The 72,089-nt window shown below is 33.6% G+C and overlaps 1 protein-coding gene across 1 annotated transcript; it reads right to left on the minus strand.

The window, feature by feature from the left end:
• Positions 1-42,505: 42,505 nt before the first annotated feature.
• LOC128215133 (gastrin/cholecystokinin type B receptor-like) lies at positions 42,506-52,131 on the minus strand. Its single transcript, XM_052921853.1, has 6 exons — positions 51,871-52,131; positions 46,619-46,740; positions 45,019-45,142; positions 44,550-44,752; positions 43,117-43,210; positions 42,506-42,958 (listed from the first exon to the last, which is right to left on the minus strand). Exons 1-6 carry the CDS (start codon positions 52,129-52,131, stop codon positions 42,506-42,508), a joined length of 1,257 nt encoding a protein of 418 aa, XP_052777813.1.
• Between the last annotated feature and the right edge of the window lie 19,958 nt (positions 52,132-72,089).

Consider the following 72,089-nt stretch of genomic DNA (forward strand, 5'->3'; position numbering starts at 1 on the left):
ATGACGTCAGCGGACCATATTATGTTTATGGCCGGTCCGGACCTCCCCCAAAATATAATATGGACCGCTGACGTCATATAATATTGACCACTGACGTCATTAAACAGGTGAGTGCTGCTTGCAATTTTCACAACGGCATTTTTTTTCGCAAGTAAACATTATTAGATTTGTTCAATAAAACACATCAAAGGCGCTTTAAAATTATAAAATGGTAAAAACGTGTTCGTTATAATATAAGAAATATAACACACCACTTTGGGCCATATGACATTATAAGGACCGGCCAGTCAGTCTTGGTCCATATAAATCTTCGGGGGCTGACTTGCCGGTCCTTATAATATCATATGACCCTCAGTGGTGTGTAATATTTCTTAATTATACATCAGTTGTGAGAAAATATGGTACGCATTGATTACTTAACTGGCAGCAAAAAAACGCCATAAGAGAAACGCCGCCATATAGTTTACGTCAACGTCTGTGAAATAATGGCGCCTTCGTTAACATGTATTTCTAATGTAGCCTTCGTACAAAAATGTGAAAAAATTGTTAGGAACAATAAAAGTGATATTCAAACGATCATAACAATATAAATTTAAATTTGGGTTTGAATTCAGATGAATTTAAGCTAAATTCTGAAAGGACCGCTTTTTCATTTCACGCGTTATGATTATTTTTGTCCAAGGAAAAGAAATTATGAGCACTCATTTACATTTGGAACATATCAAGAAATCGTAAAATAATTCTCTTGTCAGCTCATTTATTTCAATTTTTTTCCACATCCAATATTCGAATCATTAATGAAACTGATTATACAATAATACACGTCAGAGTTTTAAGGGGAAATGTTAAACATCCAGTTTGTGAGATTCATCTAGCAAATGTCTTTACATCTTACCCGAGGATACTTTTCGCTACAACTTTATTATTAAAGACGTATCCAATGCTTTTTCAAGGCAATAAGGTTAAAATAAAAAAAACTGGTATAAAACGTATTCAAATGTGTTTTTTTCTTCAAATTTCAAAGAAAATATTGAGATGAAAGGAAAAAATGTCCTTCGTGTTATCAATAAAATGATAAAAAGCGTATAATAAATAAAAACAATTATTCTGCCTGTAGCAAGATTCGAACCAGGTCCTCTGGGCTTGACGGACACGATATCAAGGTACACATTTACTGTGAGGGAGATATGATTATGTAAAATAGAAACAAACTTAAAAAAGTTTTATCGAAGGTTGGCATCATTTAAATGTTTATTTTAATTGTTTTGAAAACCAAGATCAATTCTGTCGAGAAGAAGTGCTTTTAGGGGTTAGCTTTCAATATGCCTTATTCGACCTGTTTTTGTCGGGGGTTTTCATAAATATAAACAAATAAAGTCGCCAATGGCCTTTAATCAAGTTTTTATACGAGGTCACGACATGAAATTTTGCTTTTAGGTAGTCATAAACAATTAAGATCACCAAGCCCGAAATATAACTCGCCAATGATCAATTAAAAAGTGTTTATATGTGGTAACGATATAAAGAAAGACCAGTGGCTCGATATATAATTTATGCCACAATCAGTTTAATGAGACAAGATACAATGGTTCAGCTGGGGGGGGGGGGGGTGACGTATTTTAACGATCAAATAGAAGCATTGACCAGACTGTCATGATAACTATTTTTGACCATTGCACTGAAGCAATTTTTTTCACAATATTGATAAACACGACTTCAATCGAATGTATTTGTCGTTTAATTTTGGCGGCATTCCATGAAATGACTATTATAAGCTGACTAGTTTAAATGATTGAAGATACGATGCAATAAAAGGGGAGGAAGTATATGTATCCACATTCTCTTTTACTTTAGTCATATTGGGTCAATTGAAGGCATAATATTTCTTTAACATCAATATCTAAACACTGTTACTATGCAAAAAAAGCCGAATTTGCTTTTGCTGATATTAAATTGAGGATGTCTCGAATAAATGACATTGCATATATTGTTATTGTCTTCCTCATGCATTTTGACTGCCTGTAATATAAAGAAATTATATTACTCCATTCAAAATGAAGCCCCCTTTTACACTGCTAAAACAAAATGTCAGATAATCTCTTATGCTATTTGTGGAGTTGTTTTTTTCAGTGGCATTCTACAAATGTTGTTCAAGAAAATTTTAAGATAAAGGCATTTTCCCAGTAATTGAATCAAAAAGTATCAAAAACATGATTTTTATAAACCAAAAAACAGTACACTGTGTTGTTGTTATTTAATTTTCAAACTTGAATGACCGACTACATTTATCAACTAAATTCTTCAAAAGGCCTAGATTTGAATAGGTCTTTTCTTCAATACAAATACAATGAACTGTCTAGGACGAAAAAAGCAAAATTAGCACATGATTCACCTGTTTCGTAGATGTTTAGGCAGCAATCATTTAGTTAGGAAACAATTATTTCCGTCGCATAGTAATTATTTTAACAGCGAAAATATTAAAAAGATGATGTTATTTCCTTACATCATCAAGCATCTGTGAACCTTTTCATTCAATAATTTATCTATTTCCATCCGTTTTGATAATTTCCTGTCATGTTAGAGTAAAATAAATTATATACATATTTTGTCCTACTTTCAAGCTTTTTTAGGGGACCAACATAATTAATGAATTATTGGCTTTTTATAGGGAAAGTAAGTCTACCGAACCGAATAATCACATATATCACAACTCACAGTCATATGTAAGAACATGACTCTATGTATACCTCATTTATAAAATAAAACGGTCAATACGCAATGAAGATATATTAAAGTTGAATGTGCCGTCGATATTTACAACTGTATGAGGTAACAATCATTAAAGTAGTGTCAATGATTTATGGCCAGAGGTTATGGATAAATAGTGCGGCGGACAAATATTTTTAAGAAATGTGCTTTAGATATTGATATATGTTCAAATAAATGTGGTGTCTAAATAAATGAGTAAGAGCGACGGCCACTGACAACGGTTTATCTTTTTTAAAATGCGTTTTTATAATGATATTGACACTGCTTTTGCGATTCAGTAGATGAACGCATATCATTTCAATGGCATTTGCTAATTGCATTTTTGTGTGGGCCAATGGAAATCGAGGACTTTTCAAATGTTGTGTTAATTTATTTTACGTAGATCGATTCTGACGAATTGGCCTCAAAACAGCCAAAAAGTGATACCCCGATTTTGCCCGCTGAAAGAGGTATTCAGCTCTATTTTCTGTAGATCGCCTTAATTGAAATCTTATTTATATATACATATACTTAAAATTTGGAATACGTGTGATCTTACAAATATAACCCTTGTGATTGGTTGGATAACGTTTTCTTGTAGTTTTATTTTATACATTAAAAATTCTCCCTTTGCACTACTTGCTGCTGAATGACAGAAATGTTAAAGTCTGAAAGGAATGTTTTTGTAATTTTGACATCTGGTTGTTAATTCAAACATTGATGTTATTTTGAATTACATAAATACAAGACAAGTGGCTCTCCCGATACATAGGAAAAACGTTCATGATCCTGAACGACTAGGAAATAAAACATTACTGAGAAAAAACTCAGTGCGTGCTTTTGTTCTTATTAGGTTATCCTCAAAATATCTTTTTTTCCCTTTAACACAACCATGCTTTAATTGTGTTTTAACTGTAACAGCGCTCTCGGCGTCTGTTCAAGCACACTTGTATTTATATATATGGTATAAGTATGTAAAGAAGTGTCCAAAAGAAGCGCAAAGGTTTATAAAGTTATTGGTGATGTAAAAGTCTATAATACGCCTAAATAGTATTCAATTTGATAGATCACGTAGACATTAAACGACATTCATTATATGTCTATGCAGCAGATTTATTTTATAGTCTAGAGCAACTTTGCCCTATCTAAAAACGTATATGTTAGACCTTTTGCTTAAAGGGTAATGGCAATGCTTCAGACATCTCTGCCTGGCTTAATTGGCACAAACTACTATGGATCTATGTTACGCGTAATAAAGAAGACACTGCCTTTTCTTTTCCGAAATAAGTTTGAAGATCATTGTTGAATCAAGAAGACCCCATTTATCCGTCATATCTAGTCAAATAAAATGAGTTACTGACGGCAGTCGGAAAATAATCTTATAATGGGTCCTTTTTCGCATTGACATTTATGGTGGTCAACAAACAGAATTATAGTTGTCGTGTTTTCCACGAAATATTATTCCGTTAAAGATTTCAAATTGGTTTTCCATTTCCTTTCCATCTCTTCTGACGACGTGTTTTTCGTCAGCGCGCTCTAATTTGTTTTGAATTGATATTTATCAAAGCTATTCTAATAATATTATTCCCTAGCAAACGTTGCAGGAACATATAATTGCTCATGGCAGCTAGTCTGTTTTTCACACACTCTAAAACCTGGTTCCAGTATCATTAAGTCATTTGTAAAACTCAATATATCCAGGTTTTCCGCATAGGCATGGCATTATTCACGACCAGACAACGATTTATTGTTTTATAGGTCTCCGGCATGGATGCACATTTGTGTTTGCACAAATCAGGAAACAGTTTTATTTTATAAACCGTTTCAACAGTTTCCACAACGACTTTTGCGTACTTACAATAGGAATAATGTCCTTCTTCTTTCTATTACATAATAATTCATGAGAAACTTTAGATAAAAGACTTGTTTTCATTGCACGTCAAAATATAAAATGCGAGTATTGCTGGTTCGTTAAGAAGTTTTATGGGATAACTCTAATTGACAGGAAAGGATGCGGTCAGCCCAGTGCACTTGATGCTTTGTTATGTACCTGAACTTATAAGAGGAGTGTAAAGCAACCGCGGGTATAATTACGCAAATATCAGCGCAAAATGTGTGTCTAAATGTGTGCTTTTTTGATAATATAACTGAATATAACTCGTATTATTATTTATGAACAAAATAACCCAAACCGTTTACTCTTGTCTTCGAACAGAGGTATCTTTTCCATACTTATCAAACTTTCACACAATTCCGCGACTATTTTCATTATTTACACTGATCTAATGAAGCTAACGACTGGGTGGTTAAACTTTCGCGCCAAAATAACATGTAACTACACAGCGACAGAGTAGAAAGGATCGGCGGAGTCAGTGGGTTACATTAGTGCTATCCTGTCACCTTAATAATAATAATAAATGTTTGCTATAATGTTAATGTCCTCATGCACATTCTTTTATTGACATAAATCATATGTGTAAACCTGTCATCTGGAGCATAATAAAAACTATTGAATTTCGTCATTGTCCATTGTCAAAAGTTATTTTGAAGTTAAAGGGAAAACAACATAATCTAAATAACGCATTATTGCATTGAAACTAAATCAAAACACATTCTGGAGGCATATGACTCAGTCATATGATAGCCAAAACTGCTGTGTTCATACTGTGTTGATACTTAATACGACTTTACATTCATAGCTTTTAGTACATGTGTTGGCGGCAGACTTTAGTTTTAAGCCATATTTTCAGACCTTAAAGATTATTTGTGTTACAATTACTCAAAGGATAGTGTAAACTTCTTGAAACGTCCGTGTCTGGCGTAAGAGATATTGACGTTTTTATCCTTTAAGTGCCACCATGCCAGACTACAGACAAAATGAAAGGTCACATCAAACACAAGTTAATGAAAGGCCTTATTTTCTTCTAATTTTATACATTTTAACTCTCAAATCATTTATTCTATCCCTTCAAAGGAGCCTTTATTCAGTCTTTGTGCTCTTAATTCTTGGACGAATGTGAGGTACCGGTCCCACACTCTACATGTTATGCATTCCGTTTATATTGTGTATTTTCGCCTTTGGCCTCTGGTCTCTGTACCTTTGCTGTTTTTAACTCGACGTAGTAGTTTCTATTAATGTTTAATTTGGCGGAATTGTTATTTGTTTTCATTTAATTTTCAACATATATCAAACGCCAGACTATAAGTTTTACACAGAGTAAGGACTTAACATATATTCAATATTCAAGCATAACCATTAAAATATAAATTATTCAGTGTTTAATCTCATTTTGAAACAAAACCTAAGTAACTCGTCCCGTTTGGTGTGTTTTTCATTTTGTAATAGATTATGTTTACTAAATTTCTTGATCAATCGTGTTGAATGTCAATTTATAGATTTGGGTGTGATGTCGATAATCCAGTCGAAAATATCATCTTCATTTGTCATGAAATTCTATGTTGTGGAGCTTTATAATTTTCACGCAATTGTTATTCCATTTTGATTACAAACATTTAAGCTCCTCTTCGAAGTCGGTTGTTTTATCTTGTCTAGCCATTTCACAAGTTTGGCATTCCTTGTTAATTAGATTACAATAATACAAGATGTCGCTTGGAAACAAACAATGCAATCATTGACGGAACAAACTGCATTTGATCGGTTAAAACATTTTTCCTGAAGTTTAATGTTCCGTTATCGCGAAAAGCACACAAATAAATACAACAATTGACTTACTCAATATGGCAAAACTCAAACTGAACGCCTGAAATTGATACAATTACTCATGATTAAATCATAAATATTTACATCCCAACTTCCGTTTCTGAAAAAAACTACGTTTCGGCAATTGCGAACCTTTTCCGATGAACGCAATATCTTTTGATAAGCTCGGATTGCAAACCGACGCATTACAAGATTCATGTAAATTATAAATTGCTTAATATCTTGTTACTGTTTGTGTTGTGTCAACAGGCCCCGAAAACTTCAATCAACAAATTAGAAAGTGTTTATGTATGATATGTTAACTGTATTTATATAATTAGTGTTTCAATTTTACGTTTTATGTGATCTGAGGTGACTGAATTTTCCCGCGTTATTGTGACGTCATTTGATAAACTGTTGCCGGTTACGGTCTATATACATAATTATTAAATGAAATAATATACATTAGATGTACATATAAGTAATGAATTTCGTGATTAAAGTCATTATGTGGGATATGAACGCATTTGGGCTGGTTTAAGTACGCGTGGAGTCCGAAGAACGCGTGGTTTCCTTCGGATTTAATGAACGAATGCGATGTCCTCTACATCGGTTGATATTTATCTAATGTACCTGTGCAGACAGAGCTGTGTGAAGTGAGCTAAACATACGACATTAGGTATTTGACATTAAAATTGAATGGCGTGCTTGCACGATATAAGACATTGGATATTCAAAACAAATCGTGCTTGCACAATATTGGACATTTAAAATCGAATGTCGTGCCGACACGACATAAAACGTAAGACAATTAAAAATGAAAGTTGTGCTGGCCCAAACTTGGACATTTCCACATTGAATAGCGAATGTCGTGCTGATACGACATTGGACATTCAAACATCATGCAAGTATAAAACATTGGACATATAAAAAGGAAAGTCGCGCTAGCACGACATTGAACATTTCAAAATGAATATTGTGTATAAGCGACATTGGACGTTGAAACATGAATGTCATGCAGGCACGAAAATGACAAGAAACTCTATTTTAAACAATATTTTTATCTATAAACCATCGTACGAGAAATGAATAATGTATTCCTTAGCGAACTCTGAGTCTCTAATTTTCTAAGTGCCTAAAAACAGAAAGATAAAATTTTGCTTAAATTTTTATTATAATGCAAATCAAACTTAGAAACATTTCTACCTATCCATATAGCTGTATTTTCTCATTGCAAATATTTAAAAATTGAGCAACATGCTCAAGTGAGAATAATATGTTACATAAAACAATTTAAAGGCCACCCAATTATGTCGAACAGATGGAAAATTTTGCAGATATTTTGTACGATAAGCCTGTAACAAAAATTAGGTACGGTATCGATGTATACAACAATTCATCTTTGAATCATAAATTGAAGAAACTCATCCGATTTCCTGATATATAGTAATATGACTAGGACATCAACTATATTTTTAAACATATTTTAACAGTATTAAAGCAAAATATTTTAGTATCATGTATTAGACTTACACTTGTTCAGTGGTTAGATATTTCCGGAATGCTTCAACCAAATTAATCGAATTCTCAATGTACCCTAAAGTAAATAGTGGAACCACTGGCGTTTTCAATTCAATGAAACGAAAGCTATTTTAGCAGATATGTGAGCGTCTGCTTCAAGACTTTTCTCAAATTGATGTTCAATCTAGGCCATTAACATATAGATATGCTCGGCTGGTAAGTTATTGCAAAACAGCTATCAGCTTATCATATATCATGCGTAGAATAGACGTTTCAATTTGCAGCGCAAAAGTTGTCACTGTAATGCCAATGAGATAGACACACAAGAAGCTCTGTACTGAAAAGGCAATATAGCGATATTATCTTTCGAACGCTTTGGTTTAAATGTAAAGAAAGAAAGTGGTCTAAAGTGGTTATGGCAATCTGTTTAGGAAGAAATATATCTTACTAAGTTATGCTGGTAAAGAATACATAACTTAAACATAACTTATTTCGTTGGAATTCTTCAAGTTCACGCTTGCCAAGATTATGCTTGTGCCAATGGGTATAAGTCATACGTTTCATAAGACATACGTTTCTTTTTCCTTTAATCAGTTTATACAATAGTTCATAAAGGTTGCTTTCCATGAAACATATTTCATAGTTTTTTTACAATGATAAAAACAGACTGGTCTATTTGGATCACGTGACACTCCATGGAACAGCATTGAAACCTATTCAATTCTGACTCCGTTCAACGCAGCGACAATGATAGATATATTAATTCTGTATAAAATACGAATACTGCGTATATAAGCAAAACCTTTATTTGTAGCATAATTTACTGTTTTTACAGCAGTTTACTTCGATATTTTTTTTTTAAATCGCTGCATTATTTATTAACTTTAGTTTTTGTGGGCGTTTATGTAATTAGATCTATTTGCGTTGACTTGAGACTTGTATTCGTATTACTCATACATTTATTTCATTTTTATTTTCAAAACTGCACCAAATGGTTTATTTTATGCCTTAAATGTTGAGGATATATGCTTAGCACAATATTAAAAGGTAAATTTAATTATAAGTCAATAATGTATTAATATGTTTTTTTTTATTACAAATGCAGGACAAAATATTAAAATATTATACTGCGTTATACTCTTTTTATAAATAAATAAAATCTAATTTGAAACTGAAATGGGTTGACGTTGAACATGTTTAATACTGTCATAGATCACTAAAAAAGGTTTCTATTTTGTTTTTATTTGTGATATCTTCAACACCTATAAAGTTGTGTCGTCAACAGTTTAAAATCAAACAATTAGAATAGCCTACACCAAAATGACCGAGGGTTCCGAATGCGCAACTTTTCGTGTTTATTGCACTGAACAAGTGGATGAGCGAAGGTAAATGAATACGATCTACAATATAAACGTTTTCAAGTGTCACCCACCAAAACAGCATCATTAGAAACTCTCGTATTATAGATCAGTCTCAAAAGCCAGAATGACAAACAGGTTCCCCGACAGCTGCAATACAGATTTCTTCACAAGTAGAAGACACTTATATCTCAAACACTTACCCTAGAGTGAAGTTAATCTGCACGTCTGCATTTGTGTGCGATTAAGTAATTCTATAGTAGATTGGAGTTTTCCTGTTTTAAAACCGCTTGGGCGATGATTTACGATCTGTATGTGTGACCTTTGAACATCAGACTATTTCTCAACTCTATAATCTCGGGGGAAACTGAAGTCGTGTATCGTCTTCTCAACAATTTACATTTATGGGTATTTGTGGATCCGAACAAACACTGACTACATTTCTTTAGTTTGTCAAGGTGAAGTTGATAATACATATACACATATATCATCTGATGGAAGAAAAAACAAACAAGAACAGGACTGTTAAAGGATTGACAACTGCAATAAAATATATTTTGCGTGAAAATATTGTTTCGACCTAGCCCATCTGGTTAGACGACGCTATGTAATTTGGCCTGTCCGTTCTTCCCCTCGCTCTGGTCAGGGCGTACCGTGACTCGGGTGACAGAGTACAGGTCGAAAAATAACGCCAATGAACGTTTAAGTTTTATTTTTTGGAATAAATGCAAATAAATTTAATTATGCAGCAAGACATCAAACATCAGATATAATATACAGTAGTTGTCGGCGGCACCGTGCACAGCAAAACGCGTTGGCTTATATAAACGTTGGCACAGCACGTCGGTGTAAAACAGTAAAATATTATTATCTGTATAAAATTGTTTACAAATCCAATATAAAATCGCTCTCTGTTAATTTATTTCTTGAAAATGGTTTGTTTACATATTTAGTGCTCTATTTAAATATTCAGGTTTGTTTTAACTTTATAGAAAATACTCTATAGAGTTTTTCAAGGATAAAAATTCTACTGTCCTGAGACTTAAAATTCACGGCCTTTTATACTCCTATGGTTAAATGACCCAAAAATCACGGTCAAATGACCTGACCCAAAATGACCTGACCGAAAACGACCCAGAATCGGGTCAAATGACGGGTCAAATGACGCGATTGGCTGACAGCCATTGTTAGATATTCAAGATGGCGGACGAACTGCACACTGGATTACAACAATGAATTATAAGTGCATTCAATGTGAATTATGGATAATTAACTAAGATACATCATCACCTTGTGGAACGATATGCTGATTCCAACGCTAAAGTAAGAATAACTTGTCAAATTTCGAGATCACGAAAGGTCAAACACTATCTCAGGATTACCCAATATTAAAAGGTAAAATGGCGGTGTACACGCTGAATTGCAAAGAAAAAATGTGAACTTCCCAACAAGAATTATTTCGTTTTGCTGTGTTAGTGCCATAAAACAACAGGTTTGAGATTAGTACATGTTATGCAAATAATGTTAAACTCGTACATCCATAATTTACTGAATAACTTACATACTTATCAAATATTTTGCATGAACAATGCTTTGAAAAAATGGACTTATCCAGGATTATATTATTAACAACATTAGTGACTATTAATGATCTTGGCATGATGGACACAAGTAAAGCCCGTCTGTAATGTCAGGACGGCGCTAAGCCCTGGCCTAAAATGCCAAGATTTGAAAACTTCCAAATATATTTCCATGAATAGACAAAGGTAAATATAAATTACATATATTTTATATGAATAAAGATAAATGCAGCATGGAATGACGCATACCAGGGTTTATCAATATACAGCCCATTCATGTTGCTATTGACTAAGTTTATTGTTGGCTTTTCTTCGCTGGAGCGCCCTTTTGAAAGGAGAATTAGTTTTTGTTACATTGAGTTATATCATGTGAAATAAAAGGATATTTCTTATAAGTATAGTATAGGCCTTTCAATTGTTAATACATAATTTGATCAGTCGAGATAAAGGCACAAAGATATATAGGCTATTACAATGCTACTCTATGCCTAACTGACTTAATCAGTATTTATCCTAATAAAATTCCATATTTTCCTTTCGTGATGATATCGATCTATCTTAGATTGGGGTTCAAAGTAAGTGTATATATAAATTACAAACAGACAAATGGAAAAGCGTCGGATCCATACTTCGTGATAACGAAATCGTTATAACCAAAATACAAAAAATGTATAACTAAGTAAAAAAAATCGAACTAGTAAAATCTGTAACCAGTGATGCATCTCCATGCCTTTCAAGACTAATAATGTCCTAATCCAAAAATGGAATAATGAAAACGTCTAACAGATAATACTACCTTTGTTCTGCTTTGGCAAATTGGATAAGAGTGTAGTATTTTTGATTTCCTGTTGCCTTTCAACATTTGTAAATGGAGCACATTATAAATAATGGACGGATTCGAAATGAAGTACACAAACTTGCACAGGAACTTCTGAAAGCACCACATATTAGGAATGTAACAAGGCATTAGATAAACCCACGGGGAAAGTCTCAACCACTAGGTACACATATCTCACGCAGTTGAAAATGCATTATAACATTTAAGCATTTGGTTACCCTTAAATTGTTATTCTGTCCCTGTAAAATACGTTTGTTCAAAGTATGTAAGATTCTCCGACTTCAGAATTGTATGAACGCAGTTGGGCTGTTTAGAGCGCGTGGTGTCCGAAGGACTCTGCGCGTACTTTAATCAGCCCAACTACATTCATATCCCCGATAATGACCTCAATGACCCAATACATTACTTATTTTTACACCAATAGCTCAATATTTCTTCCATTCTTCCAAAATTGTTAAGAAAAATACTTAAATTATATTAAGAAAACCTTACAGTTGTTCTTGCATACCCTTCCTGTAAAAACGACCCCACCTACCCGGTAACAGTTTTGCCGTCACAATAACGAGGGAACAATCACCTTTAATGACCCCTGATCGAACTATAACAAAATAAACAATTTACCGAACATCTCCGAAGATGAAGCGTTCATCGGAAAATATTCGCAATTACCAAATGGCCGTTCATTTATGGAATGGGAAGTTGAGGTGTAAATATTAACGTTGTGATATTGATTCTGTCCTGTTGAGTTTAAGTTAGGCATTTTATCTTTGTCCAATGAGATTTGTTTCTTCAAATATTATATGACATATTCCTGTTGTTTACGATTTATAAGACACAAATCCCCTTCTTTGTATTTTTAATGTACTTGTTTGATGCCATAACTCTGGAGCTCTGGAACATAACTATATATATTTACACAAAAACAGTAGCCCTTAACTTTTGTTTTGTAACATAAGCCTTTCATACACTAATAATGGAAGTCATTAACAAGTGTTTGTTTTATTTAAATTTGAATCCAGTGAATGAGTTTGGGGATGGGAATGGGAATGGGGTTTGATATATCTGAAAGAATGTCACATAAGTTTAAATGTAATGTAAATTTTAACTGCATTATACACATCCGTGGGCACTTGGATCTTTAAACATAAGGATATTTCAGTCGCTTTGTGTCTAAAGAACAATTTATATATACACTGTCATTTTAATAGGAACAAATGACCCCTACATGTCTTTGACAGGCATGGCACAGCATGTATCATTAAAAGCGACGAGCAAAATTTTAAAAGGATCAATGACCTTTAAACCATTTGATCTGCCATTTTGATTTTCTGTCATGGGAAACTATGACATCATTTTTGCTGCTTGTTTATGATTAACAAGACGTCGCATTTGTGCTTGTTGCTGTTCTGAATACCCACAGCGTAGATACTACACAGCACAACTACATTTGGAGGAACGTAATAACGAAAAAACGTTAACGGCTAGTGATAAACGGATATTTTCAAACACATTGCAGGACTGTCATTTGTTTAATAAAATTGTTTTGTCTAAACGGAGTAAACGCAAAAGCAAAATAAAACAAAAAGAGACTTCTGCGGCGATACTTCGCACAAAATCAGAAATTAAATCGGTTTCACCGGCCTTTATCCAAATTAAAAAAAAAAAATCGTTCAGATAGATGGATGTGTTTAAAAATCTTCTTTCTTTGTGCTAGTATTTACTTGGCTACTACGACTTACTCTACAATATACAAAATTGCCTATTAACAAATATCAATTTGTTCAGAAAGCTAGACGTCTTAAGATTTGGTCTCTCTTTGTCCTAGTATTAACTTGGCAGACTTCTCAGAATACATACGTATATACATATATCATTAAATGTCGACCTCGATACCTTTGAAGTCTTATAAATCTCGTTATCCAAATAATGAGACCATCATTTAAATTATGTCAAACAACTAGATTTGCACGAGCTTATTATATTTGGCTGTATTGATCAAGACTTGTGTATATCAGCATAAGAACACATTAATGGACATATTCTAGATGTAGGTGACAAATGTGCACAAAGGCGGTATTCATAAAATAATCTTAAGTACTTTCGATGCTTTATCTGTGATTGTTGGAATTTTGTGAGAAGTAACTATTTAGTGATCTATACATTGACATTAATCCATCATTACTGTCTGTCATCACTTCTAAGAAGATTAGTTATATTTTGTACGACGTTATTGTGAGTTTGTAAAGCTTTCTCGTGAATAGAAGGAACAAGGTGGGCACAAACTGTACTTAGCCATCTTTCTCTCGGTAGTTGGGAATTTTTTAGGACATTTTATCTTTGATGTGCAGCTCTTTGTCTTGCCTTTTAAACAAATAGAATACAACTGAAGAAACACAGTGTTTAACAAACGTTTAACAATAATTGTATGCATGCAATGGTTACCGCTTTTGCATGGTCAGTGTCAATCTTTATTCATCAATCACACATATTAAACGAAGCCTTATCCATTTTGAGCCAGTCACTTGAAGGGTAATTCATGAAATTGTATGATGCTTGCTTCGATAAGGCTGATATGCTTAAAGTGAAATTAAACTAGTTAACCGACCCAGGATTTCTCCTGTTTGCTCACTGTTTACATGAAGTAGCCTCGACATTTAATGATTTAGGATTTGTATGTACATGTACGTTATGAGTCCTTGTTGTATAAAAAAAGTCATTGAATGAGTGTGTCTTTTGTGCTTGCATTTGTATTTCACAAAACACCAAACACTCTGGTTGAGATAAACCTACCTTACACTCTCAGCCATGGAACATACTTCAAAAGATAAAATGGCCAGCCGTTAAGGCAAAAGGATGCTAAAATATCGATGTTTCTGCAGGCTAAAAACAATACCGCCAAAACCATGTAATCATGTACACAGTAATATGTATCAACTGCATAATGCCCAGATGTTACAATGGGTGGTTACAAACGACACCCTGGAGCCTGAAATATGATATGTTTGGAAACCAAGAATATGAATGATATTAACCGCTCGAATATCAGTTAAAGGCGCACACCATGGGTTGATTAAAAACAGTTTTTATTGCATAAACATGCTTAACTCATTCGTCTTTAATGATTAAAAAATGATTTGTGAACAGATAAAAAAATAGCCTTTATAAATGGTCATTTTTTATACATACGTTGCCAATGTTCCCAATTTAAAAAAGTGTTAAAATATCTCTTATATTTCAATCAGTACACAAACCACATCCTCTTTGTGTTTTTCGAACATTAACGTCAAATGAGTTACATAGTCATGATAATGAATTAAAATTGAAACACAAAGCTTCAACCAATTGTAAGTGAGTTTAAAACATAAGGTTGTTTCTTCTGTTTTCACTAGTCGCTCATTCGCATAAAAAAAACATTTATTGACAGTATGTATTTAACCTGAAACTGTTAGGTAAGTTAGTAAAGTTCTTATTATTATGACATGTGTAACTCAAACAAAACGTGATGACAACATATTTAAAAAAAATAAAGTTTTATCCGACCAACTGTTCTATCAGACAAAAACGTGAAAATGGTTCATGCGTAATTTACACTTCTGCGCAAACATTTGCTCAGGGAGATGCTTCACATAATTGACTATAAAATCAAAGCATAGCTTGTAAAAATCATTTCAATATTGAACAAATAATTAAAACTTCGTCTTCTCAGCAATACAGTAAACTTTCAGAGTAAATACAGAGATCAGATTATCTTATTAACTTTTCATTCCTTGGTTGAATTATCCATGATGTATTTCAAAAGTTCAATAACCACAAAATTTAGAGATTACAAATTAGAAATTATTTCCGTCTCAACTTTGCACGTCATCATATATTCCCCTATACGTTGTCTGAAAATAAATGGCCTCATTAGCAGCTGACTGTTCATTTTAACAATTTACTTACAGTAGAATTGATGTTCGGTTCACACTGACAAATAAATCCTGAAACCCCTAAAGGGTAATTTGTATTATTTAAAAAAAATTTTTATTTGAACTGAATATTGAAATATTTAATATCATAAATGACGTCGATAGCCTTTAACAAAGTCATTGTTAATGTTTGATATATCACTAGTTTTATAAAATTTTGACATTACGTCATAATATTATATTGCGGTGAAAAAATGACCAATGGCTGTTGCTTATTTTATTTTTTCATGTTGGCAATTATCTATCAAAGGTCATGGTCAACATATATAACACATATATTCTTGTGTTTTTTTTTTCATGGATATTTTTTTGTTAAATATGCGATAAGGGTCGCAAATTTTCCTTTGTCTTTGTCGTTTACCCTGTGCCATTAAACGGGGTTTATGTTAAATACTTTTGGGGACCGAGCTTGTTTCTATAGTTTTTCACATAAGTTTCGGTTCACAGACCGGTGGTCATATAGTAACAAAACAGTATGCATAATAAAAATTGAGTCCGTTTTGAATAACCACTCACGAAGTATTTTAACTAAAAAAAAGCGCTGTCAACACTGTTAGCTTGTACTTGTTTAATGTCCAAAATGCTTTCTTCTTTCTCCTGCAGTTGTAATGTGTAATGGCATTGAAGACACATTGTTTAGATTACGGCACATTTTTATGCAGAACCGAGTAAAGGGTGGACTTTGAAATTGCTGAGCTATTAAAACATTAGTTGTCCTGCATATTGATAATGCAATAAAAATCATGATTATTATTCAGTCGGTTTCCGGGGTGTAGATCTGGGATGATAGTTGAATATGAGTTTTTCTAGAAACAGTCAATATTATAAGACAAAGCATTCTGATTAGAACAAGAATTGCAGCATTTCTGAAGTTTCAGTATTTCCTTCTTTATATGTTTTCAGTATTTCCTGATACACCGAGAGACTTCGAGGAAAATATGGCATAACCATTTCGTTTTTGTTAATACAACTCTTCTGAAATGCTACCCACACCAGCAAATCAAATATATTGATACTTATTATTAAGAAACCAATTAAAGAAGGAAATATAATAAGATATTCCTTGTTAATGTATTATTCCATCGTATTAAGCAACTGCTTTTTAAGGATAGTCTGTTCAATTGGTTCATTTAGTAATTATATATTCTTTTAATTCATTATAATGTTTATTGGTTTAAGGTAGTGTGCTAGTAAACAAAATAGTGGTATATGTCTTTCAAAAAAATACGTCAATCATAGCACAAAGCATATCAAAATATACATATTTGAAGAATTTAAATTTAAATTCTATACACGTTCATTTTACAATACAGCTACATAAAGTGGTTGATGTTTTCATGACCATGGTAAGGACGCCTTGAAAATCACATCTCTAACAAAAAACAACAACAGTAAAACCCAATAACAACAACATATATTAAAATATTAAAAAATGAAAATATACCTACTTTTAGCTGAACAGACGGATTTGTTTATGCATTACCTGCTCATCGAGATACAAGCATGTATACAAAGAAAGGCATTTCATTTGATATGTGAAAAATGACACAATGCAAAATATTCTACTCTCCTCAATTCATAATTATTTTTTTTATATAATGAGAGTAGAATTTATATCATCTTAATTAAGATATAAGGGTTTTTAAGATGGATTATTTGTAATGAGTAAGAAATTTGTCACTTACTGCATGGAGCTTAAATTGTCACAGTACATAAATAGTATACTATAAAATATATTTCCATTTAATGACTAGATAGGAGTGCTAACAGTATGACAATTAATAATTAAAACGTGTCGATACGTAAAACAATACATCAATATATATACTTTAATTTGTTTTATGGAACAAGAAAAACATATTAAAAATATCATATTAATACGTTTTCTAATTGGAATAATGCATCCCAATGCACAGCCAATTTTCTTAGGAGTACTTTATAACTTTTTTGCACCAATGAATTATATTTCATTTTGTGGACGTCAAAGGTCAGTTCATACTGGAGGCGTTTGTAAGCAAATTAAATAGAAATTTTGCTCATACAGAGCACTGAATGAACTTTTCCGTCCATTCTCGGAACTCGTACAATACACTTCATCTCACTGTGCTTTTCCATTGTATGAAATTTTAATAGATTCAACCAGGTAGTTTTCAAGTTATGCTTCGGACAATAGACAGGTAACAAAGGGCGATAACTCTCAAATTAGCTTGAATAAGGTTATGGTTCTTGTTCACTGCATTTTCTTTCTTGTAGTTTTCAAGCTATGCTCCGGACAAAAGAAATTACAAAGCAAATAGAGATATGGTGTTTGAACATCGCGCTTAGTTTCATAGTACTTTACCGTTGTATGAAATTTTATCCAATTATTCTATCCGTTTTTAAGTTATGCTGTGGACTAAAAATCGAGAAAGGGCAGCAACTCTGTCATTTGTTAAAGAGTCATGGTTCTTATACAGTGCACTTCCTCTTATTGCGTTTACCGTTGTGATTGTGCTGAATGAAGTTTATTTGAATTACATTCAGTAGTTTTCCAGTTGTGCTCCGGACCAAACAAAAGGCAAGTTAATCTTTAATTGGCGTAAAAAGAGTTATTTCCTGAACTCAACACTTTCTCATATTGTGCAAAAAAATAATATGCATTTAAATTTAATACCATCAAGTAGTTTTTAAGTAATGCTCCGGACAAGCAACATTTCAAAAGGAAAAAAAAACTCTGTAATTAGTTAAAACAGAGTTATAGTAACTGTACACTGCACACCCTCTCAGTATGTTCTATCTTTGATTGAATTGAAATAAATTTCATCGTGAAACTCGCAAGTTATGCTCCAGACAAGGAAAATTAATACGGATCGATCAACCGACCGACCGACTAATAGACACATAGTTACACACCCGTACCCAATACCATTTACCGGTAAATTGGAGGAGTTCAAATTCAGCAGTGGTTTGTATTCAGCAGTGGTTAATATCTAACATTGCCTGATTCCTAACTTTGAGCTATAAACGGCCATAACCGTCCTCCGTCTTTTTAAACGATTTGTCCTATAAACATCACTCTAACATGATAAACCAGATGAATGTTGATATGATATACACTTTGTTTTGCATATACTACACTACAAAATACAACATAATACAAATAGTGCATTCAGATGTTGTTGTTTTTAAATTTGGTTGAAATACAACTTTAATTTCAATACAGTGAATATCCACTCCAATTATGAACAATAAATGATATGCAATCGTTTTGTAACGAAACCAGTTTTGGAAAATTTTAAGTGGTAGGATAGTAATGCGATAACGAGAGAACCATATCCATGGGTAAAACCAGACATAATAGTCAGAAAAATAGTTAGATGTATAGCATCTGTCAGTGATGTTGTTTTAAAAGATGGCAATATGCATTGGGGAATAGCTTCACTTAATGAATCCAAAGTAAAACAACCCGTCTCAGAAGATTATGGTTTTGTTTTGTTTGCCTGAGGTAAATGTCACTTACAGAACGTTTATAAAAAATAAAGCTTTATCAGTTCCAAAAGGTTTACGTTGGAGACAAGGGTTATTACACCACTTTTTATAGACTTTTGGGAAAACGTTCCGGACTGTATAATGCACATAAAATGTTTCGACGTTCTGATATTTGTTTATTGCTATGACTGCATTCCTAAACGACACACAATCAAATGACGTGGATTTATACGATATTGCATCAAAGCAAACATATTTTGAGAGAGTGTCCGTTATGGTTTATTTTTGCAGGATTCGTTATAATTTTTCAACTTTACGATTTCCGGATTTTATCTTTAGAGTTCATGTTTTAAACTTCATAATATCACGATTTTAACTTTACGCTTATCGAAGTCATTTTAGGCCAAAATGAACAAATGGCTAGATATTCATACAAGAAATTGAGGGCTGGGATGACATTTTATTCTTAGAAATACGTTAGCATGCATTTTCTGAATGGATTAGGGACCATATTCATTTGTTTCTAGATTGTACGGTTTTACTACACCTTTTATACGTTTTATTAATATCCTATTTTTTGTTTATAGTTTACCCCTTTAAGCCATCAAAGGCTTTTCGCTAGAGATGCACATCTCACAAGTAGGGTTACTTCCACTCGATAAGGCACGGATACGGGAATTAAACTCATCGTCTTCTATGGGCGTTTTCTTGTCCAATTTGCCCGACAAAAATATTTGAAAAGGTCAGGCAGTGTTTGGTCATCCGGGTATGCATACCTATACCAGTCCTTAATAATGTCATGTCCTTTGCGAGCTTGAATAACCATGAACACCATTGTAAAAATTAATCGTTTTTACAATGTTTACATCGACACCGGCTGGTATGAATCTACGCCGTTCCCGGACATTACCGGGCACATTTCAACATTTTTATTTCAGTCAATACGAATTAAGGGGCGGGTAAAGCCGAAACACAATAGTTTAAAGCTTAAAATGTCATTGTGTAACAAAGGTAACGTTACAAAACTGAAAATATATAGGAAAGAAAGAGGGGCCCGCCTAAACAAAATAGAGACCGACCAGCCATTGCTCTGGGCATGTGACCTTTTGCCAAGTTGCATACTGCAGCGAATAATCTCAAAAAGAGACTGTTATGTGCAAGAGAGGCTTACCAAGACTTCTAGTTAATGAACTTCACATAGAGACCTATCGTGCTCGAAACCTCTGTAATTCAATTAAGCTCGCTCTTGGCACGAAAAAAGCTTTCCCAATGTGTTTATGTTTATAATTAATCGTATTATTCAACAGTCATACATTAACTTATTAGCTGTAAACATTTGTAAACAAATTATATGATCATTATTGTACGAGGTTACGGAAACGCTTTGGTCCATACAAACTATTATACACCTCATCATTTAACTCATGTTTTTTGCTGATATGTTAATTAAATGTAAAACTAATAATAATAACAATACTTGCTTTATGATATATTTTTTTATACTCTCTTGACGACACTCTTCAATTTGACAAATATCTTATGCAAAAAGTTCTTATGCATTTACATGACAAAACACAGACATGAAGGACGTCAACTTTTGTTACCTATTTACAAGGCTATTTATACCATTGTAAAGCAACGGCAATTTAGGCACTAAGAATACAGCTCATTTATATGTCCAGTCAATTTTGAGTCATTTAAGATGGTGATTTATTTTGAAATTGTAAAACTAATATTATTTAATTAGATGGCCTGCATACCAAATAGGCAATCTAAACCATGATTGCTTTTTTATATGTCATTTTCTGGAGCATAGCTCGTGGTTGATAATTGAATATATCTTTTTTCTTCTAGTGACATTAAGTATAAAGTGTTTGCTTAGAATTCTAAAACACTTGTAGCGTTTATGAAGTTTCCATAATTCTCGCTCAAAATCGTGACGAACATGCTTATTGTAGTAACGTTTCTACTTCTACCTCGGATAGAGACGTCTGCCGGTCATCCATGCTAGACAAAGTACTCAGTACAGTGCTCTTTATCTCCACCTTTTCTTCAGAAATATTGTTAAAACACCGCTATGCACTTCTTGAGAAATATCACTCATGTGTTCAAACAATGTCCTATATACTCTTAACAGCAGACATTTGCTCATTCATGGCATATCATAAATTACAGAGTTGAAATTATTCTCAATGAAAATACCAAACAACAAATGCTCATAAATTGTTTATAATTTCACCAAGGATTTGAAACGCTACTCCCAGTGTTATGAACCAAACGATTTTCTCGCCCTCCCATTTGTATCTTGTTTAAATCTATTGATAACCTCCATTGATAACCTTCTATATTATTTCACACATGACGCCTTGCTTTAGTACATTTTCATAATTAAATAATTTTCTATAATAAATACTTATTCATACATATAATCGTCTAAAGTGTGCATTCTATTCTTATAAGTGTAAGAAGAACTGTCCGGAGATAAACATTGTTCGTTTCAATCCGTTTCAATACATCATGTTTATAAAAATATGACATACAATGTTAATTTTATTATGTATATGGTGAATAAAGTATGTTTATTCTAAAGTACATCAATGAGGCTTCGTAGAAGTCTTAGTTTTATAAGGGCATAGCCTTATCATCTAGTTTATAGCGGTATTACACTAGCAAATAGATTGTATTGGGATAAATTTAATTATTCGTTTTCGTCATTTCATTTGAAGTTGTTAAATATGATGTTATATTTACTCATAAACGCAACATAGGCCAAGGCGTTAGGCGAGGTCAATTTTGCTTTCATCAGTTAATATTATATCATACTTAAAAAAAATATTATATTTCAGGGCACGGAATCACCCGTCGGCCTTCAATTAGTATCTCTTTTAATCGTAAGAGTTGCAGTTTGGCCTGAAGTCATTATTAGGTTGTACGCCTTGTGAACGCACGATGTATGAACACATTGCGTAAACTCTTCATGACTGAAACCGTGGATTTGCATATATTATCTAAAAGCACAAATAACTCTTATTTTATTTTCTAAAATAAGCCTTCTATACATGTACTCAACTTTATATAGTAGCGTATTTATCTATTGAAATTGTGTGAAATAAAACAAACCTTATTATAGAAGTCGAAAGATAAAAAAATGTGATTAGATGACATTTGTATGAAAACCTGTACTGCAAGCAATCAAAGAAAAGTATGAGTAATTGTGAACCTGCGCGCTGTTAGAGACAAGTTAGGGGGAAATGTCATGGCCTAAAAATCCATCCTTTTGTAAAAATGATTAATACCTAATAGAAAACCTCAAAACAAGTGTTTTTTTATTTGCTACGTAATAGGAAATATGGAGTCTGGGTCAACCCCATGGGCTCTTTCAGTATTTACAAAACAGGAATATTTTATACAGTGTACGTATAATTATCATGTTACATCGAAAATGTTTGAAATATCTGAGATCATTTAAAATGATGGTAACATACATAGTGTTCTTAGTATCAAGTTGTTGAGTAAAATCAGTGTGAGAAATAACATTGTGTGCGTGTATGTAGAGTTTTACACTCAAAAGCAAAATAAGTTACTTTCTCAGTCTCTTATGTATACACATTGTGAATGTTTCATAAAGTATTCATTTTCTTCAAGCTGCAGTATCATTAGACAACCAATTCTATATTCACAATGAATAAATAAATTAGTAATAAATAACAGCTTTATATATGTATGTATGTGGATATGTCAGTGGCTGGTACATATAATTACAGTTAAGGTCATATAAGTGTTTGACCATGATAATTAAATGGGTATATATACATAAAATGTATTTATGTATGTGGATATGTCAGTTGCTGGTTATTACATTCAAGGTCATTTAAGCGTTAGATTAAGATGATTAAATTGTTAAATATACGTAAAATGCCGACATTAAAAAATAAAACAGTCTTAAACTAGTTTTTCTGGCATGTTACTGTCAGAACATTGAAATTAATCAAAGAAGATATATATAAATGTCCAGTAGTACAACCCTACAATCATGTTTTATACAGTTTCTACTTTTCCAAATACCCGGGTAAGTTTCTATCAGTAAAGTATTTTTTTTAATTTGCCGTTGGTATGAAAAAAATATAAAGACCGAGCCATGCTGTCATTAGACGGTATGTTATTTTTTTTTTCAATGAATTCGGGGCTTTATTTTCATCGTTTGGAATTATTTCTTGCCAAACGTTTTGCCAGTAATGACACTTTTTTTTTCAATGTTTTTTGGAGTTTTTGTAAGATATTATGATTTTATGCCAGTAGTCAGTTAATCTGTATCCACCAGAAACAATTTGTAACCACCGTTTAAACTGCGATCCATTCTGATATCGATTTTCTTTATTTACTTTCAATCTCGTATATACAACTTGGTCATATACAAATGTTGCCTGTTTTGAACAACAGAATATGGTCGAGATTTATATATTTGTGAGAGATGGATGTTTTTATTGCACATGGTACTTAAATTCGCACAGCCGTGTATCCATGTATTCATGTTTAAATCTGTGTTTGTCAATAAGTGGCAAAATGAACCAAGTCCCTAATAGCCTTACATAATGGGGATTATTTCCAAGCGACAGTAAATCCCAAGTTTGTTAGTGACATTTGCAATGAAAATAATTTTTATCGTATTCATCATTTTTCGATAGAAGATAAATATTGCAAATTGAATTCCAGTTTTGTGGTTAAGATTATAATCATCATGCTATATCTGTAAATAGATTTAACATTTAATGCCTTGAAAATTAAAGCTTTATTTGGCATGACCAAGCTCCATTGATCACGTTGTAATTTACAAGTAATTTTGTTTTTTAAAGGTTGTTTATTTTCTCATATCAAATCCGAGATCATTTTAGTGAGCATTTGTGTTGTGCATATGCCATTTACTGCTGAATAAAGATATATATTGTGATGTTATGTTATGCTAGGTTATGATTACTTGTCTGGTATTTTCGTAAAGGAACTTAGACATAACGAAACTTTTACAATGAGTACCTGAACATGCATGATTTGAAAGTGCTAATACATTTTTTTTCAAACTGAAAGACACGTTAATTATTTATAAAATGATACATGGTTGACCAAAGCTTTCGGTTAATAATTCAAGTCCTGATAAAACTAGTATTCAATGTAACGAGGACGTAGCATTAAAGAAATACACTTAAACTTGCATGTTATCTGACAATTTTTACATCCTATTTTTTCATGCAGATGTGTCAAATAAGGTCCTCGGAGGTTTAAAATTCAGCTGGGAAAATGGTATTTTAAGTGGGAGTTTTAAGGAGAAAGCATTTCAAATTCCGTCTGGATTAAAATTGCAGTTTTGAGTGGTAACCTTTCAACATAGTTGTTGGTTTTATTCTGGATTTCCTGTCCTTGTCTTGAAATCTAAACCCAGGGTCTGATCGAAGTTAAAATAACCCCATTAAGTACGTCAGATAACATTAAGCGCACTGAGGCCCCAATATCACAAATATGCACAAGACAAATTTCAGTTTATTTTACCACATCAAAGCATAGTATGATTCCAAATATTGTTGTTGTTTTTTAAACACGTATTTTCTAAGAGAATATGTTGCTTCATCTTTAGTCGATATTCCAAAGAAATATAGTTCTAGACCAAAAATGAACTTGAGTGATTGGTTTGTACTTAAATGCAGTTTTGTTTTTAAACCATTTCTCTTTTGAAACTTGGTCAATATTTTTAACAGACATATTCAATGATAAAAGCACATTTTAAATGGGTATATAAATGCTTCTATATAACTTTTAATATATTTTGTGTAAAATGAGTTGAGGTTGAGCATCTCCTTTGCATTATGTTTTATTATTTTTTGTGATTCTAGTGCCGGATATTTATGCGAGTGAATTCACTCAGTTATTGACAATATAGATGTATTCAAAAAGTTATCATTTAAATCTGGTGGTCATTATGGTATTTGTCATTACATTGCTTAAAAGATGCATCAATAGCCCTGCATCATTTATGGACATAATTCAGTTCTGTAAAGAACTAGCACTATTAAACACATCACAATAGGAGGGAAGCACGTTATTCAAAGATGTATTTACAGCAAAATCACAAAGGTGCATCGAGGTAAATATGCAATTTGTTAAATCATCTCGCCATAGTAATGTACTAAGATTTGCCCAGTGCCATTAAACCTGGTTTATGTTCAAACTTTTTGCTACTGAGCTTGTTTCTGTAGTTTTTCGCATAAATATTGGTCGATTTGATTTGCCATTTCTTTGAGATTTTCACTTCGTTCAAATGGTGTTCAAACGTTAACGAAGCGTGTGGACATTCAGCCGAAAAGAGAATATTTACCTTTTCACAAATTATTGCGATCTACAATCCAAACCCTTTCCAGTTGTTCCAAAGGTTAAAACCGCCTGATAACAAGCAAATTATACATCTTAAGGAAAAGGTTATTTTGTTATAGCACGATTTGCATATATATTTTTGTATTCTCAATTCAATTCTAAAAGAATATTATATAGATAAGATTCAAATTCAAACGAATATGTAAGTTGAAACAATGTTTTCATTTTTCCACTTTAATTCCTTTGATTGTTCCATTAGAGTACCAATGAAGTGGTTTCCGTTAAAATTGGAATCATAAAACCAACCATATTGTGTGAGATTGTTTTTAACATTCTGAACCAATGTTGCATTTTCATAATCAGTTTCTAAGACAGAATCTTATATGACCGATTAAAAAACTTTATCACCACGTTACTTCAGTTTAAATATTTATTTTAAAGTACCCACCTATATAATTACCTGCAACGGTTATCGACCCATTTAGCATCAGAATTTGATTGCCTGAAATTATTTATATCTTAGCTAAATTTCAAATGTGTGTTCTCTGTGTATATTTTTTTTTAAATCCTCATAGTTTACAACAATACGTAATACAAGGTAAACCTAAAGCTAAAACTGCAAAGCTACTCTTTATCGACTTTTTGTTATGCATATACCAATCAACGTTTACTGCTTTTAAACCTGACCGTATAGTATTTAGTGTATTTATATTAAATTTAGCGAAAAAGTTTAATATTGCACCAAAGAAATTCGAATCGTTAATAATTTCTTCATCTTTATTTGCATACACCCACTTCTCATTAAGTTGAATACCACCTCATTTTTCGAAAGAAATACGAACATGTATGGTTTAAGCCAATGTAACCTACAAACGATAATTGCCTTTTGGATAAGAAAGGGAAAATAATCCATGTTTTTTATAGAATACGAAAATCAGCGAAAACTACTCTGCATAAAAACATGTTTAGCCAATGAAAATGCAGTATTGGTTGAAACTTATTTTGTTTAATAAATAATGTATCCGTTCATGACTCAGAATACTAAATCCACACATTTTTAGAACGTTATGGCAAATCATAAATGTAAACAACTTGTAAATTACGTTCTGTTGTACACTGTGATTGTTGTGACACCTTAAGCATGGAGATAGCTATACATACATACTACAAAACCATTGATTTCACAGTTGGTATTAAATTGATCAGTTTCCAAGGTATATTCATAACAGTGGTGTCCTTCTGTTAAACAGTAAAAATCGTCGCGGCGACAATTAGAACATTATGCCAAATATATATTAAGACAGACGATTCGTTGGTGGCGCGTGGGTTAGACAATTGAGGGAAAAGCATTTCACCCTTCAAATTGGTGTTTATGAAATTAAATCCTTTCTTCGCTATATTAATTTTAAGGTAACTTCTTGTCTTATTAGTTATCTTATTTCAGCAATATTCACACAACAATATTTAAATCTCTGCCATGAACGGTTTCAATGAGATTCTGGGATCGATTATAAAAAATCACTAATAATAGCTGGAACATTCCAAAGACCATACTTAAATGTCTGCATTTTCAAAAGAATATATTCCCAAAGCTTGATATATCTTCAATATCTTTATAACATACTATTAATCTTAATTTGTCTCAAGGCCTGGTATGTAACATATGATTTCCCAAGATGGTGCAAATAATTTCAAGCATGAATGTTGAATGCAACGTAAGGCAAATATGAAAATCAAGTATTTCTTAAGGTTTACCAGGCAAATAAGGAAGAATGTAAGCGTTTCCAAGTCAGAATTTTACATTAAACAAGATGCACTTTTTTGTATTCGTTGCGTTTGCAAGTGAATACAGTACATGATAGAATCGTCTGATCTGTTAAGTCTCACATTTTAACTGCTAACACATACGCAGCACCAAATAGGGCGCTTTGTTACAGAACGTAGATTTGCTGAAGAAACGTGAAATCAGTCATAATTGTCACTCCTTAAATTTGACACATGTCAATCAGTACTACTGCGCTGCAGTACAAGCATTTAAATAAATAGAGGATATTTGTTGATCTAATTGTAATAGACGGTAGAGCAGAAATGGTTTTGATCCCGAACCCCCTAGGGCAATTCTGTTGACCATGATTTTATGAAAGTGTATTATTTTTTTAAACATTTTAAGACATGTTTACGCCTTGGCCGTTGGGGGAGTGTATGGAAACTACAGCGTAATTCTTCTTTAAGATTCAAAAGGTGCCTAGTCGTAGCATTGTGTATATTCATGATCCCAAAATTAAAAAATAAAGTTTGGATGCCATGTGATCCATTCATTTTTTATTTTGTACCGTTTTACATGTTTTATATGCAGAAACAGGAAATACATATAAAAAACACTGAAAGGCCTCATTTATTATTAATGAAAAAGAAATTGTTTTTAAGATATCAAAAATAAGTCATTTTACGTCCGATGACATCATATAAAGGGAAAATGTAACAAACTGTATACTTTTTGTATACTGTACTTTTGTTCATGTATTTATTCTTAGTAATCAGCAATCAAATACATTTCAAAATGATACCAAACTTGTTTGGGGATACCAGGATTCAGAAATCACATTAAACGGAACTACCAGAAAATGTCAAATTTGAATGTAACCATGGGTCTTTGGTAGGTGAACAATAACGGACGCTTCTTGAATATTTGGATTCTTCGTTGAAGTGTCATATTCGTTAAGTAGTGTTCTGACGTAAATGGCTGTATCTGTTGTTTATTCATAGCGGTGTACAAATATCAGGACATTGAATCAGTATAGCCTGAAACGTTCCCCCTAAAGATCAGGAAATGTGGTAGTATAATCTTTGCCATTAACCTTTCAGTCATGGTAATGCTTTATTTTTCAGAAAATTATTTTCTTTTAAAGCGGCATTATTTTCTTATTGAAGCAACATAATCTTCTCAGACGAGGATTTACTCGGGTTAAATGAAGTAGAACTATCCCCAAAGTACTTTGCAGTGTTTCTAAATAATCGTTCTGATAACGGTTTAGTTATCAACGCATTTTCTGCCTATTTTGTCTGGTAAGATCCAAGACGGTCTCTTTTGCAGTGCTTCCCTATCTCTTTCAGCATTCTAAAATGGTGTCATTTTAAAACAGCTGCATGTCATTTCTTTAACACGATGAATATGTAAGGAAATGTAATTGAAGATATGATTACAGATTGCCTTCTTCCTTGCTCGTCTTGTTACATTGTATCCTGAATTCTTTATTCGAGCAATTGTACTACTAGATTCGTGAAAATTATTTAATCGTCGAAACTGGCATTCACCGTTTGCATAAATTTAATGTGCATGCGTTTGTTTTCTAAATAATGTGACGGTCAATACAATGAATTTATCGCAGAAGTTATCTGTATAGCTTACTTCCTGACTCTACTTGCTTATTTGCCCAAAATACAAAATGAATGACAAATGCCAACAAGCTTCATGACGTATACCAGAAACGAGTGTTTCATTTATTATACCAGGTGGTTCGACAGTTACAAAGTTGATATTTCCATAAGTTACTTAAACATCATTTTAGTCACAAAACAATGACGAACTGCATTCAACAATGTTACGTCCCTTTGTTTTTAAATTTCCATTTTCATCGACAAATAAACCCAGTTACTACAATGATATAATTTATTTGTTAACTGATTAAATATTGGGAAATATTTATTCAAATTGTGGAACTATCTGTTACATCAAATGTTGTCAAAAGAGTGAAAGAATCGAGAAAAATACACTGCCAGGTTAAATACAGTATCAAGTCTTATAAAGACATACTGTTATATTTGTAAGTTTCCAGAGCTTATTTATACGGGTCTTATTTATACGGGTCTTTTTCGTAATTGTTTGTTTTTTGAATGAGAGTCGCTTACGCAATTCAAATGATACCAAGTAGTATGGAGGTACCAGTCATCAAAGATTCACAAATGTGTTGGTCGGATACCTATAAAAGATATTGTAAACTACCGGTTACTAAAATGCAACATGTTATTATGTTTGCATTATATCGATAATTCCACACATCGGCTTTCTGACAACTAGCAATTACCTCCCACTCAAATTTTGTATTTCTGGACCGCTTTTATCTAATGAGGTTGCAGAAACTGTGACATGGCGTTTACGACTGCTGTGAGTACAGTTGAGTACAGTATATATCTTGTCCCTTCCCAGCAATTTGATACGTGAGCTTTTCACTATCAAAATAAAACATTAACCCATATAAGAATTAAAAATATCTGAAAGTTAGTGTTATCATATATAAATTGAATAAAAGGACTTTAATCAAGCATGTCAGTGTTCAAACATAAAACACCTCATTATGCCTAGTGGTAAACATGTCTGTGAAGGTCATTTTTGTGGCAGATAGTGGAGGCGGACAATCTGAGAAAAGCTCACGGGAGAAGTGATATTGCGAGTTAAAGCCATGTCAAAAACGGCAAATAATTTGAATATTTTTCAACAAGGATTCAACTTCTGCCCTGAGACAGAGATAGGTGTGTTTTTCCTGTTGAATTGGGCAAATAAGTATGCGTTTATTCTAAGCATAAGCACGTATCCGGGATACGCGGGCTTCGTTCGTTTTGGCAAGTACACGAGTACACTTTTTGAACCCTGCACCGACCTATACTAAGTCATGGTTAGTGATTTTGGTGGTTTTCACGACACCCTTCTCATGTGCTGATTCTTGAAAAAAAAATATAAATAAGATGTTTCTTCTCAATCTGTCTTTTCTTTCAATGACGAACCTCCACCTTTGTGACTGCCTTCACATGAACACCGGGAAAGCATTTCGTCTTTTAGTATGTCAAAACGATAAAACACCTTCCAAATTGTTCGTGTGCTTGTTGCATATGACATGATAACCATTCTATAACGTGATTATGCTGAGTCGTGAATTGTATATAAGTGTAGCCACGGGTAGTTAGCGACCATGTTCAAACGTTTTACTCATACATGCCCTGGTTCTACCACCTTAAAACTATGTTAATTTCTAACACCAATCGACAGACACTAAAGTCAACTAAGTTATCACTATTCAACTACATTAACAATCGTTTTATCGTTTGTAGCCAAGTAACTAAACATTGGTAAAATAACTTTAGGAAATAAAATTAATAACATATACAAACCAACAGTAAAAAATGAAGAATAATATTTACTTATTTGTTCTGGCTGATGATGAAATTAAAAACAAGGGAGGTAACATTTGTATAAGTTATATCTAATACTCGTTTTATGTCAATAGTTTCCGGCTTGCTCCGAACAACATACCTTACTTGAGCACTCATTGTGTCAAAACATGGAAGTGCATTGCCTGCTGCTTCTTGGCATGTTACGTTATAAGTGTTTGCTTACATTTGCTGTTCTGTTCGATGAAAAGAGACTTAGAATAATCTTTCGTTTCTAAATGATTTCTATACATCTTAAATATCAACTGGTGGTTGAAGAAGTTAATAGCCTTCCACCGTGCAAATGTTGGTGGAAAATGCAATAAAATTCAAATGATTCGAAACTTTAAACTGTTTTGTTTAGTTCTAATGTACACTTATTTCAATAGAAAAACAAAAGTCGAGTTGATCAAAATCCATTTCCTAGTTACATAAATGGATATGTATATCTTAAAATAACTACAATCACAACAAAGCCTTGGGATTTTTTGATAGCGTTGACGATTTTTGCACAAGAACATATTCATTTTGTGTAAAGACGTTCTGAAAAAGTGCAAAAGCCTTATGTTTGAAAATCTGATAAAATATTCTTTCTTAAAATCTGCTCAACTCTTAATTCATTACAAATAATGCAATGGATGTATGTATTATGCTTGATAATTTTTGAATCTCAAAAAAAATGTTTTAAATATTTTATGTTTGGGGTCCTCCTAAATACTTTTGCACTGTGGAAGGGCCTATCCTATGGCATTAAGTTTGAAAATAAACTGTAAAGCATCAATCAACATGGCCAATACTACCTTCAAAATCTCTATCTTACTTAATTAACGACTAAAGAATGTCATAAGATAAGATTAACAAGCCAGCAAGAAAATATTATATCAGCAAGAAAGATGAACAAGTCTTAAAAGTAAATTGTTCATTTATTCAAAACCTTTCCATGTAGAATCTAGCTATTGATCTGGCTGACATTCGTCATTAACAGCGACAGCTCTTGGTTTTGATTTAAACATATTTTATTCAACATATACAAACAAATTACACAGAATATTCACATACACAAGTTGTCTATTGGAATGGATTGGAACGGAAGCATAGCTTATAGAGTTCATCTCCGTAGGAATTAAATTACTCATTTACCAGACAAATGCGTATGATTGGCGATTAGATGAAATCGAGCTAAGGATTGTGTGTTTAGATACAGTTCGATAGATTAAACACGATATATAATATATACAAATTAAGCACAAGTTACTGTATAAAGGATATATAAATAGGGTGTGGAATGATATTTAGGAAGAATAGAAGTTGGGTACGCATATTTCTCAGCTTCAAAAATACATTGTCATCGCAGTATATTATTTAACCTCCAGTTTGTTTATACTGTTCATATAATTTATATAAATAACATAACATAGCATTACATCATAATAATTTGTACAAAACTACCGTTTCTGATATTTAAATCAGAGGGATTAAGAGACTAACTTCACAGTAAATGTACTTGTCTGGCAGATAAGCCTTGCCATGCGGATTTATCTATAAACCTAGAAAAATCAATGCCTTTGAAATAAATGGCATTTATCTTTAATTGTCACATGATATTAGCGAGGGGTGATTTGTTGTACACAATATTTAAATCAAATTTGACAATCATCTAAAAACTCCCAGTGAATGAACTTGTTTGGTAGATAAGTGTTGCAAGACGGATATATTTATCAAGCTCATAAGAGTTTAATGTCTTTTAAGTAATTGGCATTTAATTACCTTATTGTCACAAAGTGTGACGGCATAAACGAGGGGTTATTTGAGATTAAATAAATGGAAATTGATTTAAAAATTCCCTGAAATACCCTTGTTGAAGCGATACTAAAATGAGTAAAAATCAAATATGCTTTTGATGAAAAGGTTGCCTTGTACCATTTGTTTACAGTTTGATTATTTTGAGTGCTCCGCTACCTAGAGATAAAATACAAAATAGAAATATAGTAATGTATCATGCATTGCAGCTATAAACAACTATATTCTGTCTTACATAGAACAGTTTTTATTGGATCAGCCAATTTATGCAGTTTATTTGCGACGTCTTAATCAGACGGAAATAAAATACATACTCAAAAGTGAATGAATAAGTCTGGCTGAAAAAGTGTTGCATGATGGATAAATTTAAAAAGCCAAACCTAGATAAAATATCTTAAAATAATTGGCATTTTGTCCAAAACTTGAACCCGTTCACCAGCATGTCCAACCATTTGAAGTTAAATGTCTACATTCGAAAATACATAATGAAATGTGATCTATATCTAAATGAACAAGACAATGTATGAATCATCATGCATATTTACGTAACGCGAAGGTCAAGTTGTTAATATTGCCGATATGCGAACAATGATAAAACGTGGAATATGACAGTTTTTAAGACACATTCTGTAAACAATGTTAACAATTTGCGAACCAATGTCTTAGCTGTGCAATTTCTCCGATAATTTGTTGAAAATGTTGTTCCATTAAAAGAAAGTGAATGTACGACAAAATTTCTTTTTTTTCTACTCTTATTTGACCGAAAATTATTAAAACAGATGGAAATAGATAAATTATAGAAAAAAACGTTCGAAGATGTTTGTCGACGTAAGAAAATAACATTATCTTTTTAATATTTTCCGCTTTGTTTAAATAATTGCCATGAGACGGAAATAATTGTTACCTAACTAAATGAATTCTGCCTTAACCGCAGGGAAACATATTTATCATGTGCTAATTTTGCTTGTTATGTCATAGACAGTTCATTGTATTGAAGCAAAGACATATTTAAATCTAGGCCTTGTGAAAAAATTAGTTGATAAAAGTATACGATCATACATTTCTGACATTTAATAACAACAACACTTTTTTGATAAAAGTCATGTTTTTGTTACTTTTTGATTCCATTATTGTAAATGGCGTTTTTCTTAAGATTTATCTTGAACACCATTTGTAAAATGCCACTGAAGAAACAACTCCGTAAAAAGCATGACAGATTATCTGACATTTCGTTTAACCAATGTGAAAGGGGGTTCAGTTTGCAAGTTGTACGTCTCTCTCTTTTTCCCGAGGGTGAGCCTGGAACTCTTTTCTTGGTCATTCTGGATGCAAATCAACCAGTCAGTGCAAAATGTAAGAAAATTAAGGTAGTATCTTTCCGAACACTTTGTTCGAAATTCAGAGCACTATTGTATTAAAAGTATGCCAGTTTTAAAAATATGTTTCTATAACTTAAATCTGCCATCTGACCTTTCATTTTACAAAACAGCCTTCCGACGTAGCTTTTATCTAACATCATCTCGGTTCTTACTAAATTAAATGCTTAAAAAAACTCTCACCATTATGTTTGGAAACATTGAAGTTGTTGATGATTTGCAAAGTATGATACACAAGCATGCAAAACAATGAAAACAATAAGAAAAATTAGCACTTCTTTCCATCGGGTCTTTATTCCAAATAGATGTTTAGAAAGCATTGGCTGAATTATTGAGAACGGTCCAATTTTGTTCAAAACAACAAATGAGGAATTGTTCGACTGACCTAATTAACGAAGAACAAAAACTCATTTAGAAACTTATCGGGAGATAAATCTGGAATTACTTTAGATTTAGGATATCAATTTGTATCTTGGCAATTAATTCATCGTATTACTGACAGGATACAAAATTAATTGACCTTTGTCTAAACGCCATAGCATCGAGAGAGCAGTGTTCAAAATGACTTGTGAATCAGAAATTGGCCTCGTTTACTTCAGCAAATTGGATCTTAAGCAAAGATGCTCTGGACTCACAACGCAATCCCTGAAGTACAAAGAAGCTCGTTACTTGACAATGGTTGTAAAGTTTTCCATATGATTTTCATTACATGGCACATTCGTGTGTTCCTATAAGGCGCTTTAATTACACTTATATCATAACATAGCATTGATGCGAAATGTATAAGACAGTTGTTTATAACTGTATCTGTTCATCGACAATTTAATATTTGACTTGATTGCTCGCTTAATACCAAATTCTTCAAAAATGACTGTCCGGATTTTACCTTATTTTAAATTTAAGTGGTGGAAACTTTCCTACTTCTTAATATGTACTGCAATATTTAATTATGTACGTTGTAAGTCGATCAAATCATGAACCCAACATCTGTAGTATTCTCAGAATTATTATTCAGAAAAAAGTGTATTCTCCGCAATTTTTGGAGCTTAGGATTTTGTCTGATATGAATACGCCGACAAATAAGATACAAAGGCATTTTTGTCTAAATATTTACAGTTTTGGCTTAAAGGTTACCCGTGAATTATTGCTATCACATTTAACAATTTTCGTATTCAACAGTTGGAAAATATGGCTTTAAATCGGGTTTCAAGTCTGATATATCTGATGACAAGAAGACATATCAATGTATATCTTGTGAAGATTATAAATATTTTCCTTCTCAGGGTTTTGAGAAAGAAATTGATTTTCATTTTTTTTCTACATAATTTATATTGCAACTACGGAAACAAGTCCAATAGTTTCAAATTTAAAATAAACATTAACCCCATTCGATGGCAAACGGTCAATGCCAATGACACAAAAAAGCAAAACAAACACCAACAAACTGAAAAATAGAAACAATAACCTTAATTCTGAACCCTTATTAGAAATATTAGATTTTAAGCTGAAAAATATTTGGCATGCATCTAGGTAGCAAAAACAAAGGCTATTGAAATTCAAAAATAATCAAATAACAAACAAAAAGATTCAATCATTGATATATATCGTAAAACTACAACTATACCATAAGGAATTTTATGTCTTAAGTTATAACATAATCAGACTTTGATGTAGATCTCTCAAATCTTGAAGCATGTAACTTGATGTATGATGCCAAAATTGTGCCCTTTTTGATTGATGTTTCTTATTGAGGCAGCACAATATTATCAAATGTTATTATCTACGCAGCTATAAATATCACAAAATACGTTTGTCATTGTTCCACCTAGTGCAATACGACTGTTTACCACCCTGCTGACGTCTGGTCATAAGATGTACACTGGGTGATATTAAAATGTCAAAGGCATGGCACATGCGGATCTACTTGATACACGTTTTTTCCTCATTTTTGTCTTCTAATTCGCATGATGGTCACAAAAACATAATGACAGCGTTCAATCAATTTATTTTTTTAACCAATCGTTCCATATACATAAATGGTGTTTAGAGTCTTGAAAATCTAAAAAAAAAAACATTGTATTTTCGCGTGCAAATCGGTGAATTTATTCAAGAACTTGAAGTAATTAAGTTAACCGTGTTTGACGGTCCCTAGCCTGTATCATTTAAATGATGAAGCAATACTGAAAATTGCGCTGTTTAACTCAGAAATGTGAGTATTCAAGGAAAAATGTCTGAAAGTGCATGCTGTAATGATGTTCAGAGCGTTTTATGTCTCATTTATAATTTAATAAAGGAACTACTACGCGAGAAAAGACTACATGCATAGCAATAAATGACAAGATGATGCGTGTTTTACAACTACTCATTTTCCCAACTAGACTAACTTGAAATGCTCTGGTGTATGTGAAGTGCCCCCTTTGCACTTGACAATATTAGTGCATAAGATATTAAAAGGCAAACGGTATTATGGGTGCGAACTATACGCACTTAAATACAGAACGTTTTACATGCTCAACATCTCAATATTTTGGAGATCGTGTTCCCTGTTGAAAAATTATATTACTCGCTATTGAAATTGAATTTGCAAACACAATCAAATTCTTATAATTCCTTGGAATAATAGCTTAATAAATCAAACATATCTGATGAAGTTGCTATATTCTTACGTTAATAAATATGAAAATAACCATAATTTTCTTATAAATTATTTTGCTTTTGACAGCGCTGTTCTATTTCGCTTGAAGACTTTTGAACGTAATGAACTTTTGATTCCTTAATAAGCATATGCTTGCAAAACTATTCAAGTAACGGATGTTTTACCATCAATTGAAAAAAAATCTTCAATGAGAATGTGTAGATTCCTAATACAATAAAATTCTTAAATCCCTGAATGTTTACGGAATAACCAATCCTGATTTTTTAGGCAATGTTCTTAATAAACTGCAAACTTCTGAAAGACCGATTGGATGATTCATTGCTAGTAGGAATACTCAAAAATTATAATGCTCAGTACTATATTCGTTCTTCTTCAGAGAATGACGTCGTTTAACATACGTTTCATTCCCTTTGCGGTGCTCTGTTCTCTACCCTGAATGCATTTAAGAATGTTTAGCTTATCTGTTTTAGAAGACAGTTTGTTGGCGTGATAAAACATAGTATATCTATTTACAATAGCAATTATCACTGAGTGGTAAAACCAATTTCAATATTCATTTCAATTGTTTACTCCCATCTTTGCGAATAAAGTGAGGCATTTTGTCCGCCTATGGTATATTTGTGGATACAGTTTTATCGTTAAACCCTTCATCCAGTGCAATAAAATGTTTTATATATAAGCGGTTATTTGCAAGCGATTAGAATCATTGAGTTTTTACATTTAGCCGGGAGAGCTCAAAGAACATTCGACAGCATGTACACTTGTGTTGATTTCTACTAACACTGCAGTAAAAACCAACAAGTAATACATTTCACTCACTGAAGTTAGAACTGATTAGAATTGGGACTAGTGTGTTCGTGTTTTTTTTTATCCTAAACCCTAGGTTTCAAGCAGAATGAAGATTAATTAAGACTATTTAATGAAAATGCATACCTGATTCTATTCTTGATAATATTCTTAGAGGAGCTATTATTATGTTGGTGAGGTATATCATATTTACTGTTGAATAGTCTCTTACTGGGGAGCATCTGATTCTAAATGAATTTGCCACAAAAAATAGCATTACCATCGAATCATGTTATAACTGAAAAATTTCAAAGTCATTTAATTAGAAATAAACATAGTTATAACAAAACTAGAATGAGAGGAACTCAACCGTTAAAGACCACTGTACACACAAGATAACATAATGCATATCTTAGGTAGAGTATCGCCTAATAACGAGTAGCAATCAACCAATACTCTCTCATTGGTTATTATGACAACATCGTTAAAGATATTTTATTTTGCGCGAATAGAGTGTATGTTTCCATGTAAAGTCTTTGATAGAAATACAACAATGTTTGTTTTATCATATCATTTGTTTAAACATCTTGTTTTTATCGTTTGCAGTCAATGTCCTAGGCTTTTCGTCATTCTTTTATAGACAATACATCGGGAATCTTTAGAAAGTATGTTTTATTTGGGGTTATTTATGACATTTTGGTATAGACCTGAGCCTCGCTCATGTTATGAGAGATTTATAACTACATTATTTAAATACAGAAGAGCAAATAACGTTTCTTTTACTAAACATAATACAACATCTATTGAGATGCAAGCATATACAGCCTATATTATTATTATTCGCTGTAATCATATCATGCACATATACATGACGCAATAAGCAATTGATAAACCTAATAAGAGTGTTATAACACGAGTACTTGAAGTAATAATACACCTCTTTACAAGAGAATGAATTCATTTAAACTTGAATAATTACCAAAGAGTATCCTATTTTGTTAGCTTTATATATTGTTTGAACTATTTAGCTTTACATAGTATTTGAATATCTTTTAAACACTTCATTGTTTATGTTTGGTCATAATCATTGTAATAATCACTAAGCAAGCATGAGTGTGATGGATAATGTTTGTAATGTCGCAGAAATTGACGTCTATGACGTAAGACTTTACGGTACGCATATTCAGAATGTAACCCAACCAACTTTGTATGAATCTTGTTTGTATTCACTGCAACAGTTTTAAAGCAAATATGCGTTTGCAATATTGTTTTTGTCATTTCATGTGTTAACAAATATGAAAAGCACTATAGATGGTGGAATATATATTGAATTTAATCGGATGCATTGTACATATACAATCCAGGACAATTTCGAGTATGGTATTGTCCCGGGTATGAAGTCCCGTCAAGAAGATCACTATAAAGTTTAAAGTGACACTCTTATTCAAAATCAATTCATACACAAGTATAACAAACATCAATTTTGACAGATAAACCTTTAACTACTTACTAAATAATACATTTATGGAAGATATTAATTACAGATAATAAGGTTGTAACCGTGTAATTTATAGCAGAAAGCGCAAAAATATTAAATGATTTGTGAATGCTAAAATATTCACTGTGGTCTACTATAGTTTTATAAGGTAGAAACCGTTTTTTATGTTGTTTTTTTCAAATTAAACTCGGCATCCTTCATAAGAACCATTGTTTTCGACATTTATTCATCTTTTTTGAAATATTAAAAAATATTATTAATTGTGGTAATTCCAATTTGGGAGTAAGAGTGCATCTTTAACCATTCTATATGTCAATTTGGACCCAGTATCTAAGCCAGAATAAGTACGTTTGATATTTTTCTCATTTATGCTCAATTATACGTGATATGTCTGGATCACTAGATTGAATATGTGGAGTTGGTAAATACCTGGTTTTAATATATGATTTATTAAAGATGCAGATGGCACTTGAACGCTTTTTATTTAATTGCTCACTTTTCGCGAACAATGTCGACAAAGTTGTTGAAAATCCATTTCTATTTCGTAAAACACCGTCAGTGGTTTAGCGGACTAGTCGAGGACTCGAGCGGCCCTTGGTTCGAATGCTTCTGCCGACGACAACCTTTTAATTCCTAATTTGATTACTGTTATACTGTTATATATGGGCATTGTATACGTTAGAATTTCCGTCCATGTTACCTCCGTAGATGTTAAATAAAACGTAAGAAAGCACCATTTGATGCCATTTGAATAATTGTTCGAAAACGGCTGATTATGCATAACATAATTATATATGACTTAACTGGTTCAGAATCCCTCTACTTATTCCAAAACAAAGAAAATGTTTGTTTTTTTGTGATTGGTGTAAACATTAAAAGCTTATACGAAGGAAACTCATGGAAACGATATAAGATCATCAAGGTCCTGTAAAGGGATTCTCAAAAATTATGTTGAAGACGACAAAACAAGCATTTTAAATTGATGTCATTTTATTCAAAACAAACTTCAAACAGCAACTGGCATACATTTATTAAAATTGTCATTTGGACATTGAAGCCCAAAATTAAATGATTTTCAATATACATTTTTTAGCCAAAAAAATGTGTTTTTATTTTGTATTCGTCGAATATAAAAACAATTATATATATATATATATATATATATATATATATATATATATATATATATATATAATTGTTTTTATATTCGACAAATACAAAATACAAAATCAAAAGGAAACAACAGGGACACGCCCACACTAATCGAGAGTAATACAACGTCGAAATACAACAAACGCATTACATAAATAAATAAAATATCGTTTTAAATAAATGTCGGCGTGTTCTCGCAACTTAACATCGCTATTAGAACTCGTATTTGAACTGCAAATGATAACTTAGCATTGTAACAAGCAATGTTCACGTTATACTCACAAAAAGATCGATGTTTGACCGTATACAACGTCGGAGAGTACCTTTAATAGCAGAATTGTTTTCTTTATTGCTAGTATGATAAATGCCAGTGATAGAGTATATTAGATCAAAGAGTATACCATTTGAACGAATCACATGTCATGGAGAATGATTTATTTTGTATTGTTTCATTTTAGTCGTGCATGTTTTAAGATTACTATTTGTTCCAATCCGTATGCTTGCTTAAAATGTTTTGTTTTTCTCTTTAGGCTAGTGAAAGGGACATTATGTACAGTATTCATATACATGCAACAATGTGAAATACATATTCAACCTTCGCCTTAACGTCAATACGTCAATGGCCTAGTTTTCCACATCAATCAAGTTTATAAAGTGAAGAACCTGATAAATTCATATTAAGGGGGCATTGGAGGGGGAGGGGGGGGGGGGGGGAGAGAATCATGAATTTTAGCAAAACATTTGATTATTAAGTATATTAATTGTGAAATAGTTTACAAATGCTTGTAATTACAGTCGGTAACTTTGATTTATGAAACTTTATATTATTATATATTACGAAATAATTGATAATTATGAAAACCGATGTTTGCAATGCATAAGTTGAATGAAAAACCTTTTTTATTTCCGTCCTAATAATTGTATTATATGCCTTGCATTTTTTTGTATTTGAATCATGGGTCATATTGACCTAATTGAAATTTAAAAAATAATGATATTGATATTAAATAAAAAAAAATCTCTTTTGATAACTTTTTTTCCATGAGTTGCAGAGTTTATGTCAAGAAAATCCAATTTAGTACGTAAAACTGTTTTTTTTTTTGCGAAATGAGAATATTAAACCCGTCATTTCTTCGTGGAAAATTGCGTTTCGTAGGCGAACATTGAATTGAAGAGATGAACATGTGAAAGCAAATTAAATATGATTCACCATTCCTGGAGATTAGAAAAACGGTTGTTTACAATACTCCGATGTTTTCCTATATCTGCACGAAACATGGAAAAGGTCATTTTAAGATAAATATCAATTCTTTGACGAAATAAAAGTACACTGTTTCTTTTTATCTTTTTTTCAGTTTGTCTTCAAATTTGTTTGTTGAACAAATGCACTTATTTAAAATTAAAATCTGCTTACCAAACAAGAATTATTTTTAAGGGGGGCAATTTAAAATTAATACGTTTCTTTTGTGCATCAATCAAGTTCAGAAATTACATTGTGCCCATTTTGAAAGTTAATACCTTGCTGTATGTATACGAAAGAAAACCTTGAAACGAATATCATGGTACACATGTTCTGTTTTTTTTTTGCTTCTAAACTATGCATAGGTAATCTAGTGGTATATATCGATGTCTTTTTACGCAATGACAATGTAACTTTTTTTCTTGTAAATAGTGAAAGAAGTTCAACATTTATGTAAAGAAAATTTCATGTAAGTGCTTATAAAACAAACACAAAGGAGTGGTGGATGCATGCAATTAGAAAGTTATATAACAGTTTACATATGCATACAATTATACTGTAGGAAGAGACTTTTTTAAAAATTAAACAATGCCATAAGTAGTAATTTCATAATAGTAAAAATATGTATATACTTTACATACCCGTATTGGTTCTTGATTGCGTAATAATAAGGATTAAACAAATTTGCATGCATACGAGAAAATCCTGTTTTGGTCAGCAATGGCAAATAATGTAACACGCATGTTAGTCTAGAAATATAAACAACCAGAAAATGGTTAAGCTGAAAGTTTTATTCTCAAAATAGGAGTACACACTGCATTTTTGCAGGATAATTGTCGCCTTAGGAATAACTGCAGATCGTTTATATTCGTAAAGTGTTTTGAATGCATGGATAAAACTGTTGTAAATTCCATTTAAGACAAGAAATGTCTTAATGTGTATTCGATTCATTCTAAAAGCCGGCAAACTATATACAGGGGCGAAGTTGTGTGTTTACAATGATAAACATCTGAAAAAGCTGTCTTTATTCCAACACAAGCAATGGAAATATTTTAATGGATAGCAATCGTTCTAAACTAGAAAAACGGCAAGTTCCAACTTATCATGTGCAGTATTGATAACCTTATAGATATATTTACAACATTTGGAAAATAGAAGATATAAAAGTACATGCTTCCCACACTAAATAAAAATGGACGTCGTTGCTGAAAAGGAAAGATATTACATCCAACATATGGCAAACTACGTAGCTCATATTCCAGTCACTGCCTCCCGCAGATTGTCAGTTTCCTTGCTGCTCTCGATGTCTAGTATTTCATCTTCATCAACAGTTGATTGGTTGGATAGCATCGACTTGCTTTCTGCAATATTATTCCAATGTCGACTAGGGTAAGAGTCGTAGCTGAGAAAAGACACCTCTGTTTGGCTTTTGAAAACCTGACGCCTGACATAGTCCTGACCTCGTATGCAGCCGCATAGAGACTTCTGAAATGTTTGTCTAAAATTCTTTGACATGAAACCGTACACAACCGGGTTAACACAACTGTTTGCGTAGGCCATGATATGGAAAGCTTCCCTCAAGTATTTAACGATTCCAACATGTAGAGGTGGTACGATCCTGAAGGCTACCAGCAGGTTGTTGATTGATATAGGTGCCCAGCACAAGACAAATATTACAATAATAGCAACCAGCATCTTAACGACCTGTAACGACATACGTATTGTTTATGTTTTATGGACATGTCATTAGTATTATAATAATTGTCATTTGTTATCATTAAGTAGTACTTTGATTTTATGTTGAATTTTCCGATATTGTTTACTTCATGTTTTCAAATGCGGATTTTATATCAAGTACCCACCTGTTTTTTCGTGATGTCATCATCGACAAACTTGACGACCTTCAATGCAGAGCCTTGACCCTTGGTACTGTATTTCGAACCAGATGATGATCGCCTGCAAGATAGTGGATTGATAAAAGTACATACGATTGATAAATAAGAGGCGTTTTATTGAAACAGCTCATTGAAAAGTATATAAAGTACCACCACCTCATTATCTGTTACATCTAATATAGTATTAAGCGTTATTCTATTTTCAAAAATCATTAAGGCTCATTTCAACAGTAGTTTTTTATAAACAAAATAAAATTATGCATTAGGGTTATTTTCTTAACTGATCTTGGTAAAATGAGTAAGATTCTATTCAATTATACTATCATATAGATATTAACGCATCTCAGAACAGAGTTATTGCTACATAGATAGTATCGCTTAGCCGATATATAATTATAATAAGGGATGCAAATGAATGGCAAAATTGATATTTGAATATTCGGCCATTTATTCGAATATTCGATTACCAAAATACATATTTTATAATTTGTAGTAAACTATTATTATTATTCGCTAAAGCTGGATCATTTTAACCATTTCTCTGTCGTAGCTAGTACGCGTTTTGGCCCCTGATTCACCAAAATGATCCTCTGTAATTCCCAGTTTTCAGAAAAAATGTTTTGAACAATAAAAAAATCAATTCCACTTCCTTCATATATGTAAACAATATGAAATTTGATGGAATCCTGGTCAAATGGCGTTATGCGTCAATAGGGGGTCTTTCAATAAGACGAGCAGACTCGTTCTGGGACCGACCTCTACTTAATATAACTAGAAAAAACCCCAAACCAACTCAGGATCTGGTAAAAAAAATGTTTACCGAAACGTATTGATGTCACTTGCTTGATAACCAGTTATTGTAATATTACAGGGACTGTTTTAAGTAACCGACGATATGTCCCTAAATGACATATATGATGCGTTTAAGTGTATTGTCAGCACAATCACACCTCTGGCATTATAGGCCAATCTTTGTAAAACAAGACAAACATAATACACAACAAAGGAGTTGTAGGCAAAAATATTATTATTCTTTTTATTCTACTTTTTTTTCGAATATATGAATACCGATTTTGACATTCGAATATCAAACGTTTGATCGAATATTCAAATATTTGTTTCCATACCATGAGAAGGCATTTCAATTGGCAGCTTTGATATTGGCAATGCAATACATGATGATGATGTGCAAAGAATAATCAACTGTCCTAATTTTGTTCATTATGATATAGTTCAGAAAGTGATGATATTACTATTTTTTACTCTGCCAGGTAAAGGGATCAAATTGTCTCAAATCCGTTCGGCTGCAGTAGATGTATCATTTAAAAACAAGCTACAGAAAATTCGGAAGAGAAATACAAATATGAAGATAACAGATCAACCGGATAATCCCTACTTACGATTCGCTGCGCATGAGATTGCGTGCGTTGGTCATGAACCATAACTCCTGGCATATTTTCACGTAGGCAAATGTCATTATTGTTGCTGGTAGGACAAGAATAATGCAGTTCATGTAGACTTCATACGTAATGCTATATGCTGGGGACGTCCATTCTTTGATGCACCATGTAGCTTTACGAAAGAGCCCGACAGTAATGTGAACCTGAAAACTGTCTTAATTCTAGATTGCTAGTTTTCGTAAGGAACGTAAGGCATTACTTCTTAGTAATTTCAGATAATTCTAATAATCATTACTGAACATAAATATGTATTGAAGCATCCAGAAAAATAGTGAAAATTTCATTGCGAGGTTTTGAAAATATGTCCAAGTTCACAAGGTTTATTTGCCTAGTACTTAAGTTCACCATAATGCCAGTATTCACACATGGTCATAAAACAAGTATTGGTATTTTCACACAATGTATTTACCCGTCCAATTAGAATAGGCAATGCCAAAAGGAAGGACAGTACCCACAGCAGCGCACATATCTTCCGTGCTTTTCCAACCGTGCAGGAGTATTTTGCTCTCATCGGATGAACAATGGCATAATATCTGGAACATAAAATATTGGTTTGTAAGAACAAAACAAGATTAACGGGCGCCCTTGTTACACAACTACAGTTTATCTACTTAACTTCACATGAATGCAGGTCACTATGTTTAGCTTTGGCGCTTTAATATTGACATTATTCAAGTATAAAAAAAACAGTTTGGGAGCATGCATCCATGAGTAAGCTTTATTGACTTATTTTCTATGAATCTACACAAATTTAAAACCATGATTTGCTGTGTTGTTGACTTTAACTGTTGCATTTGAAGCGATTATTTTAAAACCATGATGATCATTGGGCAAACACTTGCCAAATTGCCTTGTCGAAGGCCTATTTAACATTATATATTTTTTTATTATTTTTAGTCACAGAAGAACACAATGCTATAGTGTAACACACCATTACATGTTTCTACATTTTTTTAATTTTTTTATACTGAAATCAAATTATAAGTGACAAATTGCTAATCAGTAGGACACAAAAAATGATAAACTCTGACAGGTTCCATTGGCCATTCTATTTTACCGGGACCTTTATAGTGAGAGCAAAATGCAAATGTTACTTTTCTACAATGCTGTAAAACTCTGTGAAAATCAAACTCCGATTGAAAGTAACAAAGTACATTTGAGATTCCAGAAACTGCCTTGCAGGTAATTGGCCACTTATTATGACCTTGACTGTTCAGAGGGAGAGTAGGAATGGTATGTGTCGAGGGTATGAAACCAATGTGATATACACCTTCCTAAGCTATTTTACAATTCTTACAAGTGTGATCGAAATCCGATTTTATGTGAAGAGTTACAGCAGAGAAAATAAAAGCTTGTAACAAAGTGGGTTACAGCTCATACAATAGAGAATGAATGCTATGTGCGACACATCTTCCAATGAGTGTGTGCAATTCAGTGAAAGTTGATCAAAATTCCAACATTATTTGATATAATTAAATATTGATACACAACAATTACTGACAAACTGGAGAACTGAGAGTGCTATCACTATAGACTCCAGTCGAAGGTACAAAACAAACGATTCGAGTACAACATATAAATTCCAGATAAGCATTATGAAACCTCAACCATAGACAGATAATCAGTCGCAATTGCTTTATATCCCAAAGCGGATGACAATGATTTTGTCCGATTGTATGACTTGTATTTAAGTACAAATTAATACAACGACCGGGGCTTTGAAAAACTCCAGTCAACAACTGCAAGGAAAGGAAAATGCCATGTACAATATAAGTTTATTTTTTGCCATTGATCAAATAATATATGGAAGTTACTTGGTCATGTTATTTTTGCAGATTCTCTGACAATAAACAACATAAGTATACCCCTAAATAAAGAAGTTTATACGTAAGTGACAAAAACCATGCCCAGTTTTTTGTCCAAGAAATTTATAAGGCGGTTTAACGTCTTTGATATACTATCACTTAGACAAATTTAATAAATATTTAGCATTTGATAGTTCCAGATACCTTTCCAGACTCATAAATGTCAGCGTAGCAACGGAACAGACAGTGGACACATTTTGGATGTAGTGAACGAACTTGCACAGGAACTCCCCAAAGCGCCACATGTAGGAGAAGAACGCTGCAAACTGAAATAAACCAAAAACTTTAGATTATAATGGCACTGTCTGCTGTTTTGTTTTGTTGATAGAACACACAAAACCTGCGATTGATCCTTCAATGATGCAAAAAATATGCTAGGATGCTCTTTTGACGTCCTGTTTCACGACGAGGGCGGTGTGTTAACACGTATGAGTCGAGACCGCGTGTGCTTACAACAAACGGGACGTGATAAAGATCGTGACCTATCGTGACATGCCTTTTATTTTATGCTTTCTCTAATTAACTATATAATCTGACGCCTTGTTCTCATATTTTAACCAACGAAACTGCACTTAGCAGTTACACAAGATTTCCCGGAATTTCCATGCCCGTTATTACATCATAAATCAATCGCATTTATGATCTTGCGCATTTCCTATAATTAAAATACATGTCTCGAAAAAATATTCTTTAAAAAATGCTGTTAATTTCTTAAATTAATATATGCATTTGATTCATAAGAAATTACCGTAAACATCAGTAAGTAATTGGCAGCAATCAACAGATGAAGATCTGCTGATTAAGTCGGGATCAGAAAATGACAGTACGTAGCGTGATAAGAAAGTTTCAGTTCGGCGCGATCAGAACGAGAACAAGATATGGATAGGCTTTTAATAGAAAAGTTATTTTAAGTCTCCTCTTTGTAATGTTCAAGTCTGGTGGTCAGGTTACCTTTGATCTCCTGTATGATTAGATATTGAAGCAATATGCGAAATCTAAAACCGAAAAATTACTTCTTGCTTTTCATTAACCAAGACGAAACAGTTTTCATTAAATTCGACAGTAATGCTGTTAATAGCCGAGGCTGTAATATATTGTTTATTAACCAGCAAAACGCATTGGTATTGTACTTGCTCTGCATGATTTTTACTTGTTCTGCCCTTGTCTATTGCCCACATGACTCCTATGTTATTTAATCAGACAAACATTAGTTTGTTTTCCTCTCAGATTTAGAACCGTCGCTCACGATCTGATTCCCCATGGTAAGCTATTGAAATATTGCGTTTTATATTTGAAAGTTTACAGTGTTAGCGAAATCACATTTTGACAATCATGGTCACAGAACTGTCACTTTGCAAATAATTTTTATAAAGAATTTTCAAAATCTTAAAACAAAAATATATATACATATTCTTATTCTAATAAAACCTACACTTTTATGGCTCATGATCAAGAACTTTTCTCTTTTATATCACGTTATTATATAATACAAAGAAAGCTAGAAATCTCCATTATAAAGTTTGATATATCATATTAAATAAGCCGTGAAAAATGAGTATGCACCTATCACTGCAAGGTCCTTGTCCGCTGTCTCGAATATATTTTGTAATTTTAAGATTGATTTTCTTTTTAATAAAAGGCAAACTTTCTTGATCTATTCTCGTTTATTAGATCAGTATCATGGGGGATTTGATGTGTGAGACGTTGTAAAATGTTTTTTCCACTACAATTTTCCGGATAATTTTGTATTTTTGTTTCATATTCCGACATGCTAAGGATTGTTTTACTCTAAACGTTATGAAGGTACATCCAGGGTATTGTACAGTAAAGCCATATAAAATTGTATGATTTCATTTGAAATATGTCATTCATACGCTTTAGTGTTTTTATATGTCGCCTTTAACTTGTTAAACAATAAAGCACTGTTGGCTGTCCCTGCGCTTTGTAATTAATGGCTGCAGGCAAACATGTTACGAAGTCTCTGATCAACCAGTGCTATGTTTACAAGTATATGATACAGACACAAAATGAATTTTCCAAGTATGAGTGTGTTTTGTGATGTAGTGTTTATTTAAGAATGAATCACTTGCGGTTATGCTTTATGAACGCAGTAGGGCACGCAAGCAATACCATAAAAACGTATTAAGTTTCGTAAATATCTACCACTGTGTTTTTAAGGAAATAATTTATTACGAAAGAATTTGTCATTATACAAACTTTATGCATGCAAAGACACTCTTCAAAATCCGGAAACAAAATTTATATTTTACTATATGTACTATATGGGATAAATCTTTCTTTGTGTATTTTTCACACACTAACTCATTATAATGGTTGCCAAGTAGGCGAAGCTTTACTGTGCAATAAGTTGAATGAGGACAGATTTCAGCAATATTTATTTATACGCACGCTAGTTAATGAACACGGTTGTTTTGGTTAAACACGGTTACTTTACGCATAACCGTCATAAATAAAATTATTCAAATTCCGCTTGGCAATCACAATTAATCGGGAATAGAGGGTAGATACTACAACAAACAAGAGCGGTTTTATCCCGAATGAGTAGGTTATCAAAATATGAAGATGCGTTTGGGCATTATTTCAAAAGGGAAAACATCCTTAATCAAAATAAACGTGACCCATATTTCCCCCACCTCAAATAAGTAGATCCAATAATTTAACCAAGCTAGATATTCTTATCTTGCCCACAGGCGAAGATAAAATGCCCGTATGGAACTTCTTTTTAACGGTCAACACATTATAATTACCCCCCCCCCCCCCTTGTTGAAGACTGTCGTCAGTAGCATCAAGAAAATCTTGTCTTATGGCAATATTTAGAATGCTTATTAATTATTTCTCGCTTCAAATGTCACAATAAAACAGTTTTCACGCGCCATTCAAGAAATAATGCTTCATTTTCCTTAGAACTATTTAAAAAGACCGATTTGACTATTAACATTAACTGGAACCCTGCGCGCGTAACCATGACAACCAAGTGCTATCGCATATCCATACGCAATTATTTTCACTAAGCACAAAAGTTTTCCAGCAAAAATTACATTTTCAATTAATTTTGTTTAACTGAGGTGGGAGAAAAAGCATCTACCATAGCCGCTCGTGTAAGATAGTTTCATCCCGACCCTCGCGCAGGGTGTTTTGCGGAAACTCGGTAAACCTCGTTTCCGCAAAACACCCTACGCTCGGGTCGGAATGAACCTATCTTACACGAGCGGCCATGGATGATACTTATATTCTACACTTAACAGCCTTTCGGCGATTGCGAATATTTTCCGATAAATGCAAAATTTTAAGATATGTTCGGATCGTGAATCATCGCATATTGAAAATTAATGGATTGTCTTATTATCGTTTGAATTGTGTCAGCAGTTCACGAACATCAACATGATAAAAGTCTCAATTTATGATTTGATAAATGTATTGATACCATAAGCGTTAGATTTCCACGCAAAAAGTGATTTTATGTATCATTTATGAAATGAGTATTTTTTTCGGTTACGACCAGGTCGTTTTATTTACAGAATTGAATTGAATTGAAATAATTAGTGTAAGTTTTTTCTATATTAAGTATGTTTTAAGAATAATCATGGAATCAATAATCACCAATTAACTATTGGTGTTAAATAAAATAAAAATGAATTGCGTGATTGATTTCATAATCGGACTTCACACTTAAACCAGCCAAACTGTGTTCAATACCCGATGGTGAGATAAATCACGCGATTCACTCCTTCAATTGAAGATGATGGCATTTGTTGGACCGTGTATAAACGAGCCGTATCTAGACAGTATCGTAGAAAACTGCTTATAACATGCGACATATGACTATATCTAAGTATCTTGTAAACTGGTAAACGGGGAAGGTCTCTGAATATAATTGTTTTTATTGCACTAAATTAAATGGATCCATATAAGCGCAGTGTGTACTATAAAACAGGACCATATTTATAGGATCACCATGAATACACGAAAGACGTTCTTTAAAAAAGAAATGCATGCGGTCCGATGCAAATGCAATTAAAATATTTACTAATTGTACATTGTTTGTATGAATAACAACAGAATACGACCGTTACACTTGATAAAACAAACCATGCTCGAACATGTACCATTTACCTTTTTAAGCTGCACTCTCACAGATTGAATGTTTTGACAACTTTTTTTTATTTTTTCTTGGAAAGAGCAAATGTTTGCGTAAATATCTGCAAACCAATGATAAAACATTGATGACAATACATCAGATCGCAGATTTGCATATTTCCATTCAAAAATAAATGTTTAAGGCTTAAACCGTTACTAACGGTTAAAGAAAAATGCATAAAACATTATTTTTTTACTAAAATATAAAAATCTGCTATCTAATATTTTTGTCAGCAGTCTTATATTACTGTTTTCCACGCAAAAATTGGCTCGTTCCAAGACAAAGAGTAGATAAAATGTCAAAACATTCAATCTGTGAGAGTGCAGCTTTAAAGGGAAATAAAATACAATCATGAATGGCTTAATTCAAAGAATGATTGTATAAAATACAGAGCGAACACTCTCTGTAACAATAATCACGAGATTTCATGTAACCGTTTTGGTACTTAGAAGTTCATGTCATGCAATCTGAATGCAAACACATTTAAAAAATGGAAGAAAATAGCTCATTATGTGAGTTCACTTTAGAGTCATTACAGTAATAGTAATGCAATAGTACCTGAGTCATTTCAGTACTAATTGAGTATATGCTTTCGACAATAAAGTTGTAAACAACCATAACTGGTAATTTCTTATAGTTTACTATCTAGGAATAAAGATGGTATGCAATGCAATTATGGAATGCTATTTTGCGCTAACAATGCAAGGAATGTGATGTCGTTTTAAACAAATAATATGATAAAAAGTTGAAGATATGGCTCAGTTTTGAAACAGTTTTATCACTAATTTGAGTTTAAGTTATATTTGTAAGTCACAAGCCAAAGCTATCACACCAGTGGACGTTTAACGGTACGTATTTCAATTTAAAGATACCAATTTAAAGTATATTTAATTAAAATATAACGACTTATAACATTGCTAGATTCATAAATGATGGTAATCCTCTAAATACTCGTTTGAATAGTATAATGTGAGCTACATATGTCATTTAATTAAGTATTTATTTCTTTAAGGGAAATTGGAACAGTAACAGTTGCCATTTGGAAAGAAAAAATCTTAAAGTGATAGATCCGTTTATTTGAATCATTTGGAGTTTTCAGATAGAAATAAGACAGAAATTTGAAGACGTCTATGTTTTTTTCTCTGATATATGAACAATCGTTGATGCCGCGCTGTTTAAGACCTATAAGCGACGTTTCAATTTAAAGACAACACTGGGGTAATTGAAATATACACACCTTAACTGGTACGCAAATTAACACCAAAAGGAGGTCCGCCGTTGCTAGGCTCAGCAAGAACGTGTTGGTGGTGGTCATCATCTGCTGGTACCTTGTGACGGAGAAAATGACGAGGATGTTACCGACCATGCCGAGAACCAGTGTTATCCCATACACCACTGACACGGGTATTAGTTCCTCAAGGGGCGGGTCTGTGAAGGCCTGGTACTCGTATTCATTCACAAACGTCATGTTGTCGTCGGTGGCGTTGTTGTTTGACATCGTTGATGTGTTAAAGTCGAGGTAAAATGTTCCATTGTTAATTACAGAATAGTTATAGAGGTTGTTTATCGTTGTCATCGCTTTACTTTCGTGAACGAATAGACACAATCGCTAAACTGAAATAGAAATGCGTTAAATACTATATACTGGTAGTCCTCTGAAGCTTACTAACACATATTTCAAATACGTATATGTTGGCGTCCTTATATAGTCGTTATGGGTAAATGATAAAGGATCCCCTTTGAATGTCAGTTGGTATTATCCTTAAAATGATGTGATATCTGTTATTGGACGTGTCGCCAACGACTATACCCCCAAAGAAGGCACTATCGGATTTCCTCTTGCAGTGCGTGTGTTATAGTAGCGCCCACTTTCATGGTCTGTAACAGCTATAGCAATACCGATGCTGGTATCTTCACAGATACTTATTGATATACGACAACAATACAATGGTATCGAAATGTCATGCAATTCCAATGTATCTGATTTAAAATCTAAGGTGGGTCAGCCTATAGCTCTAGAGAAAAGGGCATTTATCGAGATTCTTTTAAGCATTTAATTATCATATACTCGTTTTTTAGTACAATGTGTTTGTGGTCCTCTACCAGGTCATATCACATCGTTTAAAGGATGTAAAAAGGTAATTCGAGGTTAATTTAGGATAAATTGCTTATTATAACGTGGTTTAACACATTGGGATGTTGCACACTTCCTTGTCTGTTACTAAAATAAGAATTGTTCACCAATGTGTAATGGTCTTACGCAGTACTAGTAAGGTTTAAATACCAGACCGATCACGCTCATTGGTTGATTACTCGTTAACATTTTAAACCCATCCAACGCCCTACCCCACATACACCCTAGTGAACTCTTGCTTCGCTGGCATATTTAAGGCGGTAGTTCGACTTATTTATTAAGATATTTGAATGTATATGTTACCTATCTTGGCTTCTTTTTTACTTTATTATATCGCTGATCATCGTACGTTGATTCCGATATTTTCCTATTACATGTTTCACATTGAATACACAGTTTTTTTTACCTATACATCATAAAGCATTAAAATATATGTAAACAACTTGTGTCACATGCTATACCTTATGTTCCAGTTTAATAAAGCCGTTATGTACTTTTCTGTGATAAACAAGTGTAATATAACATTGTTCTATTTCTATTGGACAGAAAATATATCATTCCGCATGTTTAATTTGGCAACATATCTAAATTGGCAATATTCTAGTAAGTCGTACGTTTATATTTAACTTTGTATTTATGAGGAAGATCTATTTGAATACAGTTGTTCATCTTTTAATCCAAATCTTAAGATGAAAGCATATTAATTCGTCTTTCTTTCGTAAAAAACATTCGGTACTTAATGTATTTAAACTGGACAAACCCCTGTGTGTAGCGCAGGAATTGGCATTGATTTGTGGTATGCGGCCAGTCAATAGAGCAGGTGAAGCAGGAAGATCGTTAATTGTTATTATTTTACTGTACAAACATGTGATCAAAGGAAACTTACCTTTTTCATTATAAAATACACAATTTTATTCAACAAGTTTAGAAAATATGTAAGTTAGCTCGCCTTAATATGACGACTCGTACCAGATCCCTATATTTAATGTAAATCAGTAACCACCATTAAGGTTTAGCAACTATCAAAATACGCAGCCTTACCATATGTTCTGAATTCAATTTCTTGGAGAATGGTTTGTTAAACATTTAAGTAATAATAACGTATTCAAGAAAAATGCGAAGGATACCGGTGTAAACATAGGTTTTGTTTAAGTAAGAAAAAACACTGTGCAGAAAACTCCTCTTGATAACCGCTTGCAGCATTTTGTCATTAAATGCTCCCTCATACGTTGTGATGCTACACTCATGTTATCAGGCACAATTCGTACCAGATTAGATTAGAATCTAATGCATCAGAATAGAATGTTTTCTCAAATTTCATTAATCAATGAAGAGCTTTTTCCTGTTAGCGTGCTTATAATGACCATGAAGAAAAGTTGTAAATTGTTTCAGGATTGCTTGGTTTCAAGATGTCTGATGTAGCTGCAGCCTGCAATTATTCTAACAGCAGTAAATTTTCCAAAAACAACAACGCCGAGCGGACAACAAGTGTTGTTGTAATCATTTTAACAAAGGGGAAAAGCCTGCATAGATTGCTAATTCTTGTAAAGACAACTTATTTTTGAATCATTTTGTATATAGTAATGTAATGAAAACACTTACTAGAAGTTTCTTTGAGTGCAATATGATCAAGGTCGTACGGACACAAACAAGAGACACACAATGCCACAAGACAACACACAGAGACAACATGAACACCAATTAAGTTAGTATAAGTATCAACTCTTGTACTTTGTTAAGATTTACCTTTAACGTCTTTTCTTTATTTAGGATTGTTGGAATAAGAGTGAGATATGTGCACATAAACTGGTTTAAACCCCCAGTAAATTTACATTTTACTGACCGTTCCGAGACGGTACCTAATTATCCTTGATAAACATACCTATTTTTCTATAAATAGTAGGTATGCACTGTGCTGTTTGTGGAGTTTTGTGCCGTTCTTCCATGTTTTTTATTTGTTTTGTTTTTGTTTCTGTGTTCTATGTCTTTGGCGTTTACCCAGTGTCATTAAACCGGGTTTATGTTTAAACTTTTGGTTACTGAGCTTGTTTCTGTATTTTTTCTCATAAGTATTGGGGTTACCGCCTTGGAACTGTAAACGTGTTCCCATGTAAGATCGCACTTTATTTTGCCGAGAGAGCAAAATAAGTTCACGAGTGGCTTAGCCGTTAGTGAAATATTTACTTGTGGTATTTACTTAGTGAAATATCATGCACATTTACACTGAAACGAAAACTTAATGTAGTTTTGCAGAAAGCGCATCAAATTGTATGCTAGCATAACTTCAATTTAGAAATTACGTTGTTAAAATTGTGTACCAGTCCCATGCGCACAGAGCTGATTAGGAAGTGAAAGCAGGCTGAATCATATATAATGATAATCTGTTAGCTTCATGTTTGTATCTCTTTACCAAATTAACAGTAGAATCTTTTGATAGATGTATATACTTCAGCAAAAACAAAACATATCTTTCCTCCACGCAGAGTAAAACTTAAGTGTTAAATGTTTAGAATAGTAACACTGTTGTTTAATTGAATTACAGAACACAGTCTGAGTGCACTTCATAATTTACATGCCTATCCCATAGGAATTGCGTTGTTATGTGCATGCTGGATGAAAACCTAATAATCCTCCTACTATATTGCATCTGCATAGCACATCTATATGTTAATGGGCCCAGCCTGAACAGCAATTCGAGAATAAGTTTAGAAGCTAACCCTTACTTTTATCTTATCTAGAGAAAAGCTCTGTTTCCCTAAATTTGAAATGCTGATGGTAGAATAATACTGTACTGGACGTAAATAAGACCGCAAGCACTATGTTATGGCCCAGTCACATAGCCCGGCCGATGTCCGGCATCGGTAGAGCTCGGTGGATTTTTTTGGTGCCACCGAGCTCTCCTCATCGGAAGCAGAGCTCGGTGACGTGAACGGACTCCGTCCGGACATCTTCAGGCGACCGACCGAACACCGGCCTGTGACCGTACGGAGTCTGTCTCAAAATGCGAGTTTTTTCTGCCGATGTGGCAGCAACTACCGGCCGGAGGTCGGCCGGAGGTCGGCCGGACATCGGAAGGAATACGGCCGGTACCCGAGCAGGTAACAGGACACCGTGCGATCGCCGGCCGGGTTGTAAACGGGCTTTGAACAATGACCGGCCGATGCTCGTCCGATGTAACACGGACTTGGGTGCCGAGCTATTCCGTTCTTTCTACCTGACATTGTCAGTTCATCACTATGGCTGCACCGAGGAGACTTCGAATGGCACTGCTCGAACACGAACTGGCTCAAGTAAGGTTCCAGTACAACCTGGTCCTGGCGGCAATACTAGAAGCCGCCGAGAGGGAGCGACAGAGGGCCCGCAGAAGAGAAAGACGCTGGTGGGTGCGAGAGTGGATCCTACGCAGAGCCCTTTTCGGCCAGTACGAGACTCTCATGAAGGAACTCGAGGCCGAGCACGCTGCCGACTTCAAAGCCTTCCTCCTCATGGAACCACAGATGTACTATGAGTTGCTTAACCGAGTTGGCCCCCGCATTACCAAGAGTACAACGTAAGTTAATCCGTATTTTGCAAACAAAATTCCCTCCAAACATTATATTCTTGCTAAGGTTTAATCATATTTCATCCTCTCCTGTTGCAGGCATCGAACCCCCTTGGACCCTGGGCTGAAGCTGGCAATCACCTTGAGGTTTTTGGCGACCGGAAGCAGGTACCACGATCTTGCGTTTGCGTTTCGTGTCCCACACAACACCATCGCCTTTTTCATCCCCGAGGTGTGTCTACGTATACGAGGATGAGATGTGGGCCACTCCCCAGACAGAAGATGAATGGCGCCCGGTGGCCGAGGGATTCGGGGACAGGTGGAACTTCCCCCACTGTTGTGGCGCGATCGATGGGAAGCACGTCGCAATCAAGAAGCCCCCCAAGAGTGGCTCACTCTACTACAACTATAAAGGCTTCTTTTCTATCGTCATGCTTGCGGTGGTAGACTCGAACTACAAGTTCATCTGGGTGGATGTGGGGTCACCAGGGTCGTGTTCCGATGCCGGCTAGAGCCAGGTCTTCGTGAGGGAACAATCGGACTCCCCCAACCGGATTCGCTGCCTAATGACGACCGGGACACACCCTACTACATGGTCGGAGACGACGCCTTCCCCCTTCGGCAATACATGTTAAAGCCCTACCCTCATCGTCACCTGGCAGGGGACGAGCGGTTGTTCAATTACCGGTGTTCCAGGGCACGCCGTGTGGTTGAAAATGCGTTTGGTATACTTGCCAATCGCTTCAGATGTCTTCTAACAACCCTGGAAATGAGACCGTCGACAGTTACTAAGACCGTCATGGCCTGCATGACCCTACACAACCTCATGAGGACTCGTTACCCCAACATCCAGAATGCCGATCTCGACCGGGAAGATGAGCAGGGCCAGTTCATCGCGGGTGCATGGCGAGACCAAGCCGTGCTGTGCAAGCAGCAGGGAACGGACCATATATATATACTAGCAGAGATATCCGGCCGGGTTACGGCCGAGTTCCGGTCGAGTTCCGGCCGAGCATCGGCCGGTGTCCCTTACATCGGTCAGCCACCGGTACTATACTTTCCAAGGCTCTGTCCCACATCGGCTGGAGCTCGGTCGGAGCTACGCCGGTGTCCGTTAAAAAAAACTCGTCCTCTGGTTGTCTCAGATGCACGGGACACCGGCCGATACTCGGCCGTGCACCGGCCGACGTGTTTTCCGATGTGGTTACGATGGGGCTGCGATGAGGGAGCTCGGTGAGAGCCCGGTGAAATTTAGCTCCGAAGTTAAAATTTCACCGAGCTGCCACCGATGCGGTTTTAAGCAACAAACGCCACGGATGTCCGGCCGGTGTCCGGCCGGTGTTCGGTGAAAATCGCATCGCTGGCTCATCGGAACCTCATCGGCCGGGCTATGTGACTGAGTCATTAACCAAGCATGCTGTGAGTCATTATTATCGGAAATAAGGAAAACCGAGTTCAAACATTTTCATCTGAAAATTGTTAAATTTTAAAAAGACTATAGTATCATTATCATTTAAGTTATACCGTCGGGAAATGTTCAGTTGTTCTTTTTATTAAGTATTGCCACTAAACATATCAGTTAAACCGAGACCGCTTTTTATATAATTATGAAGTTCTTCCGAATTTTCTCCTTAGAAATTTTATTATAAAGTAAAGTTTTACAACACCAAACTTAATGGTGTTTTTTTTTTAAATATTCGCCAACGGTACGTTTCTGGAAATTCCATACACTGAACTTCTTTCAGTTCAGTGCATTGGCCCTATTAATAAGTGGTTCGATCCACACGGTATTCGCCTGCAAGGCAAGTGTATGTTCATTTGAACGCTACTTATTTTCTATACACAAGCCATTCAGCTGCTGGCTGCTATACTCTTTGAAGTGTTATGCTGAAACACTCCACATCCTATTGGTAGCCCTAATAGCCTCCCACCCGTATATGCAGGCATTGTTAATTAGTTGAGAGATGCTTTTCATATCGCAGCATACGCAAATAGTTTTGTGAACCCGGATGCTTACGGGTCTTTTTCAAAGAATTTCAGACTAACATTTCCCTGTGCGGATTCATAGGAGAACAAAACTATATAAGGCATCAAGTTTTCAAAGGCAAAACAGATGTGTCTTTTCTCATCTAGGATTCTAGTCTTATCCATGAATGACTATGAACAACTATAAACAACCTTTTCATAAAGCAAGTCCATGCTATCTAACCTGTCAACTATTGGTGGAGACGAGTTACTAAACTTCGAAAGCAACAAAGAAACTGGCAATCGACAGGCAAAGGGAAACGACGTCTGTTCTTTTATAGTATATGATAAATTTTCCTTGACTTGATACACTGATTACCCATTTGAAATAATTCCTGTTCGGTAATTGTTTTTGTTTTTTTGTTGTTCGGTAAGCAGAGTAATTTGCGCATTCGCCTCTCACCCTAAGCAGCCCGGGTTCGATCAATGGCCTGGGCGCACCTGAGTCTGTATGCGTCACCAAGTTGGACAAGTGGGTTTTCTCCACGCATTCGGTTCGCCCAAACCCATTGACACACTCTCGCGTCACACATTGCCAATGAAAGTGATTAAAAGTGAATAATAAGAACTTCATTCACAATCGTTGTGAAATACATAAGTTTAAACGAATTAACTTTAGAACCATTTATTGAACAAAAGACAAACCAAAATTAGATGCTGCATCTTTATCCGTTACAGTAAGGATCTTATTCTGATTTCAAACGCCCCCATTCCTGTATCCGCAGAAAAGGAGTTTGACGTTATATGTTTGGAAACAATATTGTTCTCTACTCCTAAGGGATTGTTTATAATACGTTATATGCATGAGCATGTCAATATATTTCCCTGAACGCCTACAAATCGCAATTCTCACCATGAAAGTTTGCCAAATCACGCACACTGCATTATATCCCACTCGTATTTAAAAGTGTTTTTTTCGACAACATTTCTGCTGAAAAACTACGCATGAAGAACGAAGAATATCTTAACATACACACAAAACCTTAGGCTGATAAACAATTTCCTTTAAAGGAACTCTCTAACTTTCTATATGTCCATACAACTATACACAGGTTTCCCGGGTAGCGCAGTGGTAAACGCACTCCTTCTCACCTAAGCGACCCGGGTTCGATTTACGGCCTGGGCGCATGCAAGTTTGGTTTGTGGTCCCCAAGCCACTGGGTTTTCTCCGGTAATTCTTGACCCAAACAACACAAGACATCTCTATAGAGTATAATCGAACAAGCGAGATCGAATAATATAATGTTGTAAAACGTGTTTCACAATCGTTGTAAAATAAATATGTTTAAACTGAACATTGGGTTTGCATATAATGTCAACCATCTGCCTTACACTGCTTGTAACATTGATATTTATTAAATAATTCGGAAAGCGATTTTCAGTTTGCGGTTACTCGAATATTCACTAAATATTACGATTTGAACTACATTGTGCAGTTTTGGGCCTTCAGTCACAAGTGTTACAAATTAAATAATCAATAATATCAAATGTCAAATACTAAAAATGTTTCTTTAATTAATAATGTTTCCATAACAACCACGGATATCGTCCCGACTTATTTCGAGTGCTTTCATAGTGTGTGATTAAGAATATCCAACTGTTTAAAAATACAAAGATGATCACCAAACTTTATTTATTTCTGTGTTATAACAATTCCGTGTTAGGATAGCAACTTAACGTATAATCTAGTCGAAACATTGATACGTTTATGATGCACGTCGTATCATTAATGTAATTATGTAATGACGTCATGTGTGTGACGTCAATCTTTTTTGTTTTTCAAAAATCTTTGGGTTGATCTTTTATTTTTTGCCTTAATTTATCCGCCTATATTTTTTTTTACATTCAATACATTATATTAAAATGTTGCTTTTATTTATTTGTTTAATTCGCAACACTTCTTCTTAATGTATACATAAACTTAGCTGTATGAATTTTTCATCTTGCACTTTTGCATTCGCCATTAAACCAAAAACGTGATTTATTATTTATTTTTCATTGCTAAGTTTAGATATTGGTTCACATTCAACATTTGTTTTAGACTGTATTGAACAAATGTTTCAAAATTGATTGTACATAGAATACATGTATAAACAGGGTTGTGAATATCCGATACATGTTTTTGAAAAATCGTCTAGTTTAAGTTCAATAATATTTGCAAACACATTTGGTGCACAGATAAAAAGTCGACTCTACTAACATCTTTACACGTCTTATTTATATAAAATTACCGGTCACACGACCGTTTAAAATATGCATTTTATTTAATTTCAAAAAGTTTAGCAATTTTTTACCATAATAATTTTATAACCGCACGATACTGCTCATAGTTTGCTAATTGTGTAATGTTTTGTTGTCTTCTGATGTTGTATGTATCTCGTTAAATGTCTGCATGGCTTTGATAGCTGTGCATTGAGAAATATGGGTGATATTTTATGTTTTTGTATTTCTCCTGGTCGTTTCCTTAGTTTTATTTTCTTGTAATATTTAACAGAAAAAAAGCCATGAAGCCTCATTTTAACTATTAAAATCCGGGACCTAAATTCAAAAAGATATCTTAGTTGGTGTATAAGATTATTTATACCTGCACTCGGGCCTTGCCCATTCGGCGAGTTCTCCGTTCAAATTTTAGGTCATTTTAGGTTTTTTGAGCATAGTGCACAGACAGAATGTAACCCTGGTTAGAGCTACCCTGGTTCTTTTACGTGCATCAGTGTATATCACTGTGACATGGGACCCCCAATTTAACGTCCCTCCCGGAAGACGATTAGTAATTTCAGTAATGCGACGGAGAATCGAACCTGCGACCCTGGATTGATAGTCAAGTATGTACCACTAGACCACGGATCAGCCACAGATAACATAGTCGTAAACCTTACACCTTAAGAGTACTCGGGGACAACGGTCAAGATACAGGCAGACTCTATACGATAAACGTTCTTGCGATATTTTTTTGTTGAAGCGCAGTTTTGCCAAGTACGGGCTTATTCCTGTTTTTTTTACGATCTTAAGACACACGATCTTTACTGCAAGGGGGCTTTGGATGATTTTCGTATTGAATTACGAATTTCGGTTCAAATAAGTAGTTCTCAGATGCTGACTGATAATTGTTTGCAAGAAAATGATATTACTGGTTCTTTACACAATTTCTATTGTCAAAATTGATTTTTTAAAGAGTTCCTATGGACCACAAGGTTTAATATCGCTCTCATGTGTTCTTTTTATGAAAGATAGAAGCTATAAAGAAGAAATGAGACATGTTTATTGAACAGCGCAAATTATTCAGTGTGTTGGGGACTGAGAAGGATTAATGTGGCTTAACATGTTAACATTTTTTCAAGGTAAACTGATGACTGGTGATCTTTGTACCTAGGCGTTGAGTAATCGAAGTAAATTATCAGTATTTGTTATTTGTTAAACTTTATCCTTAATTGTCATAGGTTGATGAGGGTTCCGATTCATTTGATATTTAATTGTTATTTTAATGAATAAATGTTTGCGTTGTACGTAGATAGACTCACCCCAGTGAACTCCTGAATTCCCTGACAGTTCCGAGCTCGAGGCGGCTATCCAAACATTAGTAATAAAAAAATTGATGCGTTATCATTGTGCCTTTAAGCTGGGCATTTGTAGAGTTTTGGCTATTATAACCTCGTTCCTGAAATTTACATTCTTTTCTTCTTAATTCCGACAACGGATGTGCACTCTAAAGTGAAGTAAATCGGTAAAGGGATATATATTCCAGTTAAATTTCTATGTATTAAAGTAAGCATTTATATTATTTAAACTAACTGACCTACTTTACATCCAGTTTCCAGAATATCCGAAAGTACATCTGGCATTTAGAGTATTCATAAAGTATCGAGTGAAAAATGTTTTGACTGAATATGACCTATTATAGTCAAGTCAAGAAATTTATTAAGTAATCAAAGGCCACCGGCCAAAAATACGTAATAAAACATAAACTATACGAGTTGTGTCAAGAAAAGAATTTTAAGCATATATCAAACATGACTGTTTCCCTTTAATTGTTAATTTCTAAACGAAGATGATATACTTAGAAAGAAAACTTACTTAGTGTGTCATATTTAGTTGTTTTCATAAAGTTATACAAGTCATTTAAATCTTTACCAGCAGAGTACTAATCAAATAAATATTGTCTTCTTATAATGTCATACTTTCTTCAGACATAAAATGCATGCATTATAGAATATGGTCTATATTACACAGAGACGAAGATTATGACAAAACATGACAGCACAAGACCACACTCTCACGCATCATCGTGCTAACAAGAGTGACTTAATATAAGCTATAAAAGCTTTCTTCACAATCGTTGTAAACTATATAATGATTAAACTTAAACATGACTGTAAAGAGTTGAAAAGCTTATTTGATAATTTTACCAAACTATTCTGACCAAATGTGGAACCCGTTTTCGATGATTTCACATTGCGACCTAAAATTTGATCGGAGACATAATTTCTTCATCTCTATCCCAAGGTCTTAACTTACACCAAGTTTCATGAGACTGTATAAAAAGTGCCTCCTGCCTTATAAGGTGATTTCACTTATAAATGTAGTATGTTCTCATTGTAAAAACACATACGCAAATATTAAAGCCATAACCATTTTCGTTCATGATACAAGTATTGTTTAAGTGTATTTTCTTTTTTATTTTCAATTTTTTAACCTATAACAATATGGCTTGGATGTAAACAATACACTGTATTATGCAATGATTTCTCAATGCTCTGGCGTTTCTACAATCAAGCCCAGTAACTTTTGTTATCCCAATCTAAATTGTTCAGACACGAGAAAATAATTCCTTACAAAATATTCATGCTTTCAGATTTATTTCCTGATAAGATTCTCGATGGATTGTGTTCTATAAGTAGACGATGGAACACTCATTCCATCAGTTTCTAATAAAAACAAAGCATTCAGAAAGATGCTATGAAAACACATTATGTATCCATAGTGTAGACTATCCTTAGAAAAGGTCTTCATCCGAGTTGTTGAAGTAAATAGTAAATATTTAAAAACATCATTTATGAAATAAGATACAGATGATAGTAACGTTAGCGGAAATGAGGTTTAAACCCCAGTAAATTTACATTTTACTGACCGTTCCAAGGCGGTACCTAACAATCCTTGATAAACATACCTAGTTTTTTATATATAGTATGTATGCACTGTGCTGCTTGTGGAGTTTTGTGCTGTTATTCAATGTTTCTTGTTTGTGATTTTATGTTATATGTCTTTGGCGTTTACCCAGTGCCATTAAACGGGGTTTATGTTTAAACTTTTTGCTGCTTGTTTCTGTAGCTTTTCAGATAAGTATTAATCGAATAGGTTGATAAAATGTAAAATGCTTTTATGTAAACGTGCACAGGATGAAGCACGGCATCAAAATACAACGTGTAAACGTGTTTAAGCTCTATAATACACAAACGAATGAAGATTATTATAATGCGTTATATAAGGGCAAAAAATCATCTTTTTTATAATACCGCTTTACCTTTTAAAATAAACCTTATCATCATTATAACCCTCGGCCAGTTCCTCGGACAAAAGTTTTGTTTGGTCCATATCACAGTGTATCATGCCTCAGTTTCCGTTCTTTCCATTGGTCAATTGATGTCACGTGATAACCACATAGTATACACTACGGGGAAATTAAAATTATATCGGACAAAAATGGCCACATTACCATTGTCCAAATGTATTTATTTTGAATGAATTCAAGCTGCCCAGAACGTGTTCCCTTTGTCTGAGTATCCTTTCGTACTATTATACAATTGTCTAGTGAGCGCATTGGTTAGCGCACTCGCTTTAAAATAAGGCGGGTCGCCGTGTTTTATTCCCGGCCTGGAAGCATATGAGTTTGGAAAGTGTTACCAAGACCCCACTCTCGCGAAACATCGTGCCAACGAGAGTGACTTAGCGTAAGGTAATATAACTTTCTTCACAGTCGTTGTAAAAAAAAAACGTTTAAACTTATATAGATTTCCTTATTTTAAACGAGAACGTTTTACTTCTTATTCCTCGAATTTGTTTTAGTTAATATTTGTTGTGAAAAGCATCCATGACATTTTAATGAAGATACGAATGTCCTCAGAGGACAGTTGAAAGACTTTAAATACTTCTAATCAATGATGTTGATTTACAGGAATCAAAGGTTAATCCCATCTGATTGACTTGATAAATACCACTCATGTAGATTTTGATCACAGTGTACCACCGCAAAACGTATGAAAATACGTTTCTGAAATTGGTGAATTAGTATCGTTATGCCTTTGACCTAATCAGCATTATTAATAATAAGTATTTGTTGACGTCGCATGGACGTATGAAGTGAATGAAAATATACAGCGCGTCGTGACGTCAATAAAGATTATGCGCTTTTTATTGGAATGTACAACATTTTTTGTTTGTCATTTTTTTAACAAATAGAAAGAAAGATCCGACCCTCCGGAACGAAGATACAGGACAGATATTACTTTTCTTAAAATAGAAGAAATCACAACAATGCCACAAGACATTGTGGACTGAAGAGTGTCAATCATTTCGGCGTTTTAAACCATTCATAGTCTTGTTACAATGTTACGCAAACATGCTTTTGGGACAAAATCCGAAAAATTCCTATTTCGTAAATGTTCATGTTTCTTCCATCGAATTTACTTCTCTGAAAGAAAGTACGTATAATGCTTACGAAGGAGTGAACCTTAAAACGTCATAAAACCTGTTTTTGTTCTCTTTTGCGTTGTGGCGACTCCTTAATGCAATGAATTATTTATGTTGTTTTCTCAAATGCACACACGAATGTACCAAGTAATATAAAGCATATGGAAATCCTGACGTCACTGCAAATTATCAGCTTATTGGCACATATGGTGTATGGTAAAATAAATTGCTGTCAAAGAAACCTCCAATATTGGATCTTATATACTCAATCATACCATTGCTAAAGAAAACGCAGACAAGGTCTGAACCAAAATGTCATATTAGCCAATATTTGCTCAATGCGCTGGCGTTCAAACAAGACAAAGTTCAATTAACTTTATATCCCGGTGGTAAAACAAGGAATTGTGCACCGAAAATAGAAATTAATATTCTAAGCCGACTTGATTTCTTTTGTTCTTTGATAATTATGTATTTCGTACAATTCCTCCTTGTTGTTTTTGACAACATCTGACCATTGTTATCAGTCAAGCAACCGTTACATGTTCAATATCAATTTAAAATAAAATCAATAAGGATTGAAGGCAATAGCCGCTTGATGAAAAGATTAGCAAAGACATTTAAGTATCCGTAATTTATAAACATAAACGTGCATGGCTTTGTTTTCTAATTATCCATTGCCTGGCCGCTTTTTTAATTGGCTAACGAATACAACTAGGAAATTGAACGATAATGAAAGTTGTTTGTTTTTGCCTGCTTTGTTGGTTGGAAGGTTTTGTAATCGGAAGCTGATCCTTAACATAAAAATAAGTTAGTATGATCAAGATAAGTTTAAGTCGATATTTCGATATGTGCAGGGAAAGTACCGCGCGTGTTGGTAATAATCGAAGGAAGTGTTGTAAGAGAAGAAGGTATAAACGAACACCCTGCTGTTTCTCTTCACCAATCGCATTGGTTCCGTTTGCTGTTTGTCCATGACGTCATCAACATTTATCCACAATTGTACATTAACATCCTCTAAACCGACTTTAACCAAACCGATTATCCTTAATTTGTCTTATTGCCATATCCATTGAAAATATACACACAATAATGACATGCTCATTGTGTGATATTTCCTTTTAAAGTTCTTTCTTTCAAACGATTGTCATTCTTGGATTTTATTATTTACGATTTATGACAATAACTTAACAAGTGTATCCATAGCAACCACTGCCATTGTCCCGACTCGTTTCAACTGCGTTCATAGAAACCATCATACATGTGGACGGACGAAAGAACAGACAGACGATAGTCGAAGCGTTTTGTGAGAGCAATTAAAACCTTCATTATTATGTTTTTGTTGAATAATCGAATTAATGGTTATACTTTAACGAGCCTGAATGTCCTTAACAAATATAGCTACCCCTTTGAATAAGGGTAAAATTGTTTGCGTGCCTAAGCTTACTGTGTTAACGTGAAATATATATAAAAGGCGAGTTACAAACACAAAAACAAATTGCCGCACGCATAAAAATTATGAAATGCATATTCTACAGTATACTTTTTTATAACTTTAGAAGGACATAAAGAAATGCAGATCACGTATCCAAATGCTAAAATTGCATGGAACAACTACCCATTTGTTTTGAATGCCCTTGGACTGATTTCTGAAACATAATTGTCTAAAGAAATGTCATGCAATATATCTCAGAAAAAAGATCGAGTTGAAGGCGTACCTTTACTCCGCGATGTTCTTTGCTAGACAAGACACGCAAAGTAATTTGCTTCTTTGTAAGTGTTAAAGGTTACTTGCAATATATAAGAAATACAATCAAATCCGATACCATAATTCAGGTTTGTCTACAGTGTTGATTTGAACTTACGGAATTACAAATTGAAATTTGTGTAACTGGGTTTTGCAATAACAAAATACCTTCTGTTCAAATAAACATTTGTGGAATACATGTTACGACCAAGCCGGTACAATGAACATATCACTAGAAAACTTGGAGCAAACGATGTACATGACCATCAGACGATTTCAAACTTGAACCATCTGCCGTAAACATGTTCATGCACCCACAAAAAAGTTGGGGGCGGGCGTATATATTTCCACTTGTACGTCTGTGTATGCGTGATTTTGTTCGTGATTCTGTTCGTTAGTATTACGTTGACGTGTATCGCACAAAACCATAAATATATTACCTTGAGTAATAAAACCTTAGAGGGGGGGGGGGTGTAAATGGGATATAAAGATGTCAGGCTGGGGTATCGTGTCTCGGTGCACATAGTTAACCAGAGTTATGACTCTTGAATAAGCAAACATTCCAATTTATGGACTTGGATTTCACATACGGAAGCACCTAGTCAAACTACTGTTTTGGCTCTTGAATGAGCACAAAAATGGCATTTTGCGTCTTTTCAACTTCTGTAACTCATAACTTCAAAATTATAAGTCATGCACCCATGCGATATTTAGGAAGGTATTTGATGTCAGTTGAAGCTAGTTCTGCATGAGTTTTAAGAACGGCAAAATATGTCTTTTCACGTCCGAATATAATTGAAATAACATAAAAAACGCAACAATTTTGAAAGGTATTCGTTGCTAGGTAATAATTACCAAGAAAACATATTCACCGAGATAAAATATAGATAAAGACCTACATGGTTCACCAGTTCACCAGGAATCCGAAATAGCATAATGTCAATGGCTTGATGAAATGACAAGCTTTATGGGATACATTAAATATAATATATCTAAGATGCAATCCGAATTAAGGGTTCAGAGTGTAAAGAACTACTAGTATATTATATGGAAATTAAAATCCAATGGTAAGTACATTGACAAACCAAGAAACCAGTTTAATGACACAAGGAGCATCAACCAAGGTCGAACTGTCAACGATAATAAAAACCGGAAAAAAGTTCTTCCTTTTGAAAAAAGTTTTTCGACTTCTGTTAAATTTCGATAGCTGTTAAATCTTTTCATTCCATAGTAAAATTGGTTTTAAAGTGTTTTGAGAGTGCTTTCAGATTGTGTTCACGGTCAAAAACTGTAGCAAAGGATAATAACATAATGTTCTTAAATTAAGCCTTAAGTCAAATACATGAACTAACTTTAAAATGTATTTTTATTGGGAAGAAAGCATGGTTAGTGTGTCATATATATTAAGCTTAAATTGTCATAAAAAATGTTTGAAAAACACTTTCTTTTGCGACAGAAATGAAATCATACATGACATTAACACACGTACAAGTGCAAAAACAAATAGAAGCTATTTTGTTGCCAATGTCTGTTGAACTTTTAAACGCGTCTTCATACCTGTATATAATAACAATTGCTATAAAAACAATCTTAAAAAAGTACTCTTAAAGCGACGTTCAAATTAAAGTTCAGAAATTAAGGGTCTTAGTTCGAGGAACTTGTTTAATAAAAGCCTTCAGAAGACCTCGACTCTTCACTTTCCTCTTGTTCTACCTTCTTACCCAGTTTGAGTTTAGGCATACATTATGACATTTTGAAATGGAGCATTATTTTTTAATCACTAAGTTAGTCCTATTCAGACACAACATGACCGTTAGTACATCAGGACTTATGTAAAAAATCTACAGAAACAAGCTCAGTAGCATAAATTTTAAGCATAAACCCGTTTAATGGCACTGGGTAAACACCAAAGACATAGAACACAAGATCAAAAATATCACAAACAAGAAACATGGAAGAACAGCACAAAACTCCACAATGAAAAAAATAGGTATGTTTTTCAAGGATTGTTAGGTACCGCCTTAGAACGGTCAGTTAAAGTTTAAAGTGCACAAACCTCACTCTTATCCCAACAATCCTAAATAAAGAAAAAACATAAAAGGTAAATCTTATCAAAGTATACTCAGAACTAAGACAAACTTTAAACCATATTTGATGACGATATTGTCCTAAATAAGGCATACATGAGGTCAATATGTTTTATTTGTACCTAGCGACATGCTCAGGTGAGATATTTTGTACATCAGTCTTTCAAACTGGCATATTAGTAAATACTCAAATAGATTTCGCCGTAGTATCATTCAGGTATACTTTTAACACAGTAAAATGGGATGTTTTCAATGCATAAAAATGACAATTGTGATTCTCAGATTAAGTCAGAAATATTTACAACACTATCGCCATATCGCGTTGAAACGGCCAGCAAATACTGAATTTAACTGGGGATTTTTCACTGTTTTATAAATAAATTAATTCTACAAACATTTCATATAAAAGGTTTGTATTTGGAATGTTCGAACGTACATAGTGATTTTATTTAAAGAATGCAGTTATAACACACTATTTGTTACCGCACTGGTTATAAATGAGTCAAAATTTAATTACGATTACTAGATCATGATATCAGATCATATTCCGGAATCTCACATCCGTTTCTGGTCCTATATTTACTTATTTCCTCTGTCTATTGTCTAGAAATTGGAGAAGCAGTGACTTTTATTGAAATAATTCCTGTGCACGTCTGTTTCATTATTGTGTCGCGATGTCTATTTAAGTATCATAAAGATGTTATGTTATTGCGTCTATGGAGAAACAGCCCTATCTGTATTGCAATAATCTCAAGACCAGAGTAGATAAATGTGAATTAAAAAAATATTAGTTTCAAATACAAGTTCTCATAGTAGAATTTAGAACCTCATTCCAACAGTCTTCATTGTCTGTTTCAAGAAAACCATCGCAAATTACCAGAGAAGAGCATTTCTTACAAAATACACCTTGAATGGCAGGGTTAATAAGAAGAAAGTAAGTATTTATATCAGCTGGACACTTCATATATAACAGCAACTCAAGATATTATTTAACCAATAAACGAAACATACTAAACAATTGGTCATTATAAAGTTATGGATATTTCGGCACTAATTTCATTTCCCGGGAATGCATCGGAAAACACCTATAGTAAAACTATTTTTTTCTTCTATACTGAAAGTGCAGAAAAATGTAATTAATATATAAAAGATATATTCTGCATTTATTGGAGTGCAAACCCAAGCGGGAACAGTCAATGACATATTAGAAACTGTCAACAAAAACCTCACGCCCGCAAAATCTCATAAACAAACATGAGGACATTTTCACCTGAGAGCTCTTACCATTTCATTAAAATGGTTAAAATGCAAACATTAGGTTTTTATGCAGACGATAAACCGACTTTTAGTAGTTAACCGTATTGTTATCACATTATACTCCCTACTATTGATATTTATCAGTGTCATTCTTTATCCACTGATACAATCAAATTTCATAGTTACAAAAGGTTCAAATGAAAACCAGGTAAAAATGTCTGAAAAAGGGGACATGAATTCAATAAACGTCATGCGGAACAACGTATTTCGTGCTTTAGATTTAAGACAACAATAAGTAATTTTAGGAAATATCAATTTAAATTTAATTTGAAATGAATTCTTATACATGTAAATAATCATGCTTCGATTTGATGCGACTCTGCGAATCTTAGTTGACCCTAGATGAGCTCGATGTTTGTCATGAACAAATCACAGACCAAGTCATTTTCATGTTCAGAAATCAACGTTTCTTATAAGTACATATTTCTTCATATTTTGTAGGAAGTCATGTAGGGCCAAATGTTTAAACGGCTAAAAATCGAAACAAAAACACCGACGGACACTGCCTTTACAAACAAACATTTCGTTTTTATTCTAATTTAATACAGTGTGTAGCGTGATTCTCCTGCATGTGGTGCTTTAAAGAGTTCGCGTGCAAGATGGCCCACTACATTAAGAATGGGGCCACTGTCTGCATAATGGCCACGGTGACAATCAGTCGTCGTGAGAGTTACCGGTACATATTTATTCAATTGGCTAGGGCATTAGCAGAATCAATAATTGATTTACCGATGACACGGACAGAAATGAAATAACTTATTCGGACAAATACTGTCTGTGTGAGTTAAACTTTTTTCCTCGGAGTATGAAATATAACACATAATAAGTATACTACAATGTACATTTCGTCAACGGCAAATTATTGAAGCTCCATCTTCCTTTATAGAAATAGCTTGTTTTGATGTTATTTGTTTTGAGACCAATGGAGAGGTTATAAAACGCCATTTGCACGGGTAGCATTGGGCTACTGAGAACTAAGCCATCCGGGTATGTGTACATTGTTTAAGAAAATAATTATATAAGATAAAAAATGAGTGACCTTACAATAACTTGTTTATATAACCATTTCTTAAATGACATTTGAACCCAACAGCAACATTAACATGTGTGTTTAGCTACACCTGAAAGTACACATACACGTCCTGTTTTGCAACCTCTGTTGCTATTATGTCATTGTACTATAATAGTTGAATACAACACATAGAAAAACATATAATTGTTAGCTTTGTTCTGATATAAAAAACAACAACAGATGTTCATCTGTATAATAATACAACTGTTCCCAATTCTGTTTTAAGAAACTGCTGGGTGCACATGAACAGAGGTACAAGCTTAACCTACCAGCATTTGGTTTATTATCTCTCATAAAAATTCAAGTACCTGATTATTAGTAAATTTATACACAACAAAATATTTCATAATATAGATGAGTACAGACTTTATGATCAGACTCGGTATGACATATATTACTTCAAATGCAAAACGCCACATGAAATGCAAAATAATTGCTTTGTATATTTTAATATATATTTCTGAGAATTGTTTTTGTTTGTAGACAGCTTTTTATACGATGTGTCAATTAACAATTCTTTTCGGTGCCATTTCCCAAAATCAGTTCATATTAATATTGTAATGCTTTCCAAAGCACTTATTTGCTTTTAAAGTCAGCGTAACCTTAAAATATGCAGAGAAAAACCTAAATTCAGTTTTGAAAATGAACAGTAATTGCCGAGTAGTTAGTCGAATGATCCCGATGTTTTTGCTATGTTGCGTGACACATAAATCCGTTTAAAGTACAAATACGAGTAGTTTGATATTTTCCAGCATATGAAAACAAAATATTATTGAACGGGAAGAAAAACTCATGTTCCTCTGGGTACTTTTAATGTTGGCTTTGCATTTATAAATTTGCAGAGTGTTA

The sequence above is a fragment of the Mya arenaria genome, chromosome 13 (assembly GCF_026914265.1).
Source record: "Mya arenaria isolate MELC-2E11 chromosome 13, ASM2691426v1".
In the NCBI taxonomy this organism is placed as follows: Eukaryota; Metazoa; Mollusca; class Bivalvia; order Myida; family Myidae; genus Mya; species Mya arenaria.

What these genes read in the sequence shown, in the direction of transcription:
- LOC128215133 (XM_052921853.1), bottom strand. Translation starts at nt 52,131, where the DNA reads ATGTCAAACAACAACGCCACCGACGACAACATGACGTTTGTGAATGAA. An exon ending in AATCTCATGCGCAGCGAATC is followed by an intron (nt 43,211 to 44,549) that starts GTAAGTAGGGAT and finishes ACTATCTTGCAG; the next exon opens with GCGATCATCATCTGGTTCGA. An exon ending in ATGACATCACGAAAAAACAG is followed by an intron (nt 42,959 to 43,116) that starts GTGGGTACTTGA and finishes ATGTCGTTACAG; the next exon opens with GTCGTTAAGATGCTGGTTGC.